Source organism: Apodemus sylvaticus, chromosome X (genome assembly GCF_947179515.1).
Source record: "Apodemus sylvaticus chromosome X, mApoSyl1.1, whole genome shotgun sequence".
NCBI lineage: Eukaryota > Metazoa > Chordata > Mammalia > Rodentia > Muridae > Apodemus > Apodemus sylvaticus.
This window is the reverse complement of record NC_067495.1, coordinates 63,574,762-63,646,850: the sequence shown is the minus strand read 5'-3', so window position 1 is coordinate 63,646,850 and position 72,089 is coordinate 63,574,762. Positions and strand designations below refer to the sequence as shown.

General features: G+C 40.7%; 2 protein-coding genes across 2 annotated transcripts in view; both read right to left on the bottom strand.

The window, feature by feature from the left end:
- LOC127674517 (testis-specific protein TSX-like) overlaps positions 1 to 1,973 on the bottom strand; it is a 9,852-nt gene extending 7,879 nt beyond the window's left edge. Inside the window, exons 1-3 of the mRNA XM_052170263.1 lie at positions 1,868 to 1,973; positions 788 to 823; positions 102 to 138 (exon numbers count right to left, since the gene is read on the bottom strand). Of these exons, the coding sequence (XP_052026223.1) occupies positions 102 to 138; positions 788 to 823; positions 1,868 to 1,961 (167 nt within the window). The 5' untranslated portion in view covers positions 1,962 to 1,973. The remainder of the gene's footprint in view (positions 1 to 101; positions 139 to 787; positions 824 to 1,867) is intronic.
- Positions 1,974 to 17,580: 15,607 nt separating this feature from the next.
- Positions 17,581 to 52,185, bottom strand: Chic1 (cysteine rich hydrophobic domain 1). The gene is made up of 6 exons (XM_052171547.1): positions 51,793 to 52,185; positions 43,031 to 43,085; positions 35,847 to 36,002; positions 25,942 to 25,998; positions 25,662 to 25,721; positions 17,581 to 24,071 (listed from the first exon to the last, which is right to left on the bottom strand). Exons 1-6 carry the CDS (start codon positions 52,086 to 52,088, stop codon positions 24,021 to 24,023), a joined length of 675 nt encoding a protein of 224 aa, XP_052027507.1. The 5' UTR covers positions 52,089 to 52,185; the 3' UTR covers positions 17,581 to 24,020.
- Positions 52,186 to 72,089: the final 19,904 nt, after the last annotated feature.

The window sequence follows — 72,089 nt, the reverse complement described above, 5'->3', positions numbered from 1 at the left end:
ACCCACCTGCCTCTGCCTCCCAAGTCCTGGGATTACAGGTGTGTGCCACCACCGCCCAGCAGACGATTGTTCATGTGAATAAAGTATTTTCCACAACTTACCCCAATGGCTCATCCTCCTGCTTATTGCTGTCATCATCTGTAATCATGGAAAATGTGAAAATGCAGATATGAAGTAAAGGGCGGTAGAAAGGAAAAGTTGGGTTAGAAAGCCCCTTGGGCTTAAACTGTTGGGGGGCAGGAGCCCCTACATGCTCAATGATATTGTAGAAGCTAAATACAACAGAGATTTTGGTTTACAACGTATGGAACAGTTGGAGATTGGACTCTTTAAACTAAGAAAATAAAAGGAAAAAAATTTAAAAGTTGTCTTTTACTACCTTTTTAGTGTTTTAAGTGTTGTATTTACACATACCAAGAAAAGTAGTATTTTTGTTTATGTGAGTAAACTTGGGGAAAAAAATCCCTTCATCCCTAAATTCATTTCAGCATATTTAGCACTTTTTCAAACATGTTAGATTCTTGAGACGGGTGAAGAAAAATGAGCTTAAAATGGGGATGCATAACAAAAGGGTACCTGAGCTCTCCGCAGGCCTAGCCCACTCCAGCCAGAGAAGCTTCTGTGCTAATGGGAGAGAGCCCGGGCGGCTGCAGCTCATTCATTTTTGTTTAAAAAAAAAAACTAGACCTAGACTGTCAAAGCATAAATAAAAACCAAAACGACAACAACAACAGAACCAAAAAATATCAAGGAGGGGGTGGGATGGACTCCAAGGTGCAATACTTGCCCAGAGCAGAGGAAGACCTATGCTTGATTCCCAGAACTGTGAAAGAAACAAGAGAGAATAAAAAGGCAAACTGAGGATTAAAACATACATAGACTCAAATGCAAATAAAACTTGAATTTACCATGTTAGAAGCCAAAGCACTTTAAAACTATCGTCACAGATATTATTCCATGTTTTAGGAGGTACAGCAGTAAGAATGTACAGATTTTAGGGGCTGTTATGAGGGAAGGTTAAGCAACTTTATTGGGTTTTTTGTTTGTTTTGAGGTAGGGTCTCATGGCATATAGCTGGCCTGGCGTCTTCTATGTAGAACAGGCTAGCCTCAGACTCAGAAAGATCTGCCTACCTGTGCCTTCCAAGGGGCTAGCATTAAAGGCATAGGCTACCACATCTAGCTCGCTTTCTGTTTCTTGTTTTGTTTCTTAAATGCAGGGTTTCTTCGTGTAGTCCTGGCTCTCCTGGAACTCACTAAGTAGACCAGGATGGCCTTGAATTTAGCAATCCATTGGCCTCTGCCTCCTGAGTACTGAGATTAAGAGCATGCACCACCATTGCCAAGTTTCCCTCTTACTTTCTTAAGGAGAAAAAAATGAATCCAAAGTATATGTTAGATGTCTTAGTTTATAGGGTTTTGGTGCTGTTCTTGAGTAGGTCCTTCAATTTGACCCACATTCGAGGAGAACGCAGAAAGCGGACGGTAACTGCTGGCTCACATTGGAACAATCTAATCTATAAGGACAATCCTTTCCAACAGTCCCCCACCTGTAGGCCCGCACGGTTTCCTAAGTAATACTGATTTAGTTCATTCGTAAACGTTTGTGTTTTTCAACATTCTGGTTTCCTTCAGTTAAAGGGAATCTCTGGTTTAGTTTGACAGCTTTGGAGAAAACTAAGGATCCTACGATGATATTACTTAGATAGCAAGGGACAGGTGGCATGAGAAATGAAAAACCTGGACAAACAGGAGATGGTTTCCCCTTTGCTCCTGGGGAATTTGAAAGAAATAGTGCCCCTGGACCCATGCCCACAGGAGTCACTTTCCTCTTTTCGGGAACTATAAAAAAGTAAGTAAGTTTTTACCTTTGAAAAGCCAGCGTTCTTCGTCTTCGAATTCCGGTAAGTCCGCTGCACTGCATTCTGCTTCGGAGGTCTTAGGGCTTGGCTTTTCAGACATAGCTCCGGGATTCAGCTCCTGTTGGGGAGGCCTGTTGGTGGAGCTGATACCCAAGTCTAGGTGGGTGCTGTGAATAAAGGACTGAGGGTTTGAGCCAGAGCTTCAAGTTTTCATCACAGCCCATGGGGTGTTTTTGTGATGGGGTGGGGTCAAGGTGCAGGGGCGGAGTTTGGAGAGTCCGGGGTGTTGGGAATGGGTAGAACCAGAGAATGACACACCTCTGTAGGATCCCAAAAGTATCTTCCATGGAGCTCTTAGAAAACACTGACCTCTACGTTTTCCTTCAGCGAGGGTAGAAGTATTAAGGAAAGCTCTGTGATCTAGTGAGTACTGGGACGAGGGGGTCCTGTGTACTTCCTTTTACTGGATCAGGTCCCAGATCCTCCAACAGTGGAGTGTGCCCTTCCCAATCTGCCCTTCCAGTTTTCCGCACTTTTATAGAACAGGAGGCTGGGTGGGATCAGCTGGCAGTGGCGTAGGAAGGGTACAGCAGTTGGGAACCAGTAGGTGGGAGGTAAGGTCTGGAGGTGAGGAAACGGGCTAGGAGCAGGCGGGAGTTCTGCGGACGTGTAGTATAAGAGAAGTTCATTGTACCTTATACCCCTATCCTCTAAGGGCGTGGAAAAAACTGGAGTCTGGGTTCTCTCTCTGCTGGGGTGGAAATGCTTAAGAGTATCTGAGCGAAGGCTGGGTGTAGGAGACATTCTTACACCCTTCCTTTCACTGTGTCCGATACTGGAACTCCCAGAGCTAGACTTTCCTTATCTACCAACAGGCACAGACTGTTAAGTTTCCAGCAGTGTTCAAGGAGCACAGATGGTGGGACTGGGCATGAGGCTGGAACCAGCGCCATAATGGGTGGGGCTCGTGGCAGGAGCTGTGGGACTATGTGGGGTAAGATGGTGATGGGCAGAGAGGTGGGACAGGAACTAGAGAATGCCACCCTTTGGTAGTACCTACCCTGAATGTGCTTCCCCTTTAGAGGGCTTAGAACAAAGACACTCACTGCTAGGTTTCAGCTCGATAGGAAGCAGCAAGAAAATGTCTGATCTAGTTAAGGCTTGGAGGTGGGCTGCCCTAAGTTCTTCCTTTTAATGCATTAAATATCGAGCCCTCCTACCTTACAAAGCCAGCAAGAACTCACTGCACTATTGGACTAGATTTTGCAGCGGATCTGCACTGAGCATCAGATTTCCAAGCAGTCCTTGTGGAGTACTTAAGGTGGGGGAAATGAACAGCAGGGCATGGTGCATGGTGGTGCATATACCTGGGGGACAGGAAAGTGAGATGGTGTGCTGGAGTGGGGGCAGTGTGATGTTAGAATACACTGTCACACCTTTGTTGCAGCAGGCTAAAGGCTCATTGCTGCTCACTGAGGGATGATACTAGAAAACATGCCTGTGCTCAGGAGAATGTTTTCTTGACACAAAGTCTCAGTATGTAACTCTGACCTGAATTTACTATATACATCATACTGGCCCCAACTCACAGAGATCCACTAGCCTGCCTCTGGCCTCCCCTAGAATTGTCATTAAAGGAGTACACTACCGCACTGTCCTCTGGTTACTATTTCGTGAGGGGACAGCTGTTCCTGTGCTTTTCCTTATAGCGGGTCAGGTAGTGGAATGCCTTATTTTGTAAAGATAGCAAGACCTCACTGTGGAGTACAACTCTTTTTCCCAGAGACCTGAGCAGACCTAATTTAGATTTCCCAGCAGTCATTGTGGAGCCCAGAAGGTAGGCTCAGGGTCATCTGGGTTCTGGGAGAGGAGTGGGGAGGTTAGTATGGGGGAGGTTGGGAGTTTAGGGAAAGGGAAAGTCACATCTTTGTATTATCATAAAGTCCCATCCACACTGGAACACTTAGAAAATACTAGCTCCTAGATTCTCCCTCAGCTAGGATGGAGACACAAAACAAATATCTGCGATCTAGTTAATATTAGGGAGGAGAGGGACTGGACCTTCGCTGGGGAGCTTGACTACCCTTCCAAACCTACATCCCAGACCACCATCCTCCAAGTGTGGCTAAGGCGGTGAGGAGGGGGAGGTCAAGCGTGTGTGAAGGGGGCAGGTGGGGAGCATAGGACTAGAGAATGTCAGGCCTTTAAAGTATCCGAAGGCTCACATTCACCAGAGGACCCAGAAAACAGTGATGCTCCCTCTCTCTTACCTAGATTGGAAGTGCTAAGAAAACAGGACTTTTTAGTCATTGCTGTTGGGGGTGCGTGGCGATTTGGATCTATAGTCCTTCTTCCACTAGATTAAGTACTGGGCCTTTCTTCTTTATAAAGATCTTATAACCTTATTGGGGATATTGTCTTTCTAAACCAAACAGAACCAAACCAAACAGAATGAAGCTAAGCCACCTAAGCTAACCTTGACTTATCTTACCATTTGATTTTGAAGTAGTGCTTGAAGAACACAAACTGGGACTGGGGTGCAGTGGAGGGAGACAGGAGGGAGGGTGTGGCTGGGAGTCGGGGGTGAGGGTGGCATGGGGGTTCTAGGAGGGTAAGAATAGAAAAAGTCACATGTCTGTTACATCCTGAATATTCATTGTGGTTGGAGGGCCTAGAGAATACTGGTGTCTAAGTTCTCTCTGTTAGGATGGAACTGTGAAGAAAATGTCTGGGACCCAGTTAATGTTGAGGGATTGATTGTCTCAATGCTCTTCCATTCACTGGGTTTTCTAACAGATCTCTTTATGCCATCTAAAGGTGCCGAGACTTCATTTGTGAGCCTGCTTTTCCTTCCCGTGGACCTGTACAGACTATTAGATTTCCTAGCACTACTCACAGAGCATATAAAGTGGGCTGTGGATCAAGAAGGTGCGGGTAGAGGTATATGATAGAGAATGTCAGACCTCTGTAGTACCCTAAAGGCCTATTGAATATTCTGTCACATCACCATCGGAAAATTGAAAAATATGCTGGTGCCTAGTCTCCCCCAACTAGGATGGAAAACTAAGATGTCTGTGATCTAGTTCATGTATATCTGTATCTGTATACACATGTTAACTGCTTGCTTCCCATAGGCAGACATTTCTGCAGTCCTTCTGGGTTCTAGTTTGCTTTCTATTGATAAGCAGCTTAAGAAGTGTCTTAGGGTTTCTATTGTGATAAAACAGTGTGGCTAACAATGACTTGGGGAAGAGAGGTTTTATTTCCGCTTTCAATTCTCAGGTCACTCTCAGTGAGGGAAGTCAGAGTAAAACTCTAGGCAAAAATCTGGAGGCAGGAACTGAAGCCGAAGCCCTGGAGGCCGCTCAGTGGCTGACTAGCTTGCTCAGCCTGCTTTCCGGTGGAACCCAGGACCACCTGGCCAGGGAGTCCAAGCCCACTGTGGGCTGGGCCCTCTTACAGCAATCATTAATGGGAGGGGAAGCCCTACAGACTTGCCTACAGGCAATCTGATGGAAGAATTTTGTCAGGTGAGGATGGCCTTACCCTGTTAAGTTAAAAACTAGCCACACAGGAGATAAGGGTTTATTTCATCCCTTTAACTACTTTCAAACTTCCCTCTGAGGCCTTCATTCAGGCCTTCATCGCCTGCATTTCTCTCAGCGTTCCTACCTTCCAAGGTCCATTAAGCAATGACCACTCAACAGCTTTTCTAGCCCAAAATTCCACACTCTACCACAATCCTTTCCAAAATGTGGGCCACTCTGTCACAGCAATGGCCACACTGTTACAAGTTTCTATCCTAGTTTCCTTTCTCTTGCTGGGGTAAAACACTGTTTTTGGTTTTTTTTTTGTTTTGTTTTTTGTTTTTTGTTTTTTTTTTTGAAAAAGCTGGAAATTTGCCATCTTTATTATTGATCTGTGTGGCCTCTTTGCCTATCTATCTGTTTGTCAGGGACCTAATTTCTAGTCCCTAAGCACTGACCAAGCCTTTTAGAGCCCAAAGACTGCACAATGATTGAGTCTCAAATGCTACACACATTGGGCTACAGGATTTAGATCTATAATGCTAGATTTTGGTTTAGTTTGATTGTTTTGTCTTCTTTTTAAAATTTTATTTATTTTATGTATATTAGTGTTCTACCTGCATGTACATCTATGTGAGGGATTCAGAGCCCCTGGAACTGGAATTACAGACAGTTGTGAGCTGCTACGTGGGTGCTGGGAATTGAATCCAAGTCCTTTGGAAGAACAGCCAGTGTTCTTAACCACTGAGCCATCTCTCTAGCCCCTTAACTTTCTTCTTTTTTTTTTTTTCTTTTTTCTTTTTTTCAAGACAGGGTTTCTCTGTGTAGTCCTGGCTGTCCTGAAACTCACTCTGTAGACCAAGCTGTCCTGGAACTCATAGAGATTCTCCTGCCTCTGCCTCCCAAGTGCTAGGATTACAAGTGTATACCACCACTGCTCAGTAAATACTGGATTAAAAAAAAGACTGTGGGAATTTAAAAAAATTTGGACTGTGTTATATATTATGGTATTAACATGAATTCTTTGGAACAAAAAAATGGAGGGTTACAGTTTAAAAGGGATGTATTTGAGCTAGACATGGTGGTGTACACCTTTAATACTAGCTTCTTGGGAGGCAGTGGCAGATGGTTGTCTGTGAGTATGATAGTCTGCATAGCAAGTTCTAGGCTATCCAAGGCTTTATAGAGAGAACCTGTCTCAAAAACAAACTAATAGTTAGGTTCACATGTCAAGTTGACAAGGAATAGAATGTCTTAGTCATCCTTAACTGTCAACTTGACACAGCCTAGAGTCAACTAAGAAGGGATTTTCAATTGAGGAACTGTCCAGATCAGATTGGCCTGTGAGTATGTCTATCAGAAATTATCTTGATTGTTATTAACTGATGCAGGACAGCCCAGCCCATTGTGGCCTGCTCTAACCATGGGCAGGTGGTCCTAGGCTATATAAGAAAGCTATCTAGCCGGGCAGTGGTGGCGCACACCTGTAATCCCAGCACTCTGGGAGGCAGAGTCAGGCGGATTTCTGAGTCCAAGGCCAGCCTGGTCTACAGAGTGAGTTCCAGGACAGCCCGGGCTACACAGAGAAATAAGTGTGTTAACAATTATAACAGCACAAATAGATTCACACAAACAAGCTAAGGGATTCTGATACTACATTCACTACAGAGACTGTTATTCTAGGTTTGAACTCTGCCACTTTCTAGACATCACTTAGTTTACTCACCTAGCACATTGGGGTGTTGGGGAAAAATCAGTTAACCTATATACATTAGAATTACCTGGCCGGGGTTGGAAAGGGGGGGGAGGGCTAAAACCACAGATGCCTGATCACTATATCATAGAGGTTCTGTTTTGGGATAGGTCTCAAATACCAAAGTTTATTACTTTCCCCAATTAGATCTCACAAGGTAGGGATGAAAACACTGAACTGTATGGGAATCTATCAGTTGGCCCTTTGGGGAAAGGCCGTTTTAAAGATAAACAAGCTATGTTTAAGAAGATTCACAAAAGCTTTGGGGACAGATAAGAGACTAGAAGAAATAGTGGAAGCAGCTAGGGTATAACTTAGTGAGTAGAGTGCTTGCTCATTTAGGCCCACTCTTACATTTGAAAACCTGGGAAACTAAGCTTACATAAATCAACTTTGCACAAACCGGATTTGACAGAGTACAACTGTAGCAATCCCAGCTACAGTACAGGTAGGAGGATCATAAATCCAGCTATGCCGGGCAGTGGTGGTGCACACCTGTAATCCCAGCACTTGGGAGGCAGAGGCAGGTGGATTTCTGAGTTCGAGGCCAGCCTGGTCTACAGAGTAAGTTCCAGGACTGCCAGGGCTACACAGAGAAACCCTGTCTCAAAAAAAAAAAAAAGAAAAGAAAAAAAAGAAAGAAAGAAATCCAGCTATATACTGAGTTCAAAGCCATATATTAGGCTTGGGACCAGGGTAGAAGACAGCCAGAGCACACAGGCCTGCCCTTGAGGACTGGGGTAAACACTGCTACATCGAGTGTGTGGTGAAAAGATGGAAGAGAAGCAGGGCCGTTAGTGCACTGTGAAGAGAGGTCGAACTAGGAGGAACAGCCTGATGTGAGAGGCCTGCACAACCACCATGATGATGTCTGGCCTGTGCTGCCTTCAACGACCATGTCTGCTTCTGCGGCCTTATTGCAGCAAGCATCAGTGTCAATGACCATGGCCCATGTTACCACCAAAGACCACATGGGAATCTGTAGTCTGGGACGCCATCTGAGGAAATGTTGGTATTTGGTTACCTGGCCGGCCCCGCCCCTGGCTCACTGAGGCACCTGGGAAAGCTTGTCCCGCCCCAGTGTGGGGGGGGGGCAGTGCAGGAGGACTGGCCCCGCCCCTTGCCTGGGCACTGCTGGCGAGCTGGCACTGATGGCGTGAACAGGAAGGCTGGTCCCGCCTCTTATGCGCTGAGGCACCTTGGAGAACTGGTCCTGCCCCTTGAGCGCTGAGGGTCCTGTAAGAGCTGGTCCCGCCCCTTACGCGCTGAGGCACCTGGGAGAACTGGTCCCGCCCCTTGCTCTCTGTGGCACCTGGGAGAGCTGGTCCCGCCCCCTATGCGCTGAGGCACCTGGGAGAACTGGTCCCGCCCTCTACGCGCTGAGGCACCTGGGAGAGCTGGTCCCGCCCCTTACGCGCTGAGGCACCTGGGAGAGCTGGTCCCGCCCCTAGCACACTGAGGCATCTGGGAGAGCTGGCCCCACCCCTTGCGCGCTGGGGCACTTGGGGGAGGAGGCTCCGCCCCTTGCCTTGGCAATGGGGGAGGGTTGGCGGGCTGGCCAGCTCAGCTACCCCTCAGGCCCAGATCCAGGGCTTTAAGTTAGCCCACCCCAACACATACCCCATCTATGAGTGGCTGGAGCGCGTGCAGGGGCTGGTCTGCAGAACCAAAACTGCAGAGTCTGTGACACAGGTTAACAGCAGGATATCCTAGAGAAGTCTCTGTGAGGGGCTGGTATTGAGAGTGTAGCAGGAGCCAGAGGCCTCGAGCCAGACCACTGACTCATTGCAACAAACATTCGCAAGTTAAGATGTGTGAGCAAAGCAGGGCGGTGGTGGCACACGCCTTTAATCCCAGCACTTGGGAGGCAGAGGCAGGTGGATTTCTGAGTTCGAGGTCAGCCTGGTCTACAGAGTGAGTTCAGGACAGCCAGGGCTACACAGAAAAACCCTGTCTTGAAAAAACAAAACAAGAAGTATTTTTGGTTTTTTTTGGGGGGAGGGGAGGTTGCTAGAGTGGAGGCTTGATATGGAGGGACGTGGAGATGAGCAGGATTGGGGTGCATGATGTGAAATTCACAAAGAATAAAAAATGGAAAAAGGCGATTCTAGAGAAAAAGCAGGAAGTGGGAAGATAATTAACAGTATGTTTTTTACTGGCTCTCCATTTTACTTCCTGTTATTCACCAAGTGGCTCACAACTTTACCTTCACAAAAGCTCCCAATTTGCAATTCACTTTCTTTGTAATACCACCCCCCTTGGAGATAAGATCTCACCATCTAACTCTTGCTGTTCTGGAACATGCTATGTATACCAGGCTGCCCTGAAACCCACAGAGATCTGAGTTTATGCCTCCTTAGTGCTGGGATTAAAGTCCTGTGTCACCATGATCTCTTTTTAAAAAGAAACATGTGGGCTGGAGAGATGGCTCAGTGGTTAAGAGCACTGACTGCTCTTCTGAAGGTCCTGAATTCAAATCCCAGCAACCACATGGTGGCTCACAACCATCTGTAATGGGATCTGACACCCTCTTCTGGTGTGTCTGAAGACAGCAACAGTGTACATAATACAATATATATGCATGTGTGTATGTATATATATATATATATATACATACATATATACACATATAATGTATATAATAAATCTTTTAAGGAAAAAAAGAAACGTATTTTATTTTGAATCTTTGTGGTTTTGCAATCTTGTATAATGCTAGATCTCAAAGGCTTGAATCTGTCTGTTTATTAAAAAGAGGACTCAATGTTGTGAAGGGATGAAGTCGGTATGAGCAAAAACCACTATATAAAATTTTCAAATAATTGAAGAAAACTATTAAAAGATTAGTGGTCATTTAATTTGTTTTTTAGCATTGGACAAGTTGATTTACCCTAAGCTTCAACCTGGCTGGAAAGATGGCTTAGTAGTTAAGAACCCTGGCCACTCTTCCAAAGGACTGGAGTTGTCCATGTTGAGTAACCCACAACTTCCTGAAACTCCAGCTCTAGGGATTTAATTTTCTTTTTCTTTCTTCTTCTTCTTCTTCTTCTTCTTCTTCTTCTTCTTCTTCTTCTTCTTCTTCTTCTTCTTCTTCTTCTTTTTTGCATTGGACAAGTTGGTTTACCTAAGCCTTAGCCTCCCTGGTTCCCCAACATGAAAGTGGGCATAGATGAACTCTAAATTTTAGCCCAGCTCAAATGCTCTAAGTACTGTGCTAGGCGAGTAGCTGCTTTGTGACTGTCAGAGCTTCAGAGTCCAGAAAGTGGGGAGGATAGAGAGGGAATGGACGGCTTAGAATCAGCACGCCAAGAGAATGAAGTAAGCTTTAGGACAAAGCAAGCAGTTAGGAAGCTCGCTTTCCCTCTCAGGAAGGAGGAGTGCCTTATCTTCAAGTTAGAGATCAGTATGCCTACTTTACTTATAAAACCCAAGCTTTTGGAGAGTGAGAATTTTTGAGAGAAACCAGAAAGCCCTGGAAATGTTAAAAGCCCTATAGGTATGTAAAATGTGATTGGGCTGAGGTCCAAGGAACTGAAAGGCATGTAAGCAAGATCCCAAAGCATTTCCTCAGTTTGTTGTGTGCCTACCTCTTACAAATTGTAAATAAAATACCTAAAAGCAGGGTAGCTTTTTGAACGCAAGGACTCTTGTCACATGCCACACCCGGGAGCCCTGCTCCTGTTTGAGAAGTCTCTAAATTCAACCTATTCTTAATTTAACTGCTGACAACTTAGCTTGATTAAACCCTACTATGCTATTTTAAGTGCTATAATAATATAGACAGAGGAATCTAAAACATGATTTTTTCTCTTCTCATGATACCATAATATTTTAGTTGTGGTAATAAAACAGGAGTGTTTCCTACTTTCTGAATGAAAAATTGAGATTTGTGGACTGACAAATATGTACTTTTTCTGGAGACACTTGAATAGCAACCCCGACATGTACTGTAATTTTAAAAAATCTGAATGGTTGTAATAGGAAACACATTTGCAGAAATAGCAATTTCTGACTAGGTACCCAATTGCTAACTAGGTAACAAATGAGGGAACAGACAATGTTACTGGATATGGACATGCCAGAAGTATTTCTACTTCATTTCTTACTTATTTCTACATCAATGCATAGATGCAAGACAATGCCAGATTCTCTCAGAGAACAGTCTACTAAGGTCATATACTTCATTTTTCAACATAGTTCCGGAATTCCCAGAGCATCCTTTCTATGTTCACAGAGCTCTATCTGCCTGCACAGATTTGACAGTTGCATACCGTGTGACTGAGAGGTAGGGTATCATCAAGGGGAAGCAAGAAGACCTTTCTGATTCTCTTAATGGTGGGGTGCTTAACAGATGAGCTTTGCATCTAGGACACTTAAAGAACTGGTAAAGATGCACAATGTTGCCCTTACAATGTTAAATAATGTGAGCTTAAAACATGGAGACTTGGGAAGGCATTAAAGAATCGTGAAACTGGGTCACTTGACAGTATGGAAATGGAACTCACACTGCCTAATTCGTCACAGCTAGTAAACAGAAAAACAAGGCTTGAACATTGGTTTTCACAAAGCCCTCAGTCTAGCCTACCACTAAATCATGTAACAATGCCTAAAGTACTTGTTAGTCTTTTGACAAAGAAGCTAAACAAGAAGGAACACACAATCAAGGATGCTTGACTCTTACTTATAAGGGAGAATAAAATAGTCAGAAGAGGCACATGGAGGGAGGGACCTGGGTGGGAGAAGAAATGGGGAGGGAATGAGGGTGGGGGTCAGGATCAGGTGTGGAGAAGACAGGAGGGATGGGGAGGGACAGGAGGGATGGCCAGATGGCTATGAGAATGAAAGGAAGCCAGGCGGTGGTGGCACACGCCTGTAATCCCAGCACTTGGGAGGCAGAGGCAGGCGGATTTCTGAGTTCGAGGTCAGCCTGGTCTACAGAGTGAGTTCCAGGACAGCCAGGACTATATAGAGAAACCCTGTCTCGGAAAAACCAAATCAAAAAGAAAAAAAAAAAAAAGAAAAGAGAATGAATGGAAATCTGCAACTGACAGGGGTAGGGAGGTAGGAGGCATCTCCAGAGATAAGGTAGGTGCCCAAGAATCAATGGGGGTGAACTTAGCTGTGACTCACAATACTGGGGATATGGAAACTGAAGAGGCCACCTCCCTGTAGCCAGGCAAGAACAAACCCCAAAGGAGTGATAGGGACACCAACAAAACTTTCAATCCAAAATTTATCCTATATCCAAATGCAGGTACAGGGGATGGAGAAGAGACTGAAGAAATGACCAATTAATAACCAGGCCAACTTGAGACTCATCCCATGGGCAAGCACCCATGATACTATGTTATACTTGCAGACAGGAGTCTAGCATGGCTGTCCTCTGAGAGGCTCCACACAGCAGCTGGCTCAAATGGATGTAGACACTCACAGCCAAACAGTGGATGGAGCTTGGGGAGTCTTATGGAAGAAAAGGAGGAAGGATTGTGGGCCCTGAAGGGGATAGGAACTCCACAGGAAGACCAATACAGTCAACTAACCTGGACCCTTGGGGCTCTCAGAGTTTGAACCACCAACCAAAGAGGTTGGACCAAGGCCTCCCAGCACTTATTTAGCATATGTGTAGCTTGGTCTTCACGTGGGTCCCAAACAACTGGGGCAGGGGCTGTCCCAAAAGCTGTTGCCTGCACATGGGATATATTCTTCTAGCTGGGCTGCCTTGTCTGGCCTCAGTGGAAGAGGATACACCTAGCCCCACAGAGACTTGATATGCCAGGGTAAGGGGATACCCAGGAGGGGCCCCGTCCTCTCAGAGAAGGGGAGAGGGAGATGGGGGAAGGATTATGGGAGGGGGTTAGCTGGAAGGGGGCTGTGGGTGGGATGTAAAGTGAATAAGTAAAAAAATAAAAAATGTAACAAGAGCCAGGCAGTGGTGGCACACGCCTTTAATCCCAGCACTTGGTAGGCAGAGGCAGGCAGATTTCTGAGTTCAAGGCCAGCCAGGTGTACAGAGTGAGTTCCAGGATAGCCAGGGCTACACAGAGAAACCCTGTCTCGAAAAACTATATATGTGTGTGTGTGTGTGTGTGTGTGTGTATGTATATGTATATATATATAACAAGAATAAAAAGAAAACTTGCTTTAGCTTTACAGAGAAACCCTGTCTGGAAAAACCAAATTAATTAATTTGGCTCTGATGATTTGAGTCGGGGGGCCTTTCTCCCACGTTTGGGATTAACAGTAAACTTAAACCTTTAACTCAATCCCAGTTTTGGTCTGATTCCTTCTTTCCTCAGTTTCCCTTCTTGGAACAGGAATGCTTACTCCGTGCCATTCTGCTTTGGTAGCATGGAACTTGGCCTTCATGTTCTATAGGGGTGCACTGCTTAGGTAGAGCTGCGTTTTTAGGAGACTTTGGACTGGACTTTTGAACAATACTGAAACAATTAAGACTTTATGGATTTTTTGTTTTGTTTTGTTTTTTGGATTTGGTGTTTTTGAGACAGGGTTTCTCTCGAACTCAGAAATCTGCCTGCCTCTGCCTCCCAGAGTGCTAGGAATTACAGGCGTGCACCACCACTGCCCGGCTGACTTTATGGATTTTTATGGACTGAAAGCATCCTGCTTTATCCTCCAGCACCCAGGCACATAAAATGGCCGCCACGGACTAGGTTTAGTGGCGTGGCGCATGCCTGTGAGCCAAGCAAGTCGGGGGATTGAGGCAGAACACAGCCTGTGAGCTTGGAGCTAGCCTGGTGGGTTTCAGGCTATCCTGTGTGTGACTGTGGTCTGGTCACCTTTAAAAGAAGTAACAACAAGGGCTGGAGAGATAGCTCAGCAGTTAAGAGCACCGACTGCTCTTCCAGAGGTCCTGAGTTCAAATCCCAGCAACTACACGGTGGCTCACAACCATCTGTAATGGAATCTGATGCCCTCTTCTGGAGTGTCTGAGGACAGCTACAGTGTACTCATATATAATAAATAAATAAGTAAATAAATAAATAAGTCTTTAAAAAAAAAAAAGGAAGTAGCAACAAAACAAAGAGCAGGGAACACCCAAAACCAAAAAGAAAAAAAATCCCCAAAACAAAAAGCAAAAAGAAACTTAGGCTATTACTTTTTCTCCATATTTCCAAAGAAATTGAGAATGGAAATTGGTAAAGGAAAATGGGTTTACTTATAATTTGGATAAGACAGGAAAAGACTCATTGTTGCTTTCTTATAGCAGTGTCATGTAGAAATTCAGAGTTCTCAGTACGGATTCAATCTTGTTAACAAAAGAATTTAATAAAAGATTCATAGGCAGGCATGGTGGGTCATGCCTTGAACCCAGCATTTGAGAGACAGAGGTAGCTGTATCTCTGTGAGGCCAGCCTGCTCTACATGGGGAGTTTCAGGCCATGCAAGGATGTATAGTGAGTCAGTGTTTCTTCTACATCTTCCCTGCAAAAGGACAGACAAAAAAAAAAAAAATCAAACAACAACAAACAATAAAACCCCCACAGACTAGCCTCACGGACCATTTTACTAGAATTTGAAAAAATAAAACAGATAAGCAAAAATAGAGAAGATATAAGCTCTCAATCTCAGCGGCTGCCAGGAGGGAGAGGAAAGGAAGCCCTGCTTTTTGACTTAGGATCCAAGATGGCATGTTCAGTGGTAATGCAGGTTGACAAGAACTTGTGGGATGGTCTCCAGGACTGCCTGAATTAACTAATTTTTTTTAAAAAAATTAATGACTTCCTGTGTATGTGTGAGTTGCCTGTGTAAACTTACGTGCACCCCATACTGGCAGGCAGTGCCCATAGAGACCAGAGAGTATTGGATCTCCTGGACCTTGAGTTACAGGTCGTGGGAGCCACTTGATGTGGGGGGCTAGGAACTGAATATGAGAGTCTTTTGCAAGAGCAATAAGCCCTCAACCACTGAACCATCCATCCCTCCAGCCCTGGGTTAACTCTCTCTCTCTCTCTCTCTCTTCTCAGAGATTTATTTATTATTTATTATTTATTATATGTAAGTACACTGTAGCTTCAGACACCCCTCAACCACTGAACCATTCATCCCTCCAGCCCTGGGTTAACTCTCTCTCTCCTCAGAGATTTATTTATTATTTATTATATGTAAGTACTCTGTAGCTTCAGACACCCCAGAAGAGGGAGTCAGATCCCATTACAGATGGTTGCTGGGATTTGAACTCAGGACCTCTGGAAGAGCAGTTCAGTGCACTTAACCGCTGAGCCATCTCTCCAGCCCCTGGGTTAACTCTTGAGGGTGGAGATGATAGTAAGCCCTTTTCTAATCTTTGAATGTCAATTTGCATCTAGCGCCGGAGGCAGAGCTCAGAATCCATTCTTTCCACCTGGAGGAAGTTTAGCTTTCACTGAAAGGAAATCTCCACCTGGGCAAGGGAACTTTAAGTTGTAAGGAGGGTAGTTGTAAATTGTAAGGAACAGGCAATGGGAGAAAAGGAGAAAAGCTGACCATGCCAAAAAGGCCCATCCTCAAGGCTACTAACCGCTATCTGCCTAACAGCAGCATTTAACAAATGAACAGAAAGCAGCAGGCATGCTATGTTAACCTGAGCATGAGGTAAGCTCTTAGAATAGTGGGAACTCTCTTCCTCCACCAGCATGGGGTTCTTGGGCAAGTTTTCATCGCTGGGGCTCCATTATTTTAGAGTTCCTGCTTCTTTATTGTAAGATGGACATAAACCCTTGGAAGTCATCCACACCAATTTTTCAATACATTTGTTTCTATTGTGTTATAAACTATGCATTTTCTCAGTTTGTTTTTTGTTTTGGTTTGTTTGTTTGTTTGTTTGTTTGTTTTGGAGACAGGGTTTCTCTGTGTGGTCCTGGCTGTCCTGGAACTCACTCTGTAGACCAGGCTGGCCTCGAACTCAGAAATCTGCCTGCCTCTGCCTCCCAAGTGCTGGGATTCCAGGCGTGTGCCACCACTGCTCAGCTTTTCAACTTGGCTTTTTTCTTTTTATTTCTTTTTATTTTATTATTCTTTTTAACAAATCTTTTTTTAGATTTATTTATTTTATTATATGTAAGTACACTATAGCTGTCTTCAGATACTCCAGAAGAGAGTGTCAGATCTCTTTACAGATGGTTATGAGCCACCATGTGGTTGCTGGGATTTGAGCTCAGGACCTTTGGAAGAGCAGTCAGTGCTCTTAACCGCTGAGAACTTGGCTATTTTCAAATTACCGCTGTCATGGTCAACAACTGCCATTGACTGAACTAGGCATGTTTATTTTTATGTGCTCTCTCTCTCTCTCTCTCTCTGTGTGTGTGTGTGTGTGTGTGTGTGTGTGTGCTTGAGAGTTCATGTGTGCCTACGAAGGCTGGGAAGTTAAGCTCTGAACTGCTGAGCCATCTTTCTAACCCTTACATTGCTATTTTGGATGGATTTGCAAAGGCATTTTTAAAAAAATCTAGTATAACTGGATGTTAACCACCTGAATACAACTTAGTGGAAGAAGCTGATAAGGAGTAGCTTGCTGGTAAGACTCAGGACTTGCTGGGGACTTTCATACTTTCACACTCGTTGCTTAAGCATTTATGTTTAGTAAAGTCATTCAAAAACAGCTTTCTACTTAGCCATATGTCAAACACTGTGTACAATGAGGGTTACCAAAGCCAATAAATGACATAAATTACTTATAGAATCAGACACAATACTACCCAAAGGGAGGAGAGGCAATATGCAAAGTATTATCATTAAAAGGAAACCTCAAGCAATAATGACCTCTACAAGTGATTTATTATTGTTATCAGTAGTTTCAGGTTTGATTATTAGCCCCAGCTGGCCTGGAACGTGCTATGTATCCCATGTTGGCCTTGAGTTAACATAATCTTCTGCTTCAGGCTCTCAAATGCTGGGATTAGAGGTCTGTGTACTACACCTGGCTTGTTGAGTTATGATGTCAGATTGTTACCAAAGGGGGATGAGAATACATTTGATGATCACCATCATGGTGATGATTTCATAAGGTCTAAACTTGTGTAAAATTAATATAAATTAACTTTATTATACAACAAATTGTGACCTGGAAATGTAAGCCAAATAAACCCTTTCCTTTCCTCTTTAATCCCAGTACTCCAGAGGCAGAGGCAGGCAGATCTCCTAGAGGCAGATCTCAGAGAGTTCCAGAGCTACACAGAGAAATCCTGTCTCAGAAAAAAAAAGTACATTTAGGGGTGTGTGTGTGTGTGTGTGTGTGTGTGTGATGGGAGGTTAGAGGGCAACTTGTGGAAGTTAGATCTCTCCTTCTAACATGTGGGTCTTGGGGGATCAAACTCAGGTCACCAGTCTAGGCAACAAGCCTTTTACCAGCTGCGTTATTGTATTTGCCCCTAAGTAATGATATTATAATGATGAAAACAAGGAAATTGAGACGGTGTGCCCCAAAACCACACAGTTCAACTCAGTAACATAGATTTGTACTTTATTGGAATTTGCATCCTGAGAATAAAATTGTATCTGACACGTGAACAACAACAGAAGCAGCAGTGGGAGTCTTGGAGGCAGGTAGCCTTCATTTGGCACAGCTGTATATAGGTTGAGTTCTGCCAGGAAAGTCAGTCCTGGACTCAAGGGGGAAGAGGAACTCATTCCACAGGCTACAGAACACTACAAGATGCATGAAAGTTCTTGGTTCGACAGACATAGCCACTATTATTCTCTTCTGGTAAAGCTGTCCCAACAGGAATCCTCTGCCAAAATGGAGAAGTTGTTTCATTTTTCAATCAGATTGTTTGAACAATGCCAGCTCTGAATGTCCTTGCAGTAGAGATTCATACTTGTATGTAATTAGTCCAAGGACAGCAAACTAGCTTGTAGATTATATAATTTCAAACATTTGTAACTTGTTCCAAAGTCCAGGCATTAGAACAATTTTCAGCTATTTGCTTACAATAGAAACAGAAAAGCAGGAAAACTACGCCAAGATAAAAGCAAATCAAATAAGCAGGAGTAAAAGGACCATTTGAGAACTTATTGCCTTGGTTATCATACAGGCTTTACACACAGAACTACTTCCAGACGCTGAGAAATTATTACTTAGACTAATGCTATAACATGACATCAGAACACTTTGTACATTTGCAATTCTGTGTGTGGACATGGACACACCCCATGGAATCAGTTCAGTTCCAGGCTCCCGAGACAAACCAAAACTGAAGGCAAATTATAATCTGAATTTATAGGTTAAACTAGTCAATTCTCTGTCTTTCTGTCTCTTTCTCTGTCTCTGTCTCTCTGTCTCTGTCTGTCTCTCTCCCTCTCTGTCTCTCTGTCTCTCTCTCTCTCTGTCTCTGTCTCTCTCTGTCTCTCTGTCTCTGTCTCTCTCTCTCTTCTTTCAGGACTAGGAAGCAATATGTTGAGAGGCCAAATAATTTTAGTTCTTTTAAAAAGTGGCTCCCAACATTTTCATTATATGGATCTCTAAATTCCTTCCCCAATTTCAAGTATATATTACAGTACACTTAAGGACAGCTTTCTCATTTCCATTAACTACAAGCACACTTCCATTCACAGCTTTTTAATCAGTGTTGGTAAGCAATGTCAGTAAACAGAACAGGAAAGTACATGAGCAAAATGCATGGTGCTTCCATGACTCGTTTGGCTGGTGTAGAAGGCATGTGATAGGTCAGTGTGTGCCCTTCAGTGTTATGTGAATAATATCTCCTGAGCAAGGCTCAAGGCTACTTTGCACTGCTACTTTTATCTACTCTAACCCGAGGGCCACTAGTTTCTACCTACCTGCTTTTCTCCCTAAATCAAGTATTAATATAGTACAATCACTCATGTTTAACAAATAGGACATTAGCAACAAAAATGACTTGGAAAAAAATAAGTCATAACACTGTAGGATGTTACTGAGAAAGAAAACATAACACAGATTGAAAGTCACATCTACGTAGAAATTATATAATCATGCTATTCAATATTTCTTTTAGTCAGCGTCTAAGCATACAGACACATGAAAAAGATCCTCAATTCCCCTGTGAGGTAGGTCCAGATTATTGTCCCCACTTCAGCAATGAGGACATGAGGTACAGAGGAATTAAGCAGCAGAGCTAAGAATTAAACCAGAAGTGACTTGGGTTTGAACTCTATGCCATTTTCCTTTCCACCGGAATTTTCTAAGTCCATTCAGATAGATCTTTTGGTGAGTAGGGAACTTGGTGAGACACTGAAGCAGATGTGATATTGAGTCTGCAGCTCTTCACACGGTCTAAGCGGATACCATTGTCACACCTGATACCAACTGCACAGTCAGATTCCACATGGCAAACCAGAGATCCCAGCCCTCCCTTCCTAGGGAAACTACATTCCCTTTTATCAGCACAGAGGGAATAAGGTCTGCCAGGCAATGTGTTCTTTGAGTGTGTTTTTACTAACACACATCAACTAGCAGCCAGCCAGCAAACTGAACTCAAACTGTGTGCAAGGCACTGAGTTTCCACCAAGTGCAGATCTGAGAAGAACCATTCCCACACTGCACAGCAAAGATGGTCTGTGTGGCTTCTCAGAACCACAGAATGGTAGCTAACCTCTCATTTTCTGTCCAGCTCAAGGTTCAACTCTCTACTTTTACAGAGGAAAACACTGACACATATTTGGACCACTTGCCTGGGGGCCATACTATTAGATAAATTGTTTCTTCATTAAGTCTGACTTTAACAAAATTCACAGAAAATGGAACGTATTCTCAGGCTGCCATCATCAAAATAAAAAGGCTGGCTCAGAATCAGGTGAGAGGAAAAGCTGGAGCAAGATAAGAATTGCACACACACACACACACACATATATATATATATATGTACATATATACACATACACACTCACATATGAAAGGATATACTTATGGATACCCTTTAATTATTTTTAGCTCACAAAGTATATGAGCAAGTATTAATAAACTTAGTCTTTACCACGAAAAATTTCCCAACAGTTCACCACTCAAGGGAACCTGTATGATTTGATAGTTGTAAAATAGACCTTTTTTTTATTTTTTAAAGAAGCAGACTTCTATAGGCATAATTGGACTTAAATTCAATACACTGAATACTTCCAGTCAATTTAGGAAAAAGTGTTCCCACTATATGAAGCTATTCCAATTAATCAGATGAGTATAAATTCTGTACTTGCCTAGGACATACAGTAAAATTCAAATGACATATTGTTTGGGGTCTTCGTGTTCATGTCATGGTTTACTTTTAAGTGGCTTATCTGAATGCAAAAATGAAAGTGTTGATGATTTGTAAAGGTCGCACACATTTGAAAATACCTAATTGTTGTTAGGTTTACAAATGTATTGAGCTTTCCTATAGTTATCAAAGGCATCAATAACTCTCATTAAAAATGGCAATGCTGGGCAAGAACACAGCTTATTTAGAAGATATTAGTGTTTACAGGTCATGTTAATAGAAGAAATAGGGATATTTAATTCTCAAGTGAGTTTTGGTAGGGTCCTCAAAGACCATTGTCCTTCCAGAACCGTGTTAAATTCTATGCTTACTAGCATTAAAATCATACTAACTTTTAAGTGCCTGATCTATTCTGTGATATTTTATCATTAATATACCACATGATTAGAAGATAACTAAATGGATTTAAATAAGAGAAATATAATGACCTAGTGCTATCATGCCTAGTTGAAAAGAATCATTAATATTAATTATTAATATTAATTCATTTATTCTGCTTCCTTCTACATACCACATCATCTTTGAAAAAAGACAAGGCACTTTCCCATCTATTTCTAAAGTTACAATAACAAATCTCTTTCCTAAATTAACATGGGGTAAAATGGCAAACGAGTAGAGGACATGTCTGAGATGTGACATTTGCCCTTATTTTTATTAATAATATAGATGCTAATAGCCTTTTAGATAAGCTTTAAATTGACCAATTGGATCAATTTATTAAATCATAATTTTGTATCAAACAAGAAGTAACAGAAACTAACTTTCTTTTCTTTTTTTCTTGAAACAGCTTGTAGCCCAGGCTGGCTTCAAATTCACAGCAATTCTCTGGCTTTAGTCCCATAAATGCTGGGATTAGAGGTGTAAACCACCACGCCAGGCTTTTCAGAATATGAAAAAAAAGTCCTTTAACTAGAAATCTCAAAGCCTACAGAGATTTAGAAGCTTTGGCAAAAACATGTTATTTCAAAAACGTTTTTTCCTTTGGAAACTACCATGGTAATAAAGGAATATTATATATCAACAAAATTATTCTCTTTTTCATTCAAAAATAACTTTCACAACATACTTAGCTAACCCAATAGAAAAATAAAAGTTATATTCTATTCTGAGGTTAAAAGAAAAGAAGATTGGGGTAATGGGGAGAATTAGTGATCTCGGTGTACTCTGTCAGGTTAGCGTTTGCTATGACTAATTTCAATAAGGAACTTCTTCCCCACTCAAACTACCAGTCACATAAGAAAGAAAAGAAATGAAAAAATGGATTGCTTTCTGGGTATCTCAAGAAACTATGATCTGTCAGTCAGTATACTAAACAATAAAATAACAGTTATTAGTGAGTAGTTCAAGTTGATTTGACATATACTGATAAATATTTTTAAATGACAAATACTATTGTAACTTGAATTATACTTGGTCACTTCCAGATACAATCTATTCCTGTCTTAATATTTGTTTCATGGAAACAATTCATTACACTTCTTGATCTTTTTTGAACAAAATGAAGTGTTATTTGTACATGGCAGAAAAAGTTACTATGATGACTATTTGGTCAAATTCTAAGGCTACAGACGAAATGTAAGATTGCCGAGGGTTGACATTCACGAGTAATTATTTTACCAGTGAGAATTAAAAATTCTATATTATGATGGAAATCAATTTTGGTATTAAAACATCACAGTATGAAGCATAGATCTGATGACATTAGCTGGAACCTAAGACATAGATATGTTTTTCCCTGACCTTAGCTATAAAGCAAGACATTGGGTATGCATTTTCAAAGGCTTCCTTCTTATCTATAAAAATACACCTTCAATTTTGCAGCAGGCAGACATATTTGCAGGCATAGATAATATATTAGAACTTAGAGATCTGGGGTGTCTGGGTGGCTCAACAAGTTTTTGTGCAAACCATTAGAACCACATATCAAACAGGATGTCCTTCTTCTTTCCGTCAAGGACTAAGGATTTCAGATTAGGCATAACTCTTAAAAATGCCTTAAAAAGGCTTGACCTTGTTAAGATTGTTCTGTTCATGGAGATGAGCTTACTTAAAAGCAGTTAAGAATAGAAGGACAAAAAGAATAGAATATATGTCAGTCACTGCAAATTATAAACAATGCCCATATACAGGCATTCACTTGCAGTTGAATTAATGTAATATAAAACCATTTATTATGTTACAATTTCAAATTATAGTAGAACCAAAGTAGTAATATCACTCAATTTAATTATGAAAAAAATAAAACAGAGAAAGATGCATGTATCAATCAAAACACGTGGCCAATTTACAAATGAAAACACTTTTATCTAAATTTTACCTGTCTTTCCTCAATAATTTATAAGTGTTTAAAAGAAGATCTTCAATTAGAAGGCTGAGACTGTTTTCTCGACTGTGACTAGCCTATTCCATAGCTAGAGCTCTTCTGTGCTCTTTCAGGATGGAGAATAAAGGAACTTCAGAAGAGTGGAAACCATGGCTTTCAGGGAGGCCTTGATACCTCACAGAAGAGGCAAAAATCTCAAGACACTTTTGTTTGCTTGCTTGTTTGATTGTTTGTTTTTAGAGACAGGGTTTCTCTGTGTAGCCCTGGCTGTCTGGAACTCATATTGTAGACCAGTCTGGCCTCGAACTCAAAGAAATCCCTGGCCTCTGTCTTCTGAGTGCTGGGATTAATGGCATGTGCCCAGCTCTCAAGACATTTAAAGACTGAAATCTTGTGTATTTTTCAAAGGACGGAAAGGATGCACGAGGGAAAGGAAATAAGAACTCCTGAGGGCTATAAGATGGGGATGGAGTGGAGGAGAGATGGAGAACAGTGAATTAAATGGAAAAAAAGGTTCTTGGTCTCAGGTTGGATGCCCAAGATCTAAAGTAATGATTTCAATTTTAATCCACTTATTAGGAAGGGCACTCCGCCCCACACCTGAAATTTAACATACTCATTTTGGCTTTGCCACAAAATAGCATGTTAAAGGTCTCTACATTCAAAAGGGTGCTTGCAAACATCATTCATATTAAAATCTATGTGGAATTGTTGGCAATACATTGATAATAATAATACATTCTGTAAACCATGGCATACCACATTTTACATTATGCAAAGAGACAATATTTACAAGGCTTTAGGAGTTTAAATATTTTATCCACTAACATAAGTGACAATTTAGCAAAGTGCAGGAGGAAACCAGTGCTATTAATTGCATTTTCTTTAAGAGCAGAGTAAAACCATTTCTAAAAGCTACCAAAAGCTTATTTGGATGTGTTCAGTAAGGGATTACAGAGCATTAAATAGCCTAGAAAAATGATGCATATTTAGAAACAGTGAGTATGAAAATCATAAGGCAGCATGCTCAGAACAAGGTTTTTGTTTTGTTTCTTTAAACACCAGCACTGATGTTTTTAGTGTTAACGATAAATACGGGTATATGTTTGCATTTATTTAAAAATTGAGAGTGCAAAACACAAGCCTCATTTAATAACAAAAAAGATGTGCAAATTTTCTTAAATTAACACAAATAAAAGAGTGAGAAGAATAGTCTACTGTTGTAAAGAATAAATTGAACACAGCGAAAGAGACTGTCTCCATTCCAAGATCATCTACAAGGCACTAAGGGTAGGAAATGACAGATAACACAGAAGTGACTGAATAAAACTCCTCAGTCGGGTCGGAATATGGGGTATTTTGGTAAGAATTCTATTAGTATTACCTGTAAAATAAAGACAGAAAAGAATATATTGACAAAACATTTTTCATTTAATACACATAAACCACAAAATCTTGTTGAGTACCACAGGACTGTATTTTCATCGTGGATTACAGGGAGTGAAATGCAAAACAAAACAAACAAAAACAAAAACAAAAATCCCCAGTTACTTGAAGAATTAAATAATGACCAAACAGGCCTCTTGTTTGAAAGCCGAAGTGGCAGCCAACCCTACCCACTAGAACTAAGAACATTTATTGCCTGACCTATGACAGCTATTTGCAGAGAGCCAAACTCTAGTAGTTTTATATCCCTGTACCTTTTTCTTTCAGCCAAGAAGAGATTAAAACTACTTAATACAGATTAGAAAAAAAGTACCTGTTTTAATTTTTTAAAGATTAAAACAGCTAATATTAGTTGATTATTATTTTTGTAAGTTTCTGAAGTATGAGTAGCTCAAACAGCTTGGCTATAAAACTGAACTGCAGAAAGGCTTACAAGATTTCTGGGGATTTTTGTTTTTGTTTTTGTTTTTTTAAAGATTTCTGTTTTTGTGAGACAGGGTTTCAATATGTGGCCCTGGCTGGCCTGGAACTTGCTATACAGATCCACCTGGCCTCAGTTTCCAAGAGCTGGAAAGAAAGGAGCAAGCCACTTCTATTATTATGTTCTTTTATTATTGTTATGTTAAAGGAAGTTCTATGTATCTCCAGCAGGCCTTGACCTTGCTATGAAGTCAAAGATGACCTTGAACTTCCGGATTACAGGCTTAGAGTGGTGCCGGGGAGCAAACTGAGGGTTCTAGAAGCTGGACTTTTCTGATTGTACTATATTGTCAGCCCTGGCATGTTTAATGATAAACACTGCAAGTTTGGAAGAGATATGATGAAGAGATCATATTGTTTATGTGTGTCTTTATGCTTTGTGACTAAGAGTACCTATTTACTTTCATCTTTGAAAAGTTTTTTGACGTAGGGTTTCACTGTGTAGCCCTGGCACTGGCCTGCAACTCCAAAGTGCTGTGCTCACCCCTGCCTCTCAAGGGCTGGGTTGAGAGCTCTGTACCACTGCACCTAGTAAGATAACATGTTTTCAGGAAAAAGTTGTAGTCTGTATTCCAATCTATTTTGATAGATTTTACTCATTCAATAGTTTATTCACTCCAAGTTAAATGCCAGCCAAATTAAAAAAAAAAAAAAAAAAAAAAAGCAAAAACCAGCCAGGGATGTGAGTCTAAAACGGAAAGTCAATCCCTTCCGTAAGCTTTTTGCTAAGCTTGCTCTCCAGTGTACTTTGCTTGGCAGCAGCTGCGCTTACTACCATATGTTACATAGTTCGTGTGCGAGGCCACAGAAACCAAGGGTAGACAACATTTTCAGCTGAGCACAGGAACTCAGAATTTTTGAAGATGCAAATGATCTCTAAACTTCCGAGATACTTTAGGTTGGCCACAAAGCTAAAGAAAATGAATGGGGGCGTGTGCACCCCAACTGACAGAAATCCGGGCTGAGCAGCTAAAAGGCACAATCAACAGACGGTAAGCACATGGGGGTAACAGCCCAAAGAATGTAATTCAAACCACTCCATACTTACATACTCCATCATATTGCTAGTTTCACATTTCCTTTTAGTCAACTTCCAGTGCAGAGCAAGCTAAAAAGGTAAGAGTTTGGTTAAGAATTCTTCTATCATCTTTGGCTGATTATATCTGAATACATCACTAAGAGTACAACCTAGGCTACAAGAGATAAAGCAGCACTTCAAAACCCTTATCCAGAAGGCATACTAATAACTGAGGAATAGTCCATTAGTCTGTCCCTTTGTGGACTTAGTACTTACTTTTTCAATCTGATAATGTAAACATATGTCTTACCTTGTGGTACAATCTATTATTTTCCCATTCTAGTAACTTCTGAATCGATCTTCTGGTCTAAGAGAAAGGATGAAGATTCTGTGAGAAGAGATGCTGAGGAACATTGTCTGTGTTTTTCTGTTTTCTTTTTTCTTTTCTTTTCTTTTCTCTTTCTTCCTTCCTTCCTTCCTTCCTTCCTTCCTTCCTTCCTTCCTTCCTTCCTTCCTTCCTTCCTTCCTTCCTTCCTTTTTTTTTTAGTTTTTCCTAGACAGGGTTTCTCTGTGTAGCCCTGGCTGTCCTGGAACTCACTCTGTAGACCAGGCTGGCCTCGAACTGAGAAATCCGCCTGCCTCTGCCTCCCAGAGTGCTGGGATTACAGGCGTGCACCGTCATCACCACCTGGCTTGTTTGTCTGTTTTCTTGTAAGGTGCAATTAATTTCTTCTCTGGTTTTTCTATTATAAACCAGAGAAAAAGCAATATATTTGACAGAAATTGTCAAAAGCAAAATAACTCTGGGTAGTTACTATATAGCTAGAAAAGGAGATCTACCTATGTATGCGGTTGGCCATGCACTGGACTGTTATGAAAGTTTATCCACAGTGCTAATGCAGAACAGCAGCAGTTGCACACCCGGTACAGATATCCAAAAACCTCTCTCAGGACTACTTTTTCTTTTTACACTTTCCCTTTTTTTTCCCCAAAGATTTATTTATTGTTATATGTAAGTACACTGTAGCTTTTTTCAGACACATCAGAAGAGGGCATCAGATCTCATTACAGATGGTTGTGAGCCACCATGTGGTTGCTGGGATTTGAACTCAGGAACTTCAGAAGAACAGTCAGTGCTTTTAACCACTGAGCCATCTCTTCAGGCCATGACTACTTTTTCAATAAACACTCATGTACCAGAGTAAGGTGGTTCAGCTCAGAAAGTTTTCCTGGCAGAAAGTGAAGGTTGAAAGAAGAGAAGCAGTAAGTCGGAAAACAGATACAGGCTGAGTTTCTCCAGGCATATCCTTTCAAGATGCAAGTATTTTGTAGGAAGTTAGAAAAGTAAAGCTTTTAAAACCACTCTAAGATTACCACGAATTTTTTATTCTTATTCTACATTTTTAATAAGTTTCAGATTACAATGAAAGAAGAAAAGCCAGACGTGGCTGACATCTGTAACCCCAGCTTTGGGGAGGTGAATCCCTGTGAGTTCTGGGCCAGTCAGGAGTCAGAGCCACACAGTGAGACCCTGCCTCAATATAAATAAATAAAAACAATGGAAGGAAGGACCCAAGTGTAAAACTATTAAAAAGAAAAATCAGTAGAAAGGTGAAAGACCCGTGTTTGGCTAAACTGTCCATGCTGCTTCAATGCAATAGAGAAATAGAGAAAGAATATCCTAAAATTTATATGGACTCACACAGACACAGACATAGACACCACCCAAAGAACCAAAGAATGAAGGTAGAGATATCACATATCCTGTTGTGAAACTATACTTGAAAGAATAATCAAAACAGTATGACACTAGATAAAAGACAGGTGTATGGGGCTGGAGAGACAGCTCAACAGTTAAGAGCTCTGGCTGCTCTTACAGAGGTCCTGAGTTCAATTCCCAGTAACCACATGGTGGCTCACAATCCTCTGTAATGAGATCTGATGCTCTCTTCTGCTGTGTAGGAGTACAAGCCAACACAGTGCCTATAATATATAAAATACAGAAAGAAATAAAATTGCTATATGCTAAAGAAGGATAAGCCAGGCAGTGGTGGCGCACACCATTAGTCCCAGCACTTGGGAGGCAGAGGCAAGGGGATTTCTGAGTGTGAGGCCAGTCTGGTCTACAGAGTGAGTTCCAGGACAGCCAGGGCTATATAGAGAAACCCTGTCTCGGAAAAAAACCCAAAAAAACCCCAAACCAAACCAAACCAAACCAAACCAAAATAAAATAAAATAAAAATAAAAAATAAATAAAGGTAAGAGTGAAGTTGGCCCTAGCTTACATCATACAAAATTTAACTCAGAATGAATTAAAGGTTTAAATATCAGCCCACAACCTATAAAACATTCTTTTTTTTTTTTTTTTTTTTTAATTTGGTTTTTTTCGAGACAGGGTTTCTGTGTGTAGCCCTGGCTGTCCTGGAACTCACTCTGTAGACCAGGCTGGCCTCGAACTCAGAAATCCGCCTGCCTCTGCCTCCCAGAGTGCTGGGATTACAGGCGTGCGCCACCATCGCCCGGCAAAACATTCTTTTAAAAAAGATCATAAATAAGAAGCTTTTTGATACCGCTCTTGGCAGTAGTTTTTTTTTTTTTTTTTAAATATGACCACCCCTGGAAAAACAAACAAACAAACAAACAAACAAACAAACCAAAAAATCCTAGACCCAACTCTCCTCAACACCCATGTCCAAACCCCAGAGAAAGGGGACATCAAAAAGAAACCAAAATGCAACACACAGAACCTGAGACCATATCTGCAAATTACATATCTGATATGGGATTAATGTCCAAAACACGTAAAGAAAGCAATAAAGCACACACCCAACAAGGAACCGGTCCGACTAGTGGCGGAGGAAACAGGTCTCCAGGCCTTTGTCTTAACAGCAGCTAGGCTTCTGTTTGAGGTCAAGAAGGTGAGGAAGGAGCCAGCCATTTTGGAAGCTCGCCATCTCAATTACCTAGTCCTGGCCCCTCTCCCTATCTGTCTGTCTGTCTGTCTATCAGGGAATCTGTCTAATTCCTGGTCCTCAATACAATGATATATAAATTTGTAGGACACTTTGAAGCCATCTTTTTCTTGATTAGACAGAGTTTTCTGAAACCAGCAGAATCCCGGAAGGGAGGAAGTGGGGGAAGGGTGAGATATGCATTTAGTAGGGCGTGGTAGCACGTACCTTTAATCCCTCCACTCCAGCGGGAGGTAGAAGCAGGCGGATGTGTGTGATTTGAGGCCAGCTTGTTCTACATAAGAGTTCCAAGATAGCCAAGTCTACATAGTGAGAACTTGTCTCAAAGGAAGTAATAAAGGAATGTGCATAAATATCTTTCCACCAGGCAATGGTGGCATTCACCTTTAATCCCAGAACCTGAAGGCAGAGGCGGGAATCTGAGGTTAGCCTGGTCCATATACTGAGCTCCAGCCAGGGATACACATTAAAAACCCTGTCTGGGAAAAAAAGAAAACAACAAAATCCCAGTGTTTGGTTTTGTCTGCTTTGCCTGTAGTCACTTCAGTTGTTTTGACACAAGGTGGCGCTCTAAGTCCAGGTTTCCCATATAGCTTTGGCAGCTCTCAACCTGTGAGTTGCGACTCCCAAAACTAGATAGAATAATTTTATGGTTGGCGGGCCAATCATTTAGGAAGGTGGAGAAACACTGATCTAGAGCTTTAGAAAGTAGGAGACTGGTTAAGGGAGGAAGGTGGCATGTTTGGCAACTTGATTAAGTGTAGCCTTCCACGGTGGCTCACTAATAAATAATTAATACCTATTAAAACCATCATATTCATCAAACCAGACTTGCATTTATACATGTACACTGGAAAGGACAGAGGGATTTTGCCCTCTGTGATTTTTTTGGGTGCTGTCCACCATTTTTGTTTTTTGTTTGTTTTTCTGGGGGAGACAGCTGTCTCTCTCACTGGCCTGAAACTCACAAAGCAGGCTAGGCTGGTGAGCCCATGAACACCAGTACTAGGGTTGCAAACAAGGGCTTTTCTTTTTTCAAGTGAGTTCCGGAGCTCAAATTTAAGTCTTTACTTTTGCAAGGCCAGGAGGGCTTTACAGATGGCTTTAACACCCCAGCCCCAGGTTTGCCTTTGAATAATGTTTTGAGGCTGTTGCTGTCATTTTAGTTCAAAGGCAGGCTTTCCTCTTCTAATATAAGGATTATAGACTATTCACATTCACAGCAGCAGAGCGTATGCCAGGGACTGGGTAGAGGAAGCCAGGAGCAGTTGATTAAGTGAAATGAGTTTTAGTCCTGCAAAATAAATAAATTCCAGAAATGTACCATGGGAACACAGTGTATTACAGTGTATTTATTACATACTTAAAATCACTAAGAAGGTAGGTATTTTTCTTTTCAGGTACTCAGATATAGCTCAGCAGTTAAGAGCACTGACTATTCTTCCAAAGGTCCTGAGTTCAAACCCTAGTAACCACGTGGTGGCTCACAACCAATCTGTACAGCTACAGTGTGCTCATATATATAAAATAAATAAATAAATATTTTTTGTTTGTTTTTTGGATTTGGTTTTTCGAGACAGGATTTCTCTGTGGAGTCCTGGCTATCCTGGAACTCACTCTATAGACCAGGCTGGCCTCAAACTCAGAAATCCACCTGCCTCTGCCTCCAGAGTGCTAGGATTATAGGTGTACGCCACCACCGCCCGGCATAAATAAATCTTTGAAAAAAAAAAGAGAGACTCAGATCTACATGAACAAAGGAGAAGTGTTAGGGAAGGAATGAGAGAAGGTAAAAATCTGTGTGTGTGTGTGTGTGCGCGTGCGCGCGCGCATGCATTCTTAGCTCATTTCAAAGATAACAGTTTGCTCAAGGTAACAGTAGCACTAAATTAGTGACTGCATTGTGGGTAAGGAGATGTCACAGTGGACAGGAGGGAGAAACAGGAGTATTTGCACCACTTGGGAAAAGGCATGTCATTATTTGATTTTAGTCAAGAGGCCTAGAAGCACTACAACTACTACTGCTTGAACTGGTTGTAAATGTAAGGCAATCACTAAAAAAGTTTAAATTCTTACCGGGCGGTGGTGGCACACACCGGTGATCCCAGCACTCTGGGAGGCAGAGGCAGAGGCAGGTGGATTTCTGAGTTCGAGGCCAGCCTGGTCTACAAAGTGAGTTCCAGGACAGCCAGGGCTATACAGAGAAAACCTGTCTTGAAAAAACCAAAAAAAAAAAAAAAAAAAAAAAAAAGCTTAAATTCTTTAACATTTAAATTAGAATCCCAGGGGATTAGTAGTTAAGAGCATTGTCTGCTCTTCCAGAGGTCCTGAGTTCAACTCCCAGCAACCATGTGGTGGCTTCCAACATTCTGTAATGGGGTGCCCTCTTCTGTAGGAGTACAGGCTGACATAGTACCCTTGTATGTAAAATACATAAAGAAATTGAATTGATTTATGCTAAAGATGGATAGAACTGGTAATACAGAATATTAAAGTAGGAGGGGGGCAGAAAAAGAGAGACAGACCATGAACAAGGCCCAGTAAAATAGAAGATAACATGAACCAGGGTCGACACTTACTGTAACTGTATCAATAATCACTTGAAACACAAATGTTTTAAATGCATGGGTTTGGAGAGATTTAGGGCATATGCTGTCTACAAAAACCCACATTATAGAGACAGGCAGAGTCCATGTAAGGAGATGGAGAAAGCAGACTAGCAATGCTGACAGCAACTTAAAGGTGAGGGGGCGCCAGGCGCCTGCCTTCCACTGAGCGCAGGGCACATTATCAGAGATAAAGAAGGGAGATGGCTCTGTGGATAAAGTGCTTGCTATGTGAAGAAAGCTGAATATGTTGGCCTGGGACTATAATTCCAGTGCTGGGGGAGGGGGGAGAGACAAATAGAAAGCAAAGTACAAGAAAATAAATGAGTAAAAAATGAATGGAACCAAAAATCAATCTCAGTATTTAGAGAAAACAATCAAAAGCTTGCTCTTTGAAAAGATGGATGAAAGTCAGGCATGGTGGCTCATGCCTTTAATCCCAGTACACGAGATGCAGAGGCAGGTGAACCTCTGTGAGTTCAAGGCCAGTCTGCTATACAGATGGAGTTCCAGGACAACAAGGGGCTACTTAGGCCTTTTTTGTCTTGGGGGGAAGAAGAGAAAAGAAAAAATTAATGAAGTTAGATTTAATACCAGAGTTACAAGTTAGTAAGTACCAACAGAAGTGATAGAGAGGGGCTGGAGAGATGGCTCAGCAGTGAAAAGCACTGACCAACTGCTCTTCCAAAGGTACCTTGGAAAGTGATTGTATTTATGGATACAGAATGGAAGGAGATGGTTCAGCACAAATGAGGTCCTACGGGTGTGCTATGCCTTGTTGTTTGACACAGGGTTTCAGGCTATCATCGAACTTGCTAGGTAGCTGAGGTTGGCCTTTATCTCCTGATCACCTCTACCACCTCAGTGCTGAGATCACAGGAATGAGGGTTATAATTGGTATTTTTATAGGAAGAGAAGATTACGAATCAGACATGCACAGAGAGACTTGTAAACATATAGGAACAAGACTGTAATTAACTAGCCAGAAAGACTCTGAAAAGCAATCCTATTAGAGACTTTTTTTTTGCTTTGGTTTTGTTTTAGCAAGGGATAAGGTCTCACTCACTATGCAGTCTTAGTGTGGCATTTACCTCTGCTGCCTGTGGATCAAGATGTAGAAGCTCCTTCTCCAGCACCATGAATGCCTGCACGATACCATCTTTCCTGCCCTGATGATAATGAACTAAACCTCTGGACCTGTAAGCCAGCCCCAGTTAAATGTTTTCTTTTAGAAGAGGTCATGGTGTCTGTTCACAGCAATAGCAACCCTAACTAAGACAGGGCTCCTAGTTTCCAGAACTGTGAGGGAATACATTTTAGCTGGTTAATTCACCTAATATGTGACACTTGGTTATCAAAGCATCAGCAAACTAATACATTTTTATTGGTCACTTTAAAAGTCAATAGATTAAACTCTCAATTAAAATGTAGATATTTTCAGAATGGATTAAAACCATGACCCATCTATTATATTGTATACATGGCACTACATTTAGAAGTAGGGATACAAATAGATTGAAAACAAAAGGACAAGGGCTGGCTAGATGTTTCAGCAGTTAAGAGCACTTGTTGGGCCGGAAGTGGGGGTGGGGGTGGGGGCGGTAGTGGCGCACGCCTGTAATCCCAGCATTCTGGGAGGCAGAGGCAGGCGGATTTCTGAGTTCGAGGCCAGCCTGGTCTACAGAGTGAGTTCCAGGACAGCCAGGGCTACACAGAGAAACCCTGTCTCAGAAAACTAAAAAATAAATAAATAAATAAATAAATAAATAAATAAATAAATAAATAAATAAAAGAGCAGTTGTTACTCTTGTAGAATACTTGGGTTCAGTTCCTGGCACCCACGGGGCAGTTCACAACTGCCTGTAACTCTAGTTCCAGGACATTCAATAGCTTCTTTTAATATCTGATGGTACCAGATATGCATGTGGTATACATACATGCAATCAGGTAAAATACTCATAAACATAAAATAAATCTAAAACAATTTAAAAAAAGAAAAGAACATAAAAAGACATTTCATGATACCTTAACCAGAAAAGGGACTCTGGCAGCTATGCTACTTAATATAGGATACAATAGACTTTGAATAAAAAGAGCAATGATAAATACATAAATAAATAAATCTTTAAAAAAAGGCTGCCCTCACATCAGTAACCTGATTCACACCTTATAGATTTAGAAAAAGAACAAATTAAACACAAAAGCAAAAACAAACAGGAACAAAACAGAAAACCAAAAGGTCTTGTCTTTGAAAATACTGGCAAATATGACAAACTTCTAGCTTTGTAAGACGAGTCAAATGACCAAGTCAAAACTTTACTATCAAGCTTTGAAATGGAGAGCGTGGCAGCACACCGAGAGGAAAGATAGACACAGCAATTGGATAACCAAGCCGAAGGGAACAAAGCCCTGGAACTGACTCAACTACAAAATCGGAATAAGCCCTGGTCTATCTGACTAAGCCAAGTGAAGAGAGGGTATGCAAATCAAGCCTTTGCCAACACAGGAAAGCCTTGGCTTTACTAGCACATTCTTCCAAATATATTTAAAAATTAATACTAATCCTTTTAAAACTCTCCTGAAATATGATAAAAGAGGACGGAGCACTTCTTAGCTTTCTGAAAGGAAGGGAAATGGAGAATGGCTGCTTACTGGCTCTGGGGTTTGTCCTTGGGGAGCATGAGAAAAGGTCTGGAATTGCATAGTGGTGCTGACTGCGTGCCAGGGTAGATGTGTTTAATGCTATTGAGGCATATACTGGACAGTGGCTTCACAGGTAACTTTTGTATGTGTTTCTACACAATAAGAGCCTTCCTTGGTTTCAAAACCAGCCATGAAGTAATGTATACTGCATGAATGCACAGAGCACACTGTCCCAGGAGGAAATGTGAGAGGGAAAGTACATCGCACTTGGTTGGGATTGAGAGCGAGGTCTGGGGAGAAATCCAAAGTCACTCTAAATGGTCCCAAAGTTTCCTTTTAAAGGGGGGAGGCAATTTTCTAAAGTTATACTATAGCAGTGGTCACACAAGTACTATTTGTAAATATGCCAAAACTAAGTTATTCATCTTTTAAAAATTTATCTATCTATCTATCTATCTATCTATCTCCCTCCCTCCCTCCCTATATGGATATTCTGTATATATATCTTCATTTCAGAAGAGGGCATTGGATCCTACTGTGGATGGTTGTGAATTGCCACGTGATTGATGGGAGCTGAACTTGGAACCTCAGAAAGAACAGCCAATGCACTCTACTTTCCAGCCCTGTAGTGTTGTTGTTGTTGTTGTTTAAAGATTTATTTACTGCATTACAGATGGTTGTGAGCCACCATGTGGTTACTGGAAATCAAACTCAGGACCGCTGGAAGAACAGTCACTGCTATTAACCACTGAGCCTTCTCTCCAACCTAGTAGTGTGAATTTTTAATTCCAGTACCCAGGAGGCAGAGGCAGATGCAGACAGATCTCCGGGAGTTCAGGGTCAGCCTGGACTATATAAAAAGTTCCAGGCTGGCCAGGGCTATACAATAAGACCGACCCCATTTTAAAATCAGCCTAGATAACTTAAATGGATCCTGTATTAAAATAAAACAAGGGTTAGGGCTATAGCTCAATGGTAGAGCACCTGCCTGCCATGCACAACACTCTAGGTTAAGAAAAAAAAGTCACGGGGTTGGCAGCATTTTATTATCTGTCTTTTTGAAGTAATTATGAAAGAGCTTAAGAGAAAATGCAAGATAAAATGAGTGTTTCTTGACAATATTTTCAACTTATCTGATTTAGTGGACTAATTGTTATTTACAGGTTTAAACAAATTAGTAAGTACTAGGGAAAGAACGTTAGGTAAAATGGGTATTTTCCCTCATTGGATTTAATTATAACTTGTGTGTGTGTGTGTGTGTATCTCTACCTTATTTCCTTGCAACAGAGTCTCTTGCTGATGGGCAGCAAGCCTCAGTAACCCTTCTGTTTTCACCCATGCCTGGCTTGTGACATGGGTGCTGGGGTTTAAGTGCACACACTTGTGGAACAAGTGTTGTTCCCCATCTCTCCAGCCCCTTTCATCACATTTTTTTTTCATTGCTGGGAACTGAACAGCACTCTATCACTGATGCCAGCCCGTTAATTGGACTTTTCAAAGATGTCCTCCCAGTGGGGAAAACAGTCCTGGAATAAAAATGAAATTTTAAAGTAGACAGAATTAAGACAGTGTCCTAAATTCATGACATAACCAGAAAAGGATGTTGCTATGACATATTCAAAGGTAAGGGCTTTCTTCAACTTTCAGGATTGAAGGTCCTTCCGCTTGGCTTCAGAGCCAGAGGTGCTCTCCAGTACACCTGTAGCTCAAAAGTAGCTTAAGTTATCCCTCTGGGTTTTCCTTTTTTCAAAAAGGAATCCAAATAAACTAAATTGCATTTATTGCAAATGGTGTGAATTCATATTAAGTAATAAAGTATTGATAAAGGCTGAACAAGTGACTTATTCTCTTTTTGCAGAATTTCTTTAGCATTAAAATAAAGATGGCATTGCTCTGGGAGTTAAATAAATCATGGAAACAGTTCTAACACATAATAAGTGTCCAATAAATGTCAGCTCTTTTTTATTGTCATATAATAGATTGGTTATACTTACTCTTTTGTTGAGACAAATAACGGGCCACAGGCTGCACCCCAGGGTACAGCAGCAGCAGAGACATCCACACAGCAGCCATTTCACATTGACAGGGAGAGCCTTTTTCAAGCATGAGTTCACACGGCCAATGCTGGTCTTAAATTCTTCTGGTGCCACCTAAAATAGGGGGACTCTCTTTAAGGTTTTGTGGACAGCTCCCCACTACCTCTAATCCTAAGGAAAATGCCTTATCACAAATATTTCAATGTCTCCACTAATCTGTATCATTCACATTTGGAAGAAGACTTAGCGAGTAAAGCAATACAGTTTCATGGTTGAAAAATTTCGCATAATATTCACAATGCTCTGAAATGACCAACAATAAAGTGAAAGCAACTAGACTGATAGGAAAGGATACTCATTAAAAAGCACTTTTGTCACCCAACATTTGTGTTAAAGCAATGGTGCTCCCAGCCTTCAGGCATCCTGACTCAAAGCTGGGCTTTGGTTAGAAGCCTTAAGACAAGACCAAAAACCAAACAATTAGCCAGAGGGAATGAAATTTAAACAGGCATTGATAATAATCCCCAATTACTTTGAAATAAACTCTCTTAGTACCCTTTCTTTCTGGCAAATCTGTAATATAATAGTTAAACTTGCTATTGTTTGTATTAACCAAAAAATGGTATCTGGTAATTATGTTTAAAGCTATCTGTTAGCATTCAGCACACATCAGACTCATAAGCACTCTGAGGTTTGAAGGTTGAAAGCCTTTATATCAATTTCCTATTTCTAGCTCATGACCTCTGTTCCTGAAAGCAGTTGCTTGTGCTTCTCTACGAACAATGGCAAAGTCCATTCAAAAGAGTAAGTATGACTCATGTAAGGGAAGATCTGCACCAAAAAATTCTCCTTTCAAGTTACATGATTCAAAGGAACACTAAAAATAGTGTGGTTTTGGTAAAATCATGGTTCTGGATCACCAAGATGATACCATGTCCTTTAGAAAGTGAGCAGATGGAAACTCATGGGAAAAATTTCAGCATCTAGTTGTAAAAGCAAAACTTAGAATGTTGTTACAAAAGACAAGTTGCTGTAAAAATGAAAGCTTCACTCTTCACACACGTGTATCTTTTACTTTTAACAGGAATGTCTTAGAATCCACACCAATGTAGGTATTAACGGATGCTATAAAGATTCAGTTCAGCACTATAATGGTGAAAACATTAAGTAAGATAAGCTCTATTAGAATTGTTTGTGTTGCCGGGCGGTGGTGACTCACACCTTTAATCCCAGCACTTGGGAGGCAGAGGCAGGCGGATTTCTGAGTTCGAGGCCAGCCTGGTCTACAGAGTGAGTTCCAGGCCAGCCAGGGCTACACAGAGAAACCCTGTCTCGAAAAACCAAAACCAAAACCAGCCAATCAAACAAACAAAAAAGAATTGATTGTGTCACCTGTAACTTAATTACTCAGTCTATGAACTGACTGTTATTGCTAACAATGGCCAGTTTTGAAACCGTAGAACTTAAAATGTAGTTTACATACAGAAAATCTGCTCCATTCTCCGTCTACAGTGCTAACAATGTGATACAGTGGCAGTCACTGGGCACCAAGAATTTCAATGCAGTGACATTTCTGGGGGTAAATATAAAAATAACTTGAGAGAATCATGCTTTATAATTGAAATCAGAAAACATTTTAAAGCTAAATCAAGAGACTTGCTTCTATTTCTTACCAGGTCTGGGAAAAAGACACAGATAAAATCAAATTTTTTAAAAAAGGTGTTCTGCCTGCATGTATGCCTGTAGGCCAGAAGAGGGCACCAGATCTCACTAAAAATGGTCATGATTCACCACGTGGTTGCTAGAAATTGAACTCAGGACTGAGTTCATTTTCACCGCTGAGCCATGCGGGGGGCAGGGGGCACTTTGTTGTTGTTGTTGTTTAATCAAGACAGAGTTTCTCTGCAGACTTGACTGTTCTGGAAATCTACACCAGGCTTAGGCTTATCCTTGAACTCACAGTGGGATTAAAACTGTGGACTACTACCAACCAGGTAAGACCGGCTCATTTAATTTTTCTTAATTGAAATTCCTCATATATAAAGTGAAATGGTATAGCTTTTGTTTTTAATTAATTGCATTGTATTAATGTATTTTATGTATGAGGGTTCTATCTGTATGTGTGCCTGCAGGCCAGAAGAGGGCCTCGGATCCCATTACATAGATGGCCATGAGCCACCATGTGGTTGCTGGGGCTTGAACTCAGGACCTCTTGGAGTGCAGCCAGTGTCCCCAACCACTGAGCCATCTCTCCAGCCATGACAGATACTGGAAATCGAAGTTCCAATTTGGAAGAAGTTTCTTACCTAGAATACTTTGGAAAACAAGTCTGTAAATCATATCTCACATGCAGAGATAGAGAAGCTGTTACCTGAGTTCTCTGAAGGCAGAGGGATTGAGCAGATGCACACTGAAAGCCTCAGTTTTCTTACATATGGATTACCAATAAAAGGATAATCTGCCACGTGTTGAGGGCAACATCAATGTTCTTCAGGTTGTGAGTTTCTCAGAGCTATTCCTTTCCCCTGCTTCCTTTCTCTCCCTTTTTTTTCAGAACCAGGGTTGGAAGTCAGGGGCTAGCCTGTGGTCAGCAGGTGTACTACAGGTTATTCCTCTTACAGTCATTTGCTGTTTTTTGGGGTTTTTTTTTGTTTTTTGTTTTTGTTTTTTTGTTTTTTTTTTAAAAACCAAGGTGCCAAGTTACTGTGTAAAGATTTAGGTGTCCCAAACAGGAGCATTTAACTTGCTTTTCATTGCAGGGAATCCCCAAGTAACAGTTTAAGATAGTAACAGGACTTTCCAGCTTAGCCTTCTACCTGAGCTAAGGACACACAGAATTCTGGGAGGGTCCAGACTTCTCTGTCCCTTATTCTGTCACAACTGTGTAACATTGGTTCCTCCTCTTACTAGGCTGTAATGTTTTTCCTCTTGTTAGAAAAAAAATCTCGAGAATAAATGAGGTAACAACTCTAAAGCTACTTAGCACAGTGCCTACTAGGCATTCGGTACTCAGAAAATGCACCTATTGTCCATATCTCCTGGGAAGACTGCAGGCAAAACAAGGGGATTAAGTGTGTTCCTGAAGCACTTGAGCACTGTTGCCTTGACAATGTGAATGCTTTCTAAAAACAGGACCCTTTACCTCACTGCCTGGGAGTGCTTAGAGAACAGCTTTTCCTACTCTTCTTATGTTGTATTCCTCTCCTTCTCTAAACAAAATCTACTGGATATAACTGTAGTCACTCTATGATGTAGGCAATTCTGCTTTTTTTTTTAAAAAAAAGAACAAAATTGATTTCATATTGTAACAATAAATTAAAAACACCTTCTCTATCTCAGACAAATATACTTTGATTTCAGAACAGTTATTCAGTGATGGCTTACTCGGTTTGTCTCCTTAAGCTTGTTTTCCCCCAGAGACCTTAAAAAAGGAAAGTTTCTTTCTAGCAGAGAACAGTGTTAGAAGGCTGAGGGAAGGGAAAGCAATTACATACCATAGTATAGGCTATATGAAGTTTGTTAGGAAACTTTCATTACCCGTTTCAGAAAATGAAAATACCAACACACCTCAAATTTGGCACTTTTCCTTTTTCAACAGTTTACTTTTTAACAGAGTCTCTTACTACTGACAATTTAAAATTCAAATGTTCAAGTTACTACAAATGAGAAATCAAATTTTGAGTCATAAGACAAGTATATTGAGAAGAAAAACTTTCCCTAGAATCTTAAACAACAAGGTACATTCTGCATTGACTTTAAAAAGATGCCAGGACTGGGTTTGGGAAATAAAAAAGATATTTGAGTAACAGTATAAGTCACAAAACACAGACAGGGAATGAGAATTGACGAAATCTCAACTTTAAACATGTTTGGTTAACTATAGATTCCCAGTTATTCCAATTGGACTCATTCACTTCTATACAACTATTTCTAGTATTCTGTCAGCTGGGAGCCTCTGACTTTCTAGTTGGACAGTAGGTTGTAAAGAAACATTTCATTCCTTTTGACTCTATTGGAAAGAAAAAAGAAAACATCAGGAAGGTGGGGAAAGGTCATAATATTTTATAACAGGATGCAGGAGACTCTGCAAACAGACGAAAAGTAAAGCAAAGCCCAGCAGGACGGATTGGCCTCCCTCCCCGAGACAAACACAAGCCTATCAATCACTTGTCATATTGGATCACAATAGAGGAGGGGCTCAATTTTGATGGCTTCCCATTCCTAACACTGCACACTGCTTTCCTCATAATGCTCTTTGCTACTTTCAAGCTGAGGACCAGACACTTTTGAAAACTTACTGTGGGTCTTTCACTTTCTGGTCACCAGAATCTATCTCTGGATGTACAAACACACTTATCCACACGATTTGTCCTATCATGACAGAAGAACTCACTGTGCTGCGTTTACAAGAATTAACACAAAAGAAGCAAATGGTTAATAGTGAGTTGTGGAGTTTCTGAAATGGCCTTTTAGGTTTTCCTAATTCACTGCATTTTGTTTACCTCAGAGTAGCTACTTAGAATTTCTCACTCATGCCAAGATTGATTTTTTTTTTTTAAATAAAGGGTAATTCTTTTCTGTGAGGTATTAGAGTTATCCATTTTAAGACAATTTATACATGGAATATTAAGCTGGAAAGACCTTTTAATTTAATTTTTTCATATTTATGGAAGGCCTTCCCCTTACTACAGAAATGGTTTAATAATCCACACTAATCTATACCAATGAAATAATACCTACTGGAGAAAAAAAGATTCTCACTAAGGAAATAAAACTTGTATTTGTTATAACCATGTAACTTCAGGAACTAGAATTAAAGCGCAGTGGCAGAGCACACGCTTAGTGCACGCAAGGCATTGGGCTTGATCCACAGCAACAAAACAAGCATCAGATGGTCAGAATCACTTTTAGTGCTTTTCCCATTGTAAAACACATATTAAGACAATAGTAGACTATCATTTCTGCATTACCTAATACATGAGAAAATGCATATAATACAAATAACACATACGTGACTGTATATCTGCTATAAAAATAATCACCTGAAAAGAATCCATGTTTTAGCCAGGCATGGTGACTCATGCTTATAATCAGAACAATTAGAGAGCTGAGGCAGGAGGACTGCCACAAGTCTGAGACCAGCTTGCATTACATAATGAGTTCCAGGCCAGCTTGGGGTACATAACAAAACTCTGTTTCTAAAAAAGAAAAGCAGACAGATTTAAAAGGAGGAAGAGGAGGAGGAGTAAGGCGGAGGAGGGAGGGAGGCTGTCAAGAACAGCTTCCAGCCACATCATCTAGGTTGTATGAATGGTTATCAAAAGTAGCTTACCATTCCTACAAATTCAGTTTAAAAACATCCTAGTATCTTTTGGATCAATGAAAATTTTAGTTGCATAAAAACTGAAAAGGAATGAAGAGGTGTGAAAAGATATTCAAAAGATTACTTCAGCACAAACAATGGCTAATTAAAAAGTGGATAATGCTTCTGCCTGGGAGCTATATTTACTGACAGTGTAGAAGATATTCATTTTCTGGCGCTATAATTTTAAATATGTAAAAACAATTAAGTTAGTATTCAAGCTGCATGTAGTTCCCCAGTCAAAACATGCAGTAGCACTAATAGAAATGGAAATAAATTCTCTATTGGAGATGCTTTGTTTCCCATTTTTTAGTGTTAAATCGACCATGTTCTTACCAATATTATTATTGAAGAGATATTTCCATGTTTAATTTTATACATTTAAAGGAAATGTTTACTATTAGTGTTTATAGGACACATCTAAGTTTAAGCTGCTGCAGCACTTGAAGTATTCTGAATGGTAGGAGAGGGAGGCAGAACCCATTAGAAACCAAAGCCAAACATTTACACAAAGAGATATTTTCTCCCCCTTTGTGTGCAAGTGTGGAGGCCAGAGACCGACTTCAGGTGTCTTTGAAGTTCTATCACTCTGTACCTTATTTTTTGAGGCAGGGTTTCCCACCAAACCTGGAAGGCATCATTTCTGCCAGACTAACTGCCAGAGCATGTCCCCTAAGATCTATCGGCCTTTACTATCCAGCACTGGGAGTACAGTTGTCGCTCATTGTCCCTGGTATTTCTATGGGTGTTGGGCATCTGAATTCAGGTTCTCAAGCTTGCATAACAAGCACTGTTTGCCCCTGGAGCCCTCTTCCCAACCTAAAAGTTAGCGTTTCTGTAAGACAATTGTTCTACATATAGTATAAACATAGTACTTTCAAAAAGGTACTATTTCAAGTGTACAACACATTAGTGGTTTTTGTTTGTTCTTTGTTTGTTTGTTTATTTTTTGAGACAAGTTCTAACTGTGTAACCCAGGCTAGTCTGGAACTCAAGATCCTCTTGAATGCTAGTGCTGGGTTTCAGACCTATGCTATCCCAATAGCTTAACATGATATTTTAATATACATATGCACACATAGTGAAATCATTACTATAGTCAAGTCAGTTAACTATCTCCTTACATAGTTATTTCTTTTAGAGAATCTGAAATCTGATCATTTGGTAAATTTTCAGCATTTAATACAATGTTATGTATAATCATCACACAGTACATTAACCTAGATATAGGTTTGAGTCCTGGGAAGTGTGAAATTCGAGTATAAATGCTTGTCTATACAACTGAATACAGAGAATCCTGGAAATAGAAAAGGTAGTTACTTATTGCTGTGAGTCCAATTTTAGAAACTCAATCTAAAAGGAAGAAAAACATTTAACCAAAAATATGATACCTTTTATTTGTAATAAATGATGCATACCATATAAGACTTTTAAAAATAATAGTGACTCAGTTAAAAAGATAACTTTGGCAATGAAAGATTGGAAATTATAGATCTAAATGAAAACAATTACAGCTACTTGTGCTGGGCAAAAAAGGCAACATTGGAAAAGCTGAGCAGGTAAATAAACAATGGCTGACATTAAGAAAGAACAGACGAAATAGCTGGCCAGAGGCTGGTAGTCATGGAAACACCATTTAGTCACTGTGCACACAGCTTCCAAGCAGAGGGGCCTCCTGTTATTTGGCTTCATTATCAGTGAGTCAAAGCATTTGTCATAACATTGAATAAACCATAACACAGTGCATTAGAATTGGAAAATTCAAAGCAAGCCCACTTACCTTCCCTGTCAGAACTGATGGAAATTCTGTATCAAACTTGTTGCTCAATCCAAACCTTAAAAACAAAGACAGAACAAAATCTATTCTATTCAGCATATTTAACCATTTCTTACAATAAGTTATAAACCCATGAGATTTTCTTTTGGTCTTCAGATTTAGATAACTGTGTCTTGAATACTCACAACTTTATGATGTATGTGCCAGTTAAAACCAAACAATGGATTAAAAATCCATACATACATCCTAAAAATAACATTAAATTTAAAAAAAAACATTAAATCCAATAGATACGTTCTGAATAAAAATTTCCAGGTAGATCTTAGAGTTTGAGATCAGCCTGGTCTACAGAGTGAGTTTCAGGATGGCTAGGGCAACACAGAGAAACCCTATTTTTTTTCTCCTAAACAGGGTTTCTTTGTGTCTCCCTGGCTGTCCTAGAACTCATTCTTTAGACCAGACTGGCTGTGAACTCAGAAATCCACCTGTCTTTGCCTCCCAAGTGCTGAGATTACAGGCATGTGCCACCACTGTCCAGCTTATTTTTAACTTCTTAAAAACCTCCTTTATTGGGCTGGAGAGATGGCTCAGTGGTCAAGAACCCTGACTGCTCTTCCAAAGGTCCTGAGTTCAATTCCCAGCAACCACATGATGGCTCACAACCATCTGTAATGGGATCCAATGCACTCTTCTGGTGTGTCTGAAGATAGCTACAGTGTACTCATATACATGAAATAAATAAATAAATCTTTTAAAAAAAAAAAAACCTCCTTTATGAGAAACATAAAGACATCTCTTGGTGTCTGTGGAAGACTGGTTCTGAACCAGACATTAGATATCAAAATCCCTGGATATTCAAATCCTTTATGTTAATTTTTATTGAAAATTTTACATTTATTTGATTTTATTATATGTACATATTTGCTTGCATGTATGATGTGTGCCCTGTGTATGAGTAACGACCTTGGAGGTCAGAGAAGGTAAATAGGCCTCCTAGAGCTAGAGTTACTGATAGTTATGAGCGTTCACTTGCGTACTGGGAGCTGGATGTGAACTTCATTCTATATCACTACTTTCTGAAATACAGGTAGGAAACTCTACAGCACTAGGAAAAAGTTCTCTGTAAGAGCAACAAGTGCTCTTAACTGTTGAGCCATCTCTGCAGCTCCCAGTTCCTTATATTAAAATGGTATAGTATTTGCATGTGACCCATATACATCCTTTGGTATTCTTTAAAGTATCCTGCTAATAGCTAATACAACTGCTACGCAAATCATTGCTATGCTGTGTTGTTCACAGAAGAATGGTAAGAGAAAGTCTATGCATGGTCAATGTAGATGGTGATTTTGTTCAGATATTTTTGATCTGCAAATGGTTGGATTTGTACAAAACCTGTGAGTACAATGTGAACTATTTGTCCATACCATAAAATATAAAGAAGCTGGCATAGTAACACATGCCTATAATCCCAGGATGAGGCAAGAGTTAGTGAGTTCGAGGCCAATCTGGGCTACATAATGAGTTCAAGGTCAACCTAGACAATATATTAAGAATCCATGTCAAAAATCAAACAACGAAGCATACTGAAAAGCAAACCAGGCTTGTTCCTCTCATAATTTTGGCTGACGAGAAATACTTATCCTCTTCTCACTTACCAGGGATTTCTTTTCAATTTTTTATGTTAACAATGAGGACATAAAAAGAGTGCTTTCTTGAAATAACCTTAATTCTGAGGGTTTCACCTAGTAGCTACAAATATAATATTGAAATAGCTCCTAGTGAATGAACATCTTTTCTCTGTCTCATAAGCAAAGTTAAGAACGATGGCTACACAGAAGTTGCACAAATGCATCTATTCATTACTCTTAGCCAAGATGTGGCAATCTTGAGCATTAGACAAAGAGGCACTTGGGGACTATTCATAAAGCCATTTTATTGATGTTATTAAATATAGAGTCTATTATGTGTTTGAAGTTAACCAAGCTGGTGGTTGTCAATGATTGAATTCTCTTTAAGTGTTTTCAATGCCTTTTAATTTCTTGAAACAATTCTTTGGCTGATAGGAAATGGAGGCAAAGAAGGGTGCATCCTTGCCTTACTTTACCCTGCCTCCTTAGATCCCTGACTTTCCATGCTTGTAAAGATGACTATTTTCATCCACTTAAACCTTGCATAAATAAATGTTCACATGCTCAGGTAAAGAATCAGTACATATTAAGTCTGGTAAAAGGAACAACAATTTGGCTAGAAAACTATGCACTTCATAATACCGATTTTATTTTATTTTCTTTTTCTTTCTTTTTTTTTTTTTTTTTCTGAGACAGGGTTTCTCTGTGTAGCCCTGGCTGTCCTGAAACTCACTCTGTAAACCAGGCTGGCCTCGAACTCAGAGATCCACCTGCCTCTGCCTCCCAGAGTGCTGGGATTACAGGCGTGTGCCACCACTGCCCGGCTTATTTTTTTAAAGATTTATTTATTTTATTTATATGAGTAAACTGTCACAATCTTCAGACACTTGAGAAGAAGGCATCAGATCCCATTATAGATGGTTGTGAGCCACCATGTGGTTGCTGGGAATTTAACTCATGTCCTCTGGAAGAGCAATCAGTGCTCTTAACCCCTGAGCCATCTCTCCAACCCCCCATAATACTGATTTTAAAGTACATGCAGTGAACTCTACTGTACTTAGGAAAAGGAAAACTATACCCTGTAATACAGAGGTTTTTCTGTTCTGTTTTGTTTTTAGATTCTACTTAGATCTCCTTAATCTTTTGTTTTAAGTTTTATTTATTTTATTTATATAAGTACACTGTAGCTGTCTTCAGACACTCCAGAAGAGGATATCAGATTTCATTATGGATGGTCATGAGCCACCATGTGGTTGCTGGGATTTGAACTCAGGACCTTTGGGAGAGCAGTCGGCTCTCTTAACCACTGAGCCATCTCTTCAGCCCTCCTTAATCTTTCTTACCACACTACACAATGGCTTAAAGCCTTGTAAAATAGTTAGTTACCTGATTGTTTTCTAGAGCCTTGCTCATACTAATCAAGGGCTCTGAGTCCATAAAGTTAGACTATCAATCAGTATATTACTGTAATCTCTCAATGACGGGTAACAAAATGGTATGCCATTCTCTAATCCAAGAAGTATCTCTAAATTTGTTTAGAAAGGTACTATTTGTAAATTTAACTATCTGTTTCGGTTCTATATCTAATGACACCCCTAAAAAATGGTAATTCAGTAATTATCTCAACTAACTTCTATACAGGTACTCTAGCAAGGGCAGACATATACACATTTGAAGTAATAAGAGTATGGTCATATTTAAAAGCACAAAGGGAAAAAAATCTCATCAGATGTATGTTTTCTGTATTTCAATACACCATGCAGCCGGGCGGTGGTGGCACATGCCTATAATCCCGGCACTCTGGGAGGCAGAGGCAGGCGGATTTCTGAGTTCTAGGCCAGCCTGGTCTCCAGAGTGAGTTCCAGGTCAGCCAGGGCTACACAGAGAAACCCTGTCTCGAAAAATACCAAAAAACCACACACCCCCCCCACACACACACCAATACACCATGTCCCGATACTTATCCTAAAAAAAAGAAGAAAAGTATAAATCACATAAACAGCATTTTTGAAACATTTCATACCTGCAAGGGACATTTATCATTTTGTTTCTATCGTCTCAAACCTGTGGGAGTTAATTTAGTAATGTTTTTTTAGACAGATTCTCACTATATAGACCAAGCTGGCCTCTAACTTACAGTGATAAACACTTCCCTTTGCCTCCTGTGCTGAGATTAAAGGTGTGCACCACCACATCCTGGATTCACTTTGCTTCTCAGGAGATTATAATTAATTTCATGTTAAAATTAATATTTTGTTAAAATATAATAGAAGGCCAAAACCATGAAGACGATACAAGTAAACTGGAGTTCTTTGGCCCACAGGAAAGCGTAACAAAGCTTCACAGAGGGATGGTGACGTGATGATCCCTCATCGCTAGGATTCTGATATGTGAAGTCCTCTACATAGCATGATTCAACAAACGAGCATTTTTTGAGGACCTGTAATAAGTCTGTACAATAACAGACACACACTATCACTAAAATGAACTAATATTCATTGAATGTACTTAAACAGGGATTATGATAGGTACTGAAGATTCATAGGGAATGAAAGGTTGTTCTTGCTGTTGTAGCTTACTATTTACTGAGGGCAAAGAAGACTCACAGAAAATGGTGACATTTGGATAGTTAGGGTAAAGGAAGGTGTGGACTGGCATTTAAAATGGTGGCACTAGCTTGAGCAGACACATAAGATAATAGCAGGTTAGTGGGCAGTGGTGTCTCACACCTTTAATCCCAGAATTTGGGAGGCAGAGGCAGAGACAGGTGGATTTCTGAGTTCGAGGCCAGCCTGGTCTACAGAGTGAGTTCCAGGACAGCCAGGGCTGTACAGAGAAAACCTGTCTTGAAAAACAACAACAACAACCCCCCCCCAAAGCAGGCTATAATGAGTAGCATCCAAGCATCAAAGGAAATAAAAAGAAGATGACAGAGACAGGTTAGATCCAGTTCTGGGTTCCATGTTCCAGAGCTTGGACTTTATCCTGATAATGAAGGAGAGACTAGACTAATCTTAAGCAGGGGAACAGTTCAATTAGATCTGTACTTCTGGTATTTTAATCAAGCAATGGGCTGAAGGATAGATGTCAGAGTGACAAGGATAGAGATAAGACAACTAGTTAGAGTGGAAAAAGAGGCCCGAATCAGAGAAAGGGCACTCTAGAGGAAAACAAGCAAATCGAAGTCCTATATCAATCATTTTTTGGCTGCTTCGCTTTGGGAAACATGAGAAGAAAAGGGAGGTGACAGGAGGTACACTCAACTGAAATGGAGACTAGAGAATGAAAAGGTGCATTTGAGAGTGAGGTAAAAGCCTGAGCTGTGTCTGGTACAGAGATACACATTTGGAAACACTGGATTACTACTCCAAAAGAAGCAAGAAGAGACCATTTAAGATGTGTAGACTGTAAGAGTAGAGGGCTAAGCACAAAATTCTGAAGATCACTGGTATTTAAGAAGCAAGAAAGGAAGAAGACTGTGAATGAAAAATATACACCAGGCAAGCACTCTATTATAAAACTATACATACTACCAGTGTCTGATCATAGTGATCTCAATTGAGGCCAGATTCTTCACAGTTAAGGTGGCAGAACCCAGAGGAGAGGAAGTAACTATGGCACATGTATGTACTTTAAAGAATTTTGGTAAAGAAAGATTAGATAGCAGTTAAAAGGGATGTGGGTATCAGAAAGTTTTTGACATAGAAGGATTGGATATAATTACAGGACACTCTAGACTCTCACACAGAATCAAAGTGAGACACAATTGGAGCCAGGGGTTAACATTGAACAAGACCTTGGGAGGCTAGAAGGGTATGAAAAGCAGAAGAGATGAGTTTTGTGTAAGGAAGTCCTTGAATTGCAATGCTAGGAGAACTCAGATCTAATAAAGAGCCAATGCAGGTTTGCAACAGTATGTGGCACGATTAAATGGAATTTTAAGAAAATTAGTTTGGCACAAGCATATACAATGAAGTGGGGAGAGGCAGCAAACTGTGCCTATAATTCAAAGAGGGAATGGCAACTCAAGCAACAGTATTGCCAAATAGGAATAGAGAAAATGAAAAATCTAAACAAATTTCCAAATATGTGATACAATTCTGGGAAAATTGGACATAGGGCAATTCAAGGAGAAGAGTCAAAATGACTCAAACATTTCAAATATTACCCTGGGAGAGTAGAAGTTTGGTGCTACCACTACAAATGTGGCAACTAGAAATACAACCCATTTGGGGAGGAAAAATGTTGAATGTAAGATATAATGAGTTAGAATAAAGTTAGATATATTATCTTAAATATTTATCTCTTAATTATGGTAAAAAGCTATACAATACTTCCCTCTTTTAAAAAAATCCAGTTGATGGTGATACCTCTCAAATTTTAAACTTGAATAGAAGCAAATCTTCTATAGATGAAGACTGAACAGAGGATAAAAAAAGGCCAGTATACAGGAGAAGAAATAGTTCACTCACATTGGTATAGGGCCAGGGCTGTAGCTCAGTGATACAGCACTTGCCTGGATGCACAGTGCTGTAGTTGAGCTTCGTCACCACAGAACCCCAGAAAACCAATATAACATATATAGAGTTTACAGCAATCTACACATGCCTATGCCAAAAAAATGGAACAAAATTTGATATTTTAGATGTATCAGTTTAAGATTATTTGTTAAGGATTTTGCTTCATTTGACAGATGGAATGTTCTGTTATTATAGTTCATGTCTGTGATACCAAACACACATTTTATTAATAACAGGGTCTTACTCTGTAGCTCAGGCTGGCCTGGAACTCATGTGATCCAGGTTGGCCTTGAACTAATGGCACTCTCCCTGCTTTAACCTACCAAATGATGGAATCACAGGCACGAACCACCAAGTCTGGCTTCTAAACATTTTATCTTCTTCTTAAAATGTTAGATATTTAGCATTAAATGTTCTTCCTAAATGAGAATATGTATATAATAAAGCTAAACAAATTTTTTTTTTTGGATTTGGTTTTTTCGAGACAGGGTTTCTCTGTGTAGCCCTGGCTGTCCTGGAGCTCACTCTGTAGACCAGGCTGGCCTCGAACTCAGAAATGCACCTGCCTCTGGCTCCCAGAGTGCTGGATTACAGGTGTGCGCCACCACCGCCCAGATAACAATTTTCATGTTTAGTGATTTAAGTACTGGCTTATGCTTTTCAGAGTTTTCTTCAAATAATTAACACCAACATATTATCAGTGCTATTTCTTTACACCTAATTCCAGATTTTTAAAACTGTGAGTGTGTGTGTGTATGTGTGTGTGTGTGTGGGGGGGGTGATAGCAGAAAATTATACCTATAAGAGGCTAGCCATGGCAAATCTCAGTGCTCTGTTTTAAATGAAAAAAAGGAAACTGGCTGTGTGGAGAATAGAATGGAGTCACAAGGAAGCTTCAGAGAACTTAAACTATGCATCCTTGATATGTACTCATTACTTGAATTGTAGAAAATAATGGGGGGGGGAGTTGAAAGATAAAATTATGGGTCAGTATAAAAAATACCTTTTCTCTGTTTGGTCATGGAAAAAGAAGCCTGGAAAATGCGGCAGCAAGTGTGGTGAGCATGATAGTGTTTTAGAGTTTCATGGAATTAAAAACAAAACAAAAAGGAAGCCTAGATACCAGAATCATAATTAGTTTGAATAATGGTCTCCCTAGTGACAAAAGGAATGGAAGGGAAATGGTGCAGGACGTTGGCGCCTGAACATTACAGGCTATCTGCAAAAATCTTGGACTGAAAAAAAAAAACCTGTCTTCAAATTACCTAATAAAAAATAAGGCCTAAAAGTCTCCTCCATTGCCTTTCACAATTGACAAACACTTGGTAATACATTCATTCAATGATTTAAAAAATGTATTACAGTCAAAATAGTTACCATGTTAAAAATGAAATGGTAACATGATGGAGGAGTTGGTACACACACACTGTATGATTTCATCCAAGTACGCAATTGAGCCAAAGCGACTATGAGAGCCATGAGAAAAATGAAAGATCGTCTGACTTGATAGGAAGGAGCAAATATATTTTGAAAATGCAGTAAAAGACACCAGAGTCAACAGCATGAACATGACACCATATTCAAAATCTCAAGTATATGCAACCCAAGCAATAAAAATGAAGAAGCACCCTTCAAAGCCCAGTGATCAATTTTTTTTTTTACTGTGCAACCAAGATGATATGAAGTCCTTGCACACTTTATTTTCTTAAATATGATATAGGATTCTATGTAAGAGAAGCCATCTGGGTTGAATTTTAAAGAAATTGTCCTCAATTCATTAAGGGCTAATTTCTATATATTTAATATTTATATATTTAATATCTGGACATGCACGATCCCCTGTAGACATCTTAAATTATTTCAGAGCCAAAGACGGTTAGAAACCACGCACTTAAAACCCTTCATTTTGGAGATGAGGAACCCAAGGCCTGGACGTAAGAATCAACTGACCAAGGTCATAGGGCCAGTAAGAAGGGAAACTGAGATTAACAACCAAGATCTCTCACTCTGTATCCATCGTTCTTTCTACTTTGCATCGATTCCTATTAACCCGAACCTCTAAGGATGTGATATTAAGGGAACGTCAGAGTAGTGCGTTCAACAGAGAAAGGACGATATTCATTCATTAGGTAGGAAGAATGGATGGACAAATATGTGGGTAGATGAATACTTATATTATTCACAAAATGCATCACATTTTTTTTTCTGTTTTTGAAGAACCCAAACCCAGTTCTTGTCACCTGTCACAGCAGAAGCCGTTTTCCTCTAGCCATCAATCTTGGCAGCAGAGAAGCCTAGTACATCCTGCAGTTTAGAGACTATGCACTTGCCAGCGCACCAACAGCAGATCGCCCCTACTCCAGTGTTTCTGCCTCTCTACCCCGCAACTCCATGTCCTACGCACACTCTTTCCTCGGGGTCGAAGCAGCGTTATCCGTCCACCCCCTTCTTTTACTCTACACCTATTCAACCTGCGGTTTTGCCATTTAGACCAGGTGCCCTTAGCTAACAGTACGCTTTAGTCAGCCCTCCCCCACTCGGCAGGCCCCTCAATGCCCTTCTCATTCGTTTGTCATCAAATCTCAGCCTCTGCAAGCCCCCGACCCCAATCGCTTACACAGTGATGTGGCCGGCGCCGCGCACCAACACCGGGTCTGGGGCATATCTCCGCAGATGCTCCTCGCTCACTACCCGAGGCGGGGGCGGCACCTCCTCCTCCTCTTCTTCTTCGTCCTCCTCCTCTTCATCCTCCTCTTCCTCCTCCTCCTCATCCTCATCGGGCCCAGATACCGACGACGACGACGACGACGACGGAGACGAGGACGGAGACGAGGACGATGTTGCTGCCTCCTCTTCTTCCTCCAATTCCGAGATGGTGTCGAACTCCGCCATGTTGGGCAGCAGGATGCTCATCACGTGACCGCGCGATCGCCGCCACTCTCCGGGAGAAGAGTTTGAACCTGCGGAGCGGCTGGGAGAGGAGGGGGAACGGACTGAAGAGAAAGAGGAGGGGGCGGGGAAAGCGCTTGAGGAGATGCGCCTGCGTGTTGGGTAGACAGCGCGGGGGTTGGAGGCGGGGGCATGAGGGACCAGGGAGTAAATTCGGTGTACGCTTGCGCGCCTCCAAGGGGAGGGGGCCGGTAGAGGTGAACTCCAGGGAATTCTCGAGGTCCGGTCTGCGGGTGCTGATCTTCATACTGCGTTTCAGACGTCAGTCTCTTGTACACAGGGGACGTACGTTCTAGTTTTAGTGCCTGTTAATTAATGCAGGATATATTTGCCTCTATGCAGACAGTTGAGGGAAAGCAAATTCTATAAAAGCGAGTTTAGGACATTGCCCAAAATATCTCAAGGTACGCATATGTCAATCTCTTACGCAGAGATTGTTCAATTCTGAGAAAAGGGTAAATAAACATGTTTATTAACATTTTTCAAAAGAGGAAACTTTCTATTAATTTTGTGTGCCGAATGGTACTTTGTGGACTTGCTAAGTGTCACAGACTTTGCTAAGTGCCCTGTGTACTTATTTAATCTCCCCACAACCCTCTGAGGGGTGTACCACATTGAGCCTCATATCACACAAGGGCAGTCTAGATACAAAGAGAATAAATTATTTGTCCAAGGACATGGAACTAGTAAATGACAATGAGCTTTTAAATCGGGAGTCTTCAGTGACTCCCAAAGCCTTGTTCTTTTAACCAAACAGCCATGGTGCCTATAGTTGTTTGGAAAGGCTGGGCAAAGTGGTGCATTTTGGTTGGTTCTTATAAATAAGGATACACAGGTTTGCAATGGGTGTTTTGAAGCCAGCATAGTGGCACATACCTCTAAACCCAGCACTTGGGAGGCAGAAGCAGGAGAATCTTTTAAGTAAGGCTATTCTAGTCTACAGGCTTGTTCTAGGATGGCTAGGGTTATACAGAGAAACCCTTCTGGGGGTAGGGGGGAGGTTTGAAGAAGAGAAGCTGAAGATTGTGTAGAGGGTATGCCAGTTTAGAGACACATTAATTAACATCACCTATTCTATAGACTCCAAGCTATGTTCTTTCAAATACCATAGCTCAGGTAATTCAAACACTCTTGTGAGGTAGACATCTTCATATGTCTTTGTGGGGGTGGGGGTTGAGACAGGGTTTCTCTGTGTAGCCCCGGCTGTCCTGGAACTTACTCTGTAGACCAGGCTAGCTTCGAACTCAGAAATCTGCCTGCCTCTGCCTCCTAAGTGCTGGGATTACAGGCGTGCGCCACCACTGCCCAGCTTCATATGTCTTTTATAGATGAAGAACTGATGGGCTGGAGAGACGGCTTAGCAGTTAAAAGCACTGGCTTTTCCAGAGGGGCCTGGTTCAATTCCCAGCACCCACATGCCTACTCACAAGTCTCTGTAACTCCAGTTCCTCCGGGGATCTGACACCCTTATATAGACATACCTGTAGGCGAAACATCTATGTACATAAAGTTTTAAAAAATCATTAAAAAACATGAAGAGTTGAATATCAGAAAATGTAAACTATTCATTCAGGTCTGTAGTGACTTGTTCTCCATTTTTCCCATTCAAACACTCTACCTCATGTCTATATCGCTACAATACAGAGATCACCTATTTTGAGTTTCTAGGTAATGCACCGACTGGTTCATATCTAGTAGTGGCACTGAATTTTTGCAATTAGGACTACAAAGTTGTGCAGCACCTCTGTAATAGAATAAATATTGAGGTCCTCTATACCAAAACCAGCTTTTCTTCTCCTTCTGATGCAGTAGAGTGTCCATTCTCATTAGATAGTGTGACTGGAAAAACTGACAGAGCCTGGAGTTTAGAATGAGCCTCGTACCAGCAGCATACTGGTAATGAGCAAAATATTTAGGCATATGAGAAGGGGCATAATCTGTTGTAAGAGAGATTGTTCAAAATATCAAGGAATTGGTGTTATTGATATTAATATTAAATTTTTCCACTATATTCAATAGCTTGGCTATTTTGGAATTGAAAAGTAAGCTGTAACATTATCTATAAGGAACAAATGTAGCATTTTGTTATATAAAGAGCTTTTCTTTAGCCATAGATTGGCATAAAAGATAGAATCTTAAAATATTCCATAATAATTGTTGGTTTTCCTGGTGCTATGAAACATACTGTATCAACAGCAAGAATGAATGACCTTAGACCTGAGGAGGTTAAATATTTCCCAAATATCTTATGTATAACGAAAGAGTCCAGTGTATCAATATTTAGAGGGAATAGTAGTATTTTGCTGATTACTGCTTCAGTGGTAGCTTCTAGTTTTTATCACTCAAAATTAGTCTAGGAAGGAATATTTGACAAAAGGGGAAAGGAGTAAGAGCTGGATTTTGTAATGAATGCCAAAAGACATTGTAACTATTGAAAAAGTAGGACATAGTGACTAGGAAAGACTGAAAGGAAGGAGGAAAAGAGGGGTAGGGAAAATGCTACTGTATGTCGCAAAGTGGAGAGTCCTGAGATGTAATTCAGTTGGTAGAGTGTTTGCTTATCATGTAGGAAAACCCTAGTTTTTGTTTTTTGTTTTTTTGTTTTTTTTGTTTGTTTGTTTGTTTGTTTTTTGGTTTGTTTTTTCAAGACAGGGTTTGTAGCCCTAGCTGTCCTGGAACTCACTCTGTAGACCAGGCTGGCCTCAAACTCAGAAATCCACCTGCCTCTGCCTCCCAGAGTGCTGGGATTACAGGTGTGTACCACCACTGCCTGGCTGGAAAACCCTAGTTCTAATCTCCAGCACAGCATGAACTGGGAATGGTGGTACACATTTGTAATCCAGGCAGTAGGGACGAGGCAGGAGGCAGGAAGATCAGACATTCAAGTTCATCCTTGGCTGTATAGTAAGCAGGTCAATCTGGGACAGTGAGGCACCATCTCAAACAAAGTAAAACAAACTAATCTGGAAAGAAGCCGCTGACATTTAGCCAGAAGTCAAAAGGACAAAGTAGTTTAGAGGCGTGCTGCACTTGACCAAGTGTGCAAGCGCGCTCAGCTCAGCTCATCTGTTTTCCTGCGTGTACACTGTGCTGAAGAAGCAATGTGGTTACAAAGGCAATCAGTTCCACCGAACAACAGACGTTTCAAATTGGGAAAGCAGAGAAAAACATGTTTTGTGTATCCACTGTCAATGAACACATGAAGCATGATGGTTTTTAAATGATAAGTTAGCTTTCAGGATAGTAAATAGGGGAGTGGATAGAGAGGAAAGCAGGTGGAAAAAGGTTTTGTTTGCCTAATGTGCTAAGGAGGTCATGAGGGTCATTCTCTCAGCTAATAGATGGCTGACCGAGGCACAAGCTCAGGTTTAATGGTCTGAGAGGGTTTTAAAAGATAGCTTTGTTTATTTGTTAAAGTATGTGCTTTAGTGATATTAGTCAATTTACAGAATTGTGCAGTCATCATCAGAAACTAATTTTAGAATGTTTCCATTGCCTAATTTTCAATAGCCCCTGCCCAAAGTCTCATACCTGATCCTATGCAACAATTAATCTGTGTTGTGAGTTAGTATTTCTTTTTTCTTTTTTTAAAGATTTATTCAGTTATTATATATGAATACACTGAGTTGTCTTCAGACATCCCAGAAGAAGGCATCAGATCCCATTACAGATGGTTGTGAGCCACCATGTGGTTGCTGGGACTTGAACTCAGGACCTTCGGAAGAGCAGTCAGCGCTCTTAACCGCTGAGTCATCTCTCCAACCCGAGTTAGTATTTCTTTAGTGGAGCTTTTCAAATACATTATATTATAAAATACGTTGGTTCTGACCCCTTTTGCTTAGTGTGTCTTCGAGGTTCTTTATATTGTGTCATTTACTGGCGCTTCATTCCTTTTAATGGATAAATAGTAGTAGATCACCTTATCCACTCACCTGGTAATGACATTGGGATTCCTTTCATCATTTATATATTGTGAAAATACTACTGTGAACATTCATATGTCTCTGTAAAACATGATTTAATTTTTTTTCTTGAATAGATATATAGAAGTGGAATTCTGGGCCATCTACTTAAGACTGTTAAACTTGAGGGCTGGAGAGATGGCTTAAAGGTTAAGTGCACATACTGCTCTTGGATAAGATCTAAATTTGGTTCTCACCACCCATTATCTGGGAAGTACACAGCCTGTAACTTCAGCTCCAGCAGATCCCATGTCTCTAGCCTCTGTGGGCACCTGCGCATACACAGTTAATGATAAAGTAAAAGGATTTGTTTTACAAAGATTGTGTTGAATGTAATAAAGTTGTTGAAGTATGTTTTTCCACACTGACTCTATCAGTTGACATTCTGATGAGTTAATTTCTGAGTATTTATTTATTTATTCTTATAATAGCCCCTCTGTCTTTTAAATGACAAGTCAATTGTCACCACCATTTATAAATATGAAAAGGTGTTTATTAATAATTGTTTACTGTTCTTTCTTTGTTACTGATATTCTATTTGATTTTTTTGTTGTCATTCCTATTTAGTCTTTGCTCCATGTTCTCTTCTCTCTCTCCCTCTCCCTTTCCTTCTCCTCCCTCCCCTCCCCCCCCTGTGTGTGTGTGTATGTGTGTGTGTGTGTGTGTGTGTGTGTGTGTGTGAGTGCTTTACCTTGCTGGAGATGGAACCCAGGGCCCTACACACCCTGGGAGAAGTGCCCAGACACTGTGCCACTCCTTCCCCAACCCTTGTACTTGTTCTTCAGGATCATTGGCAATAACTTACCTTATTTTTCCTGGTCTGACATCGATCTTACTTTCATTCCTGAAATGTCTTTTTCCTGGCTGTTTAATTTTGGACTGACAATCGTTTCAGCGTTTGAAAAAGACCATGCCACTTGTTTCATGCGTCCAGGTGTTTAGTTAAAGAACAATCTCTTGCTTTTGAGTTGTCAGTGATATTTTGGTTATTCACTGGATGCATTAAATATTTTTCTTTGTTGTTAATATTTGAAAATGTAATTATTATGTAGTGTGGTGTGGATTTATTTGTCCTAATTTGAGGCTCCTCCTCTACCTCCTTTTTCTCTTTTCTTGAGACAGAGTCTGTCTATGTAGCTCTGGCTGGCCTGGAACTTGCTAAGTGAACCAGGCTGGCCTAGGACTTGCAGATATCCACATGCCTCTGCCTTCAGAATGTTGGGATTCAAGTCTCATAGCAGGATACCCAGTTTAATGAGCTGTTTTCAAGTAATTGTGGGTATCCTTATATTACCTTATGAGAGCCTGGATTCTCTTTTGACTGAAGTCTTCTGGCTTTGCTCCCTCAGGGAAATGTGAGCTGCTGTATCATTATGTGTCGCCCTGTTGGAGGTGAAAGTCCATTTTCCCCACTGACTTGATTAACACTCAAATAGGGGGGTACTTGGTGCTGCTGGGTGAGGTAAACATTTGGGCTTATGTCATGTGTACTAACCCTGAAGATAGAAGTGCCTTGCGGTTGGTTGAGGGAAGATGAGAAGTCCTGAGGGTGTGTTTGGCCGACTTTTTCACCAGTTTGTTGTTGTTTTGCAACTTCAGAAGTATGGAAAACAAAGCAACAAGCTTGGCCTTGCTGTGAAGAGTTCTTTTCTGTGGCATTAACACTTACTATATAGGTAATTAGCCATCTAAAGGGTTCCTAGTTAGCTATGTTGTTCCTTTTCTGGTTCTTTGGCTAGAAAGAGCTGAGCTGGGACTAAATTTTCATCTGTCCCAACCAGTACTGTTGTGGTTCTGGCTGCTTCATGCCCAAGTTCACGGTAGATGACGCAATAAGAAATCTCAGTGAGGAAGGGGGCTTAGAATCCTCAGTGATGTAGCCCCAGGTAAGTTTTCCTTGCTTAAGTAAACAAGTCCCACCCACATTCCTGTAAGCAGTCCAATTAAAGCAGCAGCATGTTTTACACACACACACACACACACACACACACACACACACACACACACACACACACGAAAGTAGAGAGTTTTGTTGGGAAGAAAGGGTTCAGTGGTAATAGAGAGCAGTGGGGTAAATATGGTGAATATTATCTCACTATGCAGCCCTGGCTGACCTGAAACTCAATGTGTAAAGAAGTCTCTTGAACTCAGAGATCCACATGCTTCTATCTTTTGAATGCTGGTATGAAAGTCATGCACAACCATAGTCTGTCCAAAAATTATGGGTTTTATTTGTTTTTAATTCCCTAAAATAGAAATCTGTGACTGATTTTTTTTAAAACAGATAATATCATTTTATTTTAGAGCACACAATCTAATACTGTTTAGTATAATCACAAATGTTTGAACCCATAACACTCTCTAATGCCACAACATGATTATCACCCCATTAATGCCATTCCCGCTCCACCTCTCCTGTCAGCTGCTGGCAACTAGTAATCTACACTGTTTTTCAGTGGATTTGTGTGTCCTGGACACTTTATAGAAATAGAATTGAACACAGGATGGAGTATTTCTGTTGGGCTTATTTTGTGTGACACAGTGCTTTTAAGATACAAAAATGTGCTAGCGCGTTGTTCTTTGAATGGCTGAATAAAATTATGGTTATGAATAACCCATATTTTGCTTGCATTCCCTCAATTTGTGGCTATTAGGTTGCATTTAGTTTTCCCTGTTATGAATAAGAACAGGAACAATACAACTACTGGGAATAATGCTGCCTTTAATATTCCATACAAGCACTTATGAATATGTATTTTCAAGTTTCTTAAAGGTTATACACAGGAATAGACTTGCCAGGTCTCATAGAAAACCTACACGTTTTTTCCTAAGAAGCAAAGCAACCAATCTTTTCTCCAATGACCACATCGTTGGCCAAAGATGCCAGTGTTTCAGTCCCATCTTCAACAGTTGCTATTGTTTATCTTATTCTTTTACGTCAGATATCCTGCATCTAGTCCTTATTGCATGTATACGATGGCATTTCATCCTTCTTTAGATTTTCATTTCCCTGTTGAATGATGACATGTAAGAGCGTTTCTGTTTTTGAAAATTAGACATCTCTCTCTCTCTCTCTCTCTCTCCTCTCTTTCTTCCCCTCCCCCCCCCCCCCCCCCGTGTGTGTGTGTGTGTGTGTGTGTGTGTGTGTGTGTGTGTGTGTGTGGTTTGTTGTTGTTGTTTGAGACAAGGTCTTACTATGTAGCTTTGGCTGATCTGGAACTGACTATGTAGACCAGGCTGGCCTTGAACTCACAAGAGATCTGCCTGCTTCTGCCTCCCAAGCGCTAGGATTAAAGGCATGCACCATCATTGCGCCCTGGTTTACTTTATTCCAAGGGCTCTCTCTGGGTGCAAATGGCTGCTTTCTCTGTATCCTAACAAGCGGGTTCCTCTGTGTTCACACACATTTAATGACTATCTTCAGTTATTCCTTTTGTTGTGTTATAGAAGTAGCAGTGGCAAGAACGGGGGTATGCATAGGTGTGAGCAGCTATGGGGCTGACTTGGAGGTATTGACATTCGGGAAGCTGTGTGGGCCAGGGCTGGCATTACATAGTACTCTGCCTGCAGAAGTCAGCCTTGGCTGCATGAATTATTGGGCTTGGAGCCTTCTGTACCTTGTGATTGTTTGAAGGCACAGGTGCAGGGCTGCACTGAATCTCTGGATCAGAGCACCCATGGAGGCAGCAGCTAGGCTGGCATCCTTATCTCAATGAGGATAAGTGGATTAGGCACCCAGAAAATGAGCCAATAGGATAGGGTTGATCCTGTGGCAGCAAAATTATGGCAGGAATAATAGTTTAAGTGGATTTGGGGAGAGAGAAGAGGGAGTTACCAAGCATCTGAGGTTTCTGAGATGCATCATTGGGATAGAGTAACCACTGCAGCTGCTTTGAGGCTGGATAATCACAGGAACAGCAGGTCACTGGCTCTGGGTGGCTCCTTTAAGTAGAGACAAAGACAAAGAAGAGACTTGGCCCAAAGTGCAGCTGTGGTGGTGGTTGATAACTTCCATGACGGTAGCTGCAGGCACAAGGATCAAGTCTCTGTCCATGTGTTCTCTATTGTTTTCAGTTTCAGTGATTTCTTTCCTTCCTTCCTTCCTTCCTTCCTTCCTTCCTTCCTTCCTTCCTTCCTTCCTTCCTTCCTTCCTTCCTTCTTTCTTTCTTTTTCTTTTTTTTTTTAAACTGGGGATCGAACCCAGGACCTTGGGTTTGGTAGGAAACACTAGGCTACAGCCTCAGCCCAATGTTCAAGGGGTTTTTTAATCTCTTTTTTTCCCCCAGTACTGTCTTAAAATTTCCTTTTCAGTCATTTCTTTCTGCTGCTTGCTTTAGGCTTAATTTCCTTACCCTGTCCAAGTTGTTATGGTAGACCTTTAATTTGTTTCCCTCAAATCTTCTTTCTTTTGTTGTATAGACATTTAAGCCTATAATTATCTCTCCAAAATTTAGCTACAGCACATTACTGACATGCTGTACTTTTATTTTCAGTTAGTTAAAACATGCTAATTTCTCTTGAGACTTGTATGACCCATAGGTTATTTTAAACTATGTTGTAGAGTTTCTAAATACCTCCAAATTACTGACTCTTTATTTATGGTTTAGATTATGTTTCTGGAGTTTGAACATAGATTTCACATCATTTCTGCTGCTTCCTAGAATTTTACTAAGATATATTTTATAGCCTACCTATGACACATCTTAGTAAATGTTCCTTTTGTGCTTTCCAATGCACTTGTATTTTGCTGTGGTTGGATTCAGCGGTTCTTTAATGTTAATTTTATTATGTTGATTAAGACATGATTTAGCCAGTTATTGTGAAGAACACCTTTAATCCCAGCACTTCTGAGGAAGAGTCAGGTGGATGTCTGTGAATTCCAGGCCAGCCTGCTCTACAGAGGGAGTTTCAGGACAGTCAGGGCTACACAAAGAGACACTGTCCAGAACACAAACACACACACACACACACACACACACACACACACACACAGAGAGAGAGAGAGAGAGAGAGAGAGAGAGAGAGAGGTCTTTTGTTTTATGTTTTTGTGGTCCTGAGTAAGAAGCCCGGGGCCTTATTCGTGCTAGTTGAGTGGGAGCTCTGTACTGGCCCACATCTCCTGCTCTAGTCTGATTTCTATTCTGTGATGAAACACTGACTGTCTTAGTCGGGGCTTCTATTGCTGCAACACAACACCATGACCAAGAAGCAAGTTGGGGAGGAAAGGGTTTATTCAGCTTATACCTTCCACATTGCTGTTGATCACCAAGGGAAGTCAGGACTGGAACTCAAGCAGGTCAGGAAGCAGGAGCTGATGCAGAGGCCTCGGAGGACTACTGCTTACTGGATTGTTCACCAAGGCTTGCTCAGCCTGCTTTCTTATAGAACCCAGCCCAGGGATGACACCACCCACAGTAAGCTGAGCCCTCTTCCATCAATCAGTAATTAATAAAATAAATGCCTTACAGCTGAGATGTTGTGGAGGCATTTTCTCAATTTAGGTTCCCTCTTTTGAGATGCTTCTAGTTTGTATGTCAAGCTGACACAGCACTAGCCAGCACATTGACCAAAACCAACTTGGGGAGGATAAGGTTTATTTGGCTTACTGATTTCAGTCTATCATCAACTGAAGCCAGGGTAGGAAACTGGAGGCAGGAACTGAAACAGAGAGCAAGGGAGAATGCCACTTGGTGGCCAGCCTGCCCCTGGCTTTATATACAACCCAGACCCACCTGCCCAAGCATGATACTGTCCACAGTAGGCTGAGTCCTCCTGTCGATAAGCAATTAAGGAAATACTTCACAGGGCCAATGGGATAGCTCAGTGGGAAAGGGTCTTTGTTGTCAAACCTGAGTACCTGGGTTTGGTCCCTGGGACCCACATGGTGGAAAGAGAATTGAATCACTCTGCTCGGCTCTCCACAGGCAGATAAACACACACACACACACACACACACACACACACACACACACACACACACTGTAATAATAATAAAAGAAGAAAATGCCTCATGGATATGGCACCCACATGAACACCAAGCTGCACATTTGCCACAAATGTATAGGGGTCTATGTCCACCTCCTACATGCTCCCTAGTTTGTGATCCAGACTCTGAGCCAGTATAGTCCCAGATTAGTTGATTCTGTAAGTCTTCTTGTGGTGTCCTTGATCCCTTCAGCTTGCTCAATTCTATCCCCCACTCTTCCACACGATGCCCCAAATTCACCTGTTTTGTTTGGCTGTGGGTCTCTGCATCTGCCTCCATCTGCTGCTGGATGGAGCCTCCCAAGAGACAGTAATGCTAGATGCTCCTGTCTGCAAGCACAGCAGAGTATCATTAATAGTGTCAGGTTGGCTCTCTCCCATGGAATGGATCTCAAGTTGGGACAGTCATTGGTTGCCTATTCCCTCAGTCTCTACTCCATCTTCATCCCTGAATATCTTGTAGATAGAATACATTTTGGGTTGAAGGTTTTGTGGGTGATTTGGTGTCCCCATTGCTGCACTGGGGTTCCTGCCTGGCTACAAGAGGTGGCCTTTTCTAGTTCCATATACCCCCTGCTGTGAGTCTCAGCTAAGGTAATCCTCATTGTTTCCTGGGAGCCTCCCTCATCCCAGCATGTCCTCGAGATGCGTCCCATCCTCCACCTCAGCTGCAGATTTCCATTCATTTTTCATGACCATCTAGCCATCTCTCCTGTCTCTCCCCACACCTGAACTCCCCCTCTATTCTCCTCCATCTGCCTCTTATGACTATTTTATTCTTCCTTCTGAGATTCAAACTTCCTCACTTGGGCCTTCCTTCTTGTTTAGCTTCTTTGGGTCTGTGGATTGTATTGTAGGTATCCTGAACTTTATGGCTAATATACACTTATCAGTGAGTACATACCATGCATGTCCTTTTGGGACTGGGTTACCTCATTCGGGATGATATTCTCAAGATTCATCCATATGCCTGTAAAACTCTTGATGTCCCTGTTTTTAAAAGCTGAGTAGTACTCCATTGTGTAAATGTACTACATTTTCTGTATCCATTCTTTGGTTTCGGGACATCTGGGTTATTTCAAATTTCTGGCTATCACAAATAAGGCTGCTATGAACATAGCAGAGCATGTGTCCTTGTGGTATAGCAGGTATATGTCCAGGAATGACATAGCTGGGTCTTGGGATTGAACTATTCCCAGTTTTCTGAGAACTATCAAACTGATTTCCAAAATGGTTGTACAAGTTTGTACTCCTACCAGCAATGGAGGAGTGTTTCCCTTACTCCACATCCTTGCCTAATGTTTCATTTTTAAAAATTGAAAAGAAAGCCACATACTTTTTTGTTTGTTTCTTTGTTTGTTTTTTAATCTGTTTTTCAGTGTAACAGCCCTGGCTGCCCTTGCACTCTTCTGTAGACCAGGCTGGCCTTTAACTCACTGATATCTGCCTGCCTCTACCTCCTAAGTGCTGACACCAAAGGTATGCATCATCACACTCAGCCAAGCCACATACATTTTGAGATAAATCAAAACAAAAACAAAAACACTAAAAACATGTAATCAAACTCCAAACCCCAAACCCCCAAATCTCCATAAAATAGAAAATTGAATATTTGTATAGTTGAATACATTTGTCAATGTTTTGATTTATTGCATTTGATCTTTCTTTTTCTCTCCTCTCTTTATTCACTGCTTTAAAATATATTTAATATTATGTGTATGTATGCGTGTCTGTGTGTGGGCATGCACACGTGCCTGATGAAGTCAGAAGTTGGATCCCTTGGAACTGGAGTATAGGCCACTCAACATGGTGCTCAGAACTGAACTCAGATCTTCCACAAGAGTAATATGCATGCTTACTTACCAAACTATACTGAGATTTATATGGTTTTACTTGACCTTACACTAAGGTTGGATACTGTTCTTTTTGCATGTAGTATCATTTATAGTTTTTTTTTCCTGTTAGCATTTTAGTGATTGCTTCGGGCTTATGGCATTTATTTAAAATAATTTGCTTTCATATGCCACCAAAATTGCTTCACATATAGTGAAAATGTAATAGAATATACTCAGTTTCCCTGGTACATTAGTACTATCATTATTTCCAGCAGTTATATGTTAGGCAAATTAAAAATAAGAAACCAAAAAAAAAAAAAACCCAAAAACAAAAACAAAAAAACTGTGGGGCGGTGGTGTCACACTCCTTTAATTCCAGCCCTTGGGAGGCAAAGGCAGGCAGATTTCTGAGTTCGAGGCCAGCCTGGTCTACAGAGTGAGTTCCAGGACAGCCAGGGCTACGCAGAGAAACCCTGTCTCGAAAAACCAAAAACCAAACCAAACCAACCAAACAAACAAACAAAAAAAACAAACAAAAAACCACCAAAAAAAACCAATATGAAAAATAAATCTAGGTACAGTGGTACATGCCTATCATCTGAAGGCCAAAAACCAAAAACCAAACCAAACCAAACAAACAAACAAACAAAAAAACAAACAAAAAACCACCAAAAAAAACAATATGAAAAATAAATCTAGGTACAGTGGTACATGCCTATCATCTGAAGGCCAAAAACCAAAAACCAAACCAAACCAAACAAACAAACAAACAAAACAAACAAACAAAAAACCACCAAAAAAAACAATATGAAAAATAAATCTAGGTACAGTGGTACATGCCTATCATCTGAAGGCCAAGGAGGCAGAAAGATTGTGAGGTCTGTCTGACCTACATAGTGAGACCTCATCTCAAAAGGCCCCAAATGAGTGGATGAATGAACAAAGCAACGCCTTTAAACCCAACACTGGAGAGGCAGAGGCAGGCAAATCTCTATCAGTTCAAGACCTATGTAGTGAGTTCTAGGCCAGCTAGGGCTACATAGTGAGATCTTGTCTCAAAAAACCGAACCAAACAAAACAAACAAAAATCAAAGGAAACGTGATGTACATTATCTTTACTCATTTTTTCTTCTCCTGCATCGAATTTTCCTGACTTGCCTGATAAATTTTCTTTCTGATCTTACAGGACAAAACTTCTAGCAATGGATTATCTCAGAATTTATTTGTTCAGGAAAGTATTTTGTTGGTTTTGTTTTTCGAGACAGGGTTTCTCTATGTAACCTTGGGTGTCCTGGAACTTGCTATGTAGACCTGGGAAGCCATGAACTTAGAGGTCTGCCTGCTACTGTCTTCCACTGCTGTGATGGGATTAAAGGCCTGCACCACCACAGCCTGGCTGGTTTCTTTTTTAAATTGTATTTATTATACCTATTGGTGTTTTGCCTGTACATCTCTGTGCAGCTAATGTATGAGTTATAGATATTTGTAAGCTACCATGTGGTTGCTGGGAATTGAATCTAGCTCCTCTGGAAGAGTAGGCAGTTCTCTAAACCACTGAGCCATTTCTCCAGCCCCATAGGAAAAATCTATTCCTGTTTCACTTTGGGAATATAATTTTCTACACACAAGATTCCACGTTTGTCGACTTTCCTCTCAACCATCTGAAAAAGTAGCTCTGTGGTCTTCTCCTCACATATTTTGCAACGAGAAGTCTGCAGTTCTGGTAAAGGGTTCTTTTTACTTTTGGTTGTATGCAGCTTAACAATGACTTGTCTTTGTCCAGTTTGGTGTTTGAGTTCATGTGACTTTCTGTATAAATATTACAATAAGTTTGTCTATATACATGAAAAAACACTAGATTTTTGATAGGCATTTTTTAAACCAGTAAATCAATAAAGAGAAATCTGTCTTCGTATACTATGTTTAATATTTTAACCCACAAATTCACCATGTATTTAGGTCTTTAGTTTTTATCCTCAGCAGTTTGCAATTTTCCACATGTAAGTTCTATACACTGCACAGTTCTTTGTGAAGTTTGTATCTAACTCTTTATTTTGTCCCTTGCAGTTGTGTGCACTTTGTGATTTTGTGCTTTCAACTTATGTTTCCAAGTGTTTATTGTTAGTATATAGAAACATGACTTTTTTCATGATTATCTTATATCCTGGTGTAGTGGCTATTCCTGGTTGTCTACTTGACTATATCTGGAATGAACTACAATCTAGAATTGGAAGGCTCACCTATGATCCTTATCTGGAGGCTCAGAGATATAAGTTTCTGACTTGGATCTTGGCATGGAGATCTTGAAGCAAAGTGGCTATGAATTCCAGAAAATTAAGACAAGGAGATCTCCGAGTTCAAGATCATCTGGGATTAAAGGCAAGGAGGCACACGCCTTTAATCTGGGCCACACCCTCTGCTGGAGATCTATTTAAGGACATTGGAAGAAGGAAGATTTACTCACTCACTTCCTTGCCTGCTTGCCCCGTGGGACTGAGCAACTGCTAGATCCTTGGACTTCCATCCACGGCTGCTGCTGACCATTGTTGGGGAGTTGGACTATAGACTGTAAGTCATCGACAAATTCCCTAACTATATAGAGATTGCCTATACATTCTGTGACTCTAGAGAACCCAAACTAATACACCTGGGTTGTTGCTGGCCTCATTTATTAGTTGTAAGAGTTTTCAGAGGGATTGGAGGAATGGCTCAGTGATTAAGAGCACTGACTGCTCTTCTAGAGGTCCTGAGTTCAATTCCCAGCGACTACATGGTGGCTCACAACCATCTGTAATGGGATCTGATGCTCTCTTCTGGTGTATGTCTGAAGACAGTTACAGTTTACTAGTATAAATAAAAATAAATAAATCTAAAAAAAAAAAGAGTTTTCAGAGCTAGGCAGTGGTGACACATGCCTTTAATCCCAGCACTTGGGAGGCAGAGGCAGGCAGATTTCTGAGTTCTAGGCCAGCCTGGTCTAAAACCAAATTAAAAAAAGCAAACAAACAAACAAACAAACAAAAAAAGAATTTGACTTTTGAGGAGCACCAGAGTTCAGTGAGAATTAATAAGAGGACCTTTAAAGTAAATATTTTAGTTGCTTTATATGAAAAAAAAAAAGACAAACTGGGCAAGATCACATTTTTGTTGAATAATAAAAACATTATTTTTCATAAAAGTATGAGCATGAAAATAATATTTATTTTGAATTCTCCAAAATCTTCTATTTTTCTTGTGATCCACACATAATTTATCTAAATAAATTGGCCTGTGTTTTATTAGTGTTTGTTTTGTTTTTTGTTTTTTTTTTTTTCCGATACAGGCTTTCTCTGTGTAGCTTTGGCTGTCCTAGAACTTGCACTGTAGACCACAGGGGCCTCCAACTAAGAAAGATTAGTCTGCCCCTACCACCTGAATGCTGGGATTAAAGGCAGATTAACCACCAGATTAATTATCACCAGATTAACTATCACCAGATTAACTACCACAATCTTTAAGCCAAATTTGAAGAAAGCTTTAATTAAATACCAGCCAGGATTTGAAGTGTACTTTAATTAAATACCAGCCCAAGGATGGACTCTGGCCAGATCAATTCTTACATTCCCCAAAAGTGGCCAGGAGTTACAGCTTGCAAAAGCTTAAAAAAGCAACTCCACAAGGCCACCATATTTCCAACCTACACCCAATCAGGGGCAAGCATACATCCTGACATAGTTCCTGCCCAAGTACCTCATATCTACATGAGATCAAACACATCTGTGTAGTTGGGTCAAACAAACTTGTTTAAGGGAGTGAAACAATAGCCTTCAGTATTTCAGGAAGTATCTGTCCTTGGGTAAGGGGTTTATAGTTAGGAATTTTGTTTTATGGATCTCTTAGGCACAGTAATTAAGACACCCTTACACACAAAAAAAAAATTAACTAAAAATCTATTAATAGTGGAATAGTTAAATCAAAATCATTAATGCAGTTATAATGTTTGTATAGAGAGTTTTTAAACATACTTGACACATTATTCAAGAATACAGTGTCTGATTAACTATACTCACATTTTCCATTAGATCTCTTTGTGCATGCTATTGAACTGAAATATTCTACCTTTGACCAACATTTCCTCACCTTATCCTTAGCACTTGGTAAACACTATTCTACTCTAGTACTGTGAGATCAGCTTTGTTAGATTCCACATATAAGTGAAATGATGTGACATTTGTCTTTCTGTGGGGTTTATTAATATAATGTCCTCCAGGTTCTTACAACCAAAATAACATGATTTCCTTCTTTATTATGGTTGGACAATATTCCATTGCAAACACTTACGTTTTGTCTTTCTTTTTCTTCTTCCTTCCTTCCTTCCTTCCTTTCTCTTTCTTTTTTAGACAGTGTTTCTATGTGGATCTGGCTGTCCTAGACCTAGCTCTGTAGACCAGGCTGGCTTCAAACTCAAAGAGAACTACCCACTTCTGATTACTGGGTGCTGGGATTAAAAGCATGCTCCGACACCCAGCAAACCCCATTTTCTTTTACTATGCATATACTGACTACATAGTGTAAGACCCCCAAACCGAGGGTGCCCCCGCACCCCACACCCCGGAAGGCGATACCCAAATCACTCGCGAGAAACGGTCTCGATGCAATAGCATGAGGATTTCTTTATTCCAGAATTCTGGGTTCTATAGCCGTGCACCATGCAGGGTCAGAGGACTATGGACCCCAAGTGCCGAATTGCGACAGCTTTTATAAGTTTACGACAAAGCCCGCGAATCACAAACCAATCATTTCTTAGCATGGAGAGCCCGCGAAATGCGAACCAATTGATTTGTACCACTCATAGTTTTTGGGCCAATCAGTTTAAATTATCAGCCCGCGCTCAGTGGACCAATTAGTTTCCTATAATGTCTACAGCTGCGTGAACTCCTGCTTAGAGGTAATGGCGTAAGTTTACAGAAGATAAGCTTAGCCCATTTCCAGTTACCCTATGGGGCCAGGATCACCTATTCAAGGCCTTTCTGCTTGGTCTAAACAAAGGGCGGGCTCTGGAATGTGACCTTTTACCTAGTTTCTAACAAAGCGAGATAGCATTTTAAACTCATGATTTCTTGGGGTCATTAGAGTTAGGCTGTATTATTTTCTATACTTTCACATAGCATTTCTGTGTTTATTTCTAGACTGCTTTGCATAATGGATTTTCCAATTTACACTCTTAGATTATGCAAAGGCTTTCTTTGTTTCACATCTTGGCCAATACTTAGCTTTTTTCGTTTCGTTTCGTTTCGTTTCGTTTCGTTTCGTTTCGTTTCGTTTCGTTTCGTTTCGTTTCCTTTCCTTTCCTTTCCTTTCCTTTCCTTTCCTTTTTCTAAGACAGGGTTTTTCTGTGTAGCCCTGGCTGTCCTGGAACTCACTCTGTAGACCAGGCTGGCCTTGAACTCAGAAATCAGCCTGCCTCTGCCTCCCAGAGTGCTAGGGTTATAGGCGTGCGCCACCGCCTGGCCAGCCCAAATCTTTAAAAACTCTCTCTCTCTCTCTCTCTCTCTCTCTCTCTTTGTTTTTTGATTTTTGTTTTTTTTTTTTTGTTTTTGTTTTTTTGGGGGGTTTTTTTGGATTTGGTTTTTTCGAGACAGGGTTTCTCTGTATAGCCCTGGCTGTCCTGGAAGTCACTCTGTAGACCAGGCTGGCCTCGAACTCAGAAATCTGCCTGCCTCTGCCTCCCAGAGTGCTGGGATTACAGGCATGTGCCACCACCGCCCGGCCCAAATCTTTAAACTCTTAAAGCCCACATATTTCCTCCATCAAGACCAGACTTCCTAAACCTACCCAAACAGTGCCACCAACCTGGGACCAATATTCAAATGCTGAGACTGTGGTATATATCTCGAAGCTCAGCACTTGAGAGACAAGAGTCATGAAGACTGTCACAAGTTTGAGGCCAACCTAGTCCACATAGTGAGTTCCTGGCCAGGCAAAGATGTAAAGTAAAACCATGGCTCCAAAATAAATAGCTAAATAAAATAAAAAACTTTCACTGGTATTTTATATTTTTCAATGCACCAATCTACACATTTATTTCTAAGTATGTTCACAACTGTGAGATAGCTTCTGTGAAATCTTTCATCAATTATTTCCTGTCAGAGTGTCAACTTATTACTGATTTTTGCATATTGATTTTGTGTCCTGTCATTTTACTGTACTTATCAGCTCTGACACCTTCTGGTTAAGTATTCTGAAAGATTATAAGATGATATTATCTGGAAACAAGGAAAATTTAACTTATTTTTTCTAACTTCTGTCATGCCAAAATATGGGTTAGCCACAATCACTGTGACACAAGCCAGGATCTTATTCTTCATCAATATGATAAAGAAACAACAAAAGAATAGTATAGTTGAGTAGCAAAGGATAGTTTCTTACTTCATTCCTAAAACGAGGTCAAATGGGTGCACATGTTCAATGTTCACATTAAATTGAGCATCTGGGACTAGAACCAGAACATCTCATCACATGGTATTAACACATTAAATGTATGTGGTGTCAGAGAATGGGTTTATGATCCTTTAAAAATAGTGTTGTCAACTACACAGTAAGGTATACTACAGCATATGTCTCTAGGTTATTCATTACTAACTATACAGGTAGCAATTTTAAAATGAAAAAAAGGACGACAAATGAATTCAAACTTTTTTATTTTCTCTGTTATAATCAATAAGAAAGCAAACACCAATTTGGCTATATATCAACATTTTCACAATACATTGAACAAGAGGACCAAGACCAAAAATGTGGGTCAGAAATTAACGTGTGAGCATTGGCCCCTTTGCACAGCTTTCTAGGGCTAATAAAGAGAAGCCACAGCAGAAGCAGGATTTCAGTAATTAAGGAAAGATCTTCTCATCCAGAGGTCTAGAGGCCAGCATTGCTTCTTACAAATAATGTTAGCAGATGAGCTCCCTGCACAGGACATGGACATATCAGAATGGCTGATCAGTATACTATATAATTTTTGTTGCTCGTCTGTATAGTGTGTCTGAATACCAAGTAGTACATTAAAAAATACTCTTCTGTTCCTTCTACAACTTCATTTACAGCATATTCCTTATGAGCTGTTTCCCCTAGATTTTTCATAATTTGTGTAATATTTTGAATGGAGTTTCTAGTCCCCCTGGTAGAAAGACAAAGGAGCTATTTTTGCCTGGTAATAAAGTTCCAATCATCAAGAAGCCAAGTTTAGCTCTTCAGAACTCTTTAAGTTCCCTTCTTTCCAGGACTCTTCCCTTGTTTTATTTGTTCTTTAAATTTTTTCAACAACTTCATACATGCATATAATATACTGGGATCATATTTACCCTCTCTTATTCCCCCTCCTACTCCTATAGACTCCTTTTTTCTTCCAAACTGATTCCTGTCTTAATTTTAATTCTCTCTCTCTCTCTCTCTCTCTCTCTCTCTCTCTCTCTCTCTCTCTCTTCCTTCCTGTTTTCTTCCCTTCCCCCTTCCTTGTCTCCCTCCTCCTCCATCTTCATCTTGTTTGTTTGTTTGTTTGCTTTTGAGACAGGCTTTCTCTCTGTAGCTTTGGCTGTCCTGGAACTCACTCTGTAGTCCAGACTGGCCTCAAACTGAGATCTGCCTGCCTCTGCCTCCCAGAGTGTTGGGATTAATGAGTCACCACACCTGACTAATTTTACTTATTTTAAAAACTCTTAAACTAAATTTTTATTCTCTCCATATAGCTGCTTTGCCTATGTGTGTGTCTGTGCATCACATATGTGCATGGTGCCCATGTAGACCAGAAAAGGGCATCAGATCCCCTGAAACTGGAGTTTAGATGGTTGTGATCTGACATCATGTAGGTGCCGAGAACTAAACCCAGGTTCTCTGAAAGAGCATGCAGTGCTTTTAACTGCTGAGCTATTATCTCTCCTGCCCAATGTTTTAGTTTTGTGCTGGTCTTCTGAAGGTTGCCATGCTTACCGGCACCTACATGAGTATCATACCGAGGAGACAGTGTTTCATCAGACGCCTCTCCATCCTCTAGCTCTTACAGTTATTCTACCTCTTTTTCCTTAATGCCCCTTAAGTCTTCACCAGCTCTGTGGTTACAGATATAACCCTCCAAGCTGGCCTTTACCATGGGTGCTGGGGATCAGAACTTGGGTCCTCATACTTGTGAGATATCACTGAGCCACCTC

Bases quoted from the DNA above. Each gene is read 5' to 3' on its own strand.
- Chic1 (XM_052171547.1), bottom strand. From the start codon at position 52,088: ATGAGCATCCTGCTGCCCAACATGGCGGAGTTCGACACCATCTCGGAA. The intron at 43,086-51,792 runs GTAAGCGATTGG...TTTGTTTTTAAG, and splicing joins GGCGCCGGCCACATCACTGT to GTTTGGATTGAGCAACAAGT. The intron at 25,722-25,941 runs GTAAGACATATG...TTACCTTTTTAG, and splicing joins ATAATAGATTGTACCACAAG to CTTGCTCTGCACTGGAAGTT.